Genomic DNA, 66,392 nt, shown 5'->3' on the forward strand with positions numbered 1-66,392 from the left:
GGCACTTGTCGTTGTCTCACTTGCTGCCGTATTATTGAAGGGTAATTTACTGGTTCCTCGTGCTGTTACAACCTTCATACCATTCGTTACAAGTGCTTTGGGTTGAGCTGTTGTTACTTCATCGACCAATGTAGAAATTTGAGGTGCTGAGGAAATGTCTATGTTGGCAAGTGTCCGAGGTACTGTTGTTTCTTGAACTGTTGTTCCTTCCAAATAAGGTGTTGAATCTGTAACATTAGGGTTCCTTTCGCTAGGTGTGCTGTTTGTTGTTTTGGAAGTACTATTTGGGTGGATGTCGTTTGAAGATGTGGACGCTGTGGCACCTGTCGTTGTCTTACTTGCTGCTTCAATATTGGTGGACAATTTATTTGTTCCTGGACTCGTGAAGCCTTGAGAAATATTGGTTACAAGTTCTCTGGTTTGAGATGTTGTTGCTTCTATTGTGAAATTGGAAAGTTTAGATCCTGTTGAAAGCATACTTTTTGCTTGAGTGGCTGCTAACGTTATCGCATGAAATGTTGTTTCTGCTGCACTGCGAGCAGAATCTAGAATTGTTGGTGTCGTAACTGTAGAAATGATCTTACTGGAATTGTGAGTTCTGTTTACGAAAACAGAGCTTGAGGATGTTGGCGTTATGGTTTCCACAGAACTTGCCGCGACATTCGCGTCAGTGAGATTTATTTGAGATGTTGTACTTGTTGTGCTACCCGCTTTCGATGTGACAATTGTCGTTGTTTTACTTGCTGCCGTATTATTGGAGGGTAATTTACTGGATCCTGGTGCAGTTGCAACTTTTGTACTATTTGTTACAAGTGCTTTGGGTTGAGCTGTTGTTACTTCACGGACCGAAGTAAAAATCTGAGGGGTTGAGGAAATGTCCATGTTGGCAAGTGTCCGAGGTACTGTTGTTTCTTGAACTGTTGTTCCTTCCAAATTAGGTGTTGAATCTGTAACATTTGGGTTCCTGTCGCTAGGAGTGCTGTTTGTTCTTTTGGAAGTACTATTTGCGTGGATGGCGTTTGAAGATGTTGACGCTGTGGCATGTGTCGTTGTCTTACGTGCTACCGTATTATTGGAGGGCAATTTGCTGGTTCCTGGTGCTGTTACAACTTTTGTACTATTCGTTACAAGTGCTTTGGGTTGAGCTGTTGTTACTTCACCGACCGAAGTAGAAACTTGAGGTGCTGAGGATATGTCCATGTTGGCAAGTGTCCGAGGTACTGTTGTTTCTTGAACTGTTGTTCCTTCCAAATTAGGAGCTGAATCTGTAACAATTGGGTTCCTGTCGCTAGGGGTGCTGTTTGTTGTTTTGGAAGTACTGTTTGCGTGGATGGCATTTGAAGATGTAGACGCTGTGGCACCTGTCGTTGTCTTACTTGCTGCCGTATTATTGGAAGGTAAATTAATGGATCCTGGTGCTGTTACAACTTTTGTACCATTCCTTACAAGTGCTTTGGGTTGAGCTGTTGTTACTTCACCGACCAATGTAGAAATTTGAGGTGCTGAGGAAATGTCCATAATGGCAAGTGTCCGAGGTACTGTTGTTTCTTGAACTGTTGTTCCTTCCAAATTAGGTGTTGAATCTGTAACATTTGGGTTCCTGTCGCTAGGTGTGCTGTTTGTTCTTTTGGAAGTACTATTTGCGTGAATGGCGTTTGAAGATGTTGACGCTGTGGCATGTGTCGTTGTCTTACTTGCTGCTTCAATATTGGTGGATAATTTATTTGTTCCTGGACTCGTGAAGCCTTGAGAAATATTGGTTACAAGTTCTCTGGTTTGAGATGTTGTTGCTTCTATTGTGAAATTGGAAAGTTTAGATCCTGTTGAGAGCATACTTTTTGCTAGAGTGGCTGCTACCGTTATCGCGTGAAATGTTGTTTCTGCTGCACTGCGAGCAGAATCTAGAATTGTTGGTGTCGTAACTGTAGAGATGATCTTACTGGAATTGTGAGTTCTGTTTACGAAAACAGAGCTTGAGGATGTTGGCGTTATGGTTTCCACAGAATTTGTCGCGACATTCGCGTTAGTGAGATTTATTTGAGATGTTGTACTTGTTGTGCTACCCGCTTTCGATGTGACAATTGTCGTTGTTTTACGTGCTGCCGTATTATTGGAGGGTAATTTACTGGATCCTGGTGCTGTTACAACTTTTGTACTATTCCTTACAAGTGCTTTGGGTTGAGCTGTTGTTACTTCACCGACCGAAATAGAAATTTTAGGTGCTGAAGAAATGTCCATGTTGGCAAGTGTCCGAGGTACTGTTGTTTCTTGAACTGTTGTTCCTTCCAAATTCGGTGTTGAATCTGTAACATTTGGGTTCCTGTCGCTAGGGGTGCTGTTTGTTGTTTTGGAAGTACTATTTGCGTGGATGGCATTTGAAGATGTTGACGCTGTGGCACTTGTCGTTGTCTCACTTGCTGCCGTATTATTGGAGGGTAATTTACTGGATCCTCGTGCTGTTACAACTTTTATGCCATTCGTTACAAGTGCTTTGGGTTGAGCTGTTGTTACTTCACCGACCGAAGTAGAAACTTGAGTTGCTGAGGATATGTCCATGTTGGCAAGTGTCCGAGGTACTGTTGTTTCTTGAACTGTTGTTCCTTCCAAATTAGGTGTTGAATCTGTAACATTTGGGTTCCTGTCGCTAGGTGTGCTGTTTGTTGTTTTGGAAGTACTATTTGCGTGGATGGCGTTTGAAGATGTTGTCGCTGTGGCACGTGTCGTTGTCTTACTTGCTGCCGTCATATTGGAGGGTAATTTGTTGGACCCTGGTGCAGTTGCAACTTTTGTACTATTCGTTACAAGTGCTTTGGGTTGAGCTGTTGTTACTTCACCGACCGAAGAAGAAACTTGAGGTGCTGAGGATATGTCCATGTTGGCAAGTGTCCGAGGTACTGTTGTTTCTTGAACTGTTGTTCCTTCCAAATTCGGTGTTAAATCTGTAACATTTGGGTTCCTGTCGCTAGGGGTGCTGTTTGTTGTTTTGGAAGTACTATTTGCGTGGATGGCATTTGAAGATGTTGTCGCTGTGGCAACTGTCGTTGTCTTACTTGCTGCCGTATTATTGGAGGGTAATTTACTGGATCCTGGTGCAGTTACAACCTTCATACCATTCGTTACAAGTGCTTTGGGTTGAGCTGTTGTTACTTCATCGACCGAAGTAGAAATTTGTGGTGCTGAGGAAATGTCCATGTTGGCAAGTGTCCGAGGTAATGTTGTTTCTTGAACTGTTGTTCCTTCCAAATTAGGTGTTGCATCTGTTACATTTGGGTTCCTGTCGCTAGGAATGCTGTCTGTTCTTTTGGAAGTACTATTTGTGTGGATGGCGTTTGAAGATGTTGACGCTGTGGCACTTGTCGTTGTCTTACTTGCTGCCGTATTATTGGAGGGCAATTTGCTGGATCCTGGTGCAGTTACAACTTTCATACCATTCGTTACAAGTGCTTTGGGTTGAGCTGTTGTTACTTCACCGACCAATGTAGAAATTTGTGGTGCTGAGGAAATGTCCATGTTGGCAAGTGTCCGAGGTAATGTTGTTTCTTGAACTGTTGTTCCTTCCAAATTAGGTGTTGCATCTGTTACATTTGGGTTCCTGTCGCTAGGAATGCTGTCTGTTCTTTTGGAAGTACTATTTGTGTGGATGGCGTTTGAAGATGTTGACGCTGTGGCACTTGTCGTTGTCTTACTTGCTGCCGTATTATTGAAGGGTAATTTACTGGTTCCTCGTGCTGTTACAACTTCTGTACTATTCGTTACAAGTGCTTTGGTTTGAGCTGTTGTTACTTCACTGACCAATGAAGAAATTTGAGGTGCTGAGGAAATGTCCATGTTGGCAAGTGTCCGAGGTAATGTTGTTTCTTGAACTGTTGTTCCTTCCAAATTAGGTGTTGCATCTGTAACATTTGGGTTCCTTTCGCTAGGTGTGCTGTTTGTTGTTTTGGAAGTACTATTTACGTGGATGTCGTTTGAAGATGTTGACGCTGTGGCACCTGTCGTTGTCTTACTTGCTGCTTCAATATTGGTGGACAATTTATTTGTTCCTGGACTCGTGAAGCCTTGAGAAATATTGGTTACAAGTTCTCTGGTTTGAGATGTTGTTGCTTCTATTGTGAAATTGGAAAGTTTAGATCCTGTTGAAAGCATACTTTTTGCTAGAGTGGCTGCTACCGTTATCGCATGAAATGTTGTTTCTGGTGCACTGCGAGCAGAATCTAGAATTGTTGGTGTCGTAACTGTAGAAATGATCTTACTGGAATTGTGAGTTCTGTTTACGAAAACAGAGCTTGAGGATGTTGGCGTTATGGTTTCCACAGAACTTGCCGCGACATTCGCGTTAGTGAGATTTATTTGAGATGTTGTACTTGTTGTGCTACCCACTTTCGATGTGACAATTGTCGTTGTTTTACTTGCTGCCGTAATATTGGAGGGTAATTTACTGGATCCTGGTGCTGTTACAACTTTTATACTATTCGTTACAAGTGCTTTGGGTTGAGCTGTTGTTACTTCACCGACCAATGTAGAAACTTGAGGTGCTGAGGAAATGTCCATGTTGGCAAGTGTCCGAGGTAATGTTGTTTCTTGAACTGTTGTTCCTTCCAAATTAGGTGTTGCATCTGTAACATTTGGGTTCCTGTCGCTAGGTGTGCTGTTTGTTGTTTTGGAAGTACTATTTGCGTGGATGGCGTTTGAAGATGTTGACGCTGTGGCACCTGTCGTTGTCTTACTTGCTGCTTCAATATTGGTGGACAATTTTTTTGTTCCTGGACTCGTGAAGCCTTGAGAAATATTGGTTACAAGTTCTCTGGTTTGAGATGTTGTTGCTTCTATTGTGAAATTGGAAAGTTTAGATCCTGTTGAAAGCATACTTTTTGCTAGAGAGGCTGCTACCGTTATCGCATGAAATGTTGTTTCTGCTGCACTGCGAGCAGAATCAAGAATTGTTGGTGTCGTAACTGAAGAAATGATCTTACTGGAATTGTGAGTTCTGTTTACGAAAACAGAGCTTGAGGATGTTGGCGTTATGGTTTCCACAGAACTTGCCGCGACATTCGCGTTAGTGAGATTTATTTGAGATGTTGTACTTGTTGTGCTACCCGCTTTCGATGTGACAATTGTCGTTGTTTTACTTGCTGCCGTATTATTGGAGGGTAATTTACTGGATCCTGGTGCTGTTACAACTTTTGTACTATTCCTTACATGTGCTTTGGGTTGAGCTGTTGTTACTTCACCGACCGAAATAGAAATTTTAGGTGCTGAAGAAATGTCCATGTTGGCAAGTGTCCGAGGTACTGTTGTTTCTTGAACTGTTGTTCCTTCCAAATTAGGTGTTGCATCTGTTACATTTGGGTTCCTGTCGCTAGGTGTGCTGTTTGTTGTTTTGGAAGTACTATTTGCGTGGATGGCGTTTGAAGATGTTGACGCTGTGGCATGTGTCGTTGTCTTACTTGCTGCCGTATTATTGGAGGGCAATTTGCTGGATCCTGGTGCTGTTACAACTTCTGTACTATTCGTTACAAGTGCTTTGGGTTGAGCTGTTGTTACTTCACCGACCAATGTAGAAATTTGAGGTGCTGAGGAAATGTCCATGTTGGCAAGTGTCCGAGGTAATGTTGTTTCTTGAACTGTTGTTCCTTCCAAATTAGGTGTTGAATCTGTAACATTAGGATTCCTGTCGCTAGGAATGCTGTCTGTTCTTTTGGAAGTACTATTTGTGTGGATGGCGTTTGAAGATGTTGACGCTGTGGCACTTGTCGTTGTCTCACTTGCTGCCGTATTATTGGAGGGTAATTTACTGGTTCCTCGTGCTGTTACAACCTTCATACCATTCGTTACAAGTGATTTGGGTTGAGCTGTTGTTACTTCATCGACCGAAGTAGAAATTTGAGGTGCTGAGGAAATGTCTATGTTGGCAATTGTCCGAGGTACTGTTGTTTCTTGAACTGTTGTTCCTTCCAAATTAGGTGTTGAATCTGTAACATTTGGGTTCCTTTCGCTAGGTGTGCTGTTTGTTGTTTTGGAAGTACTATTTACGTGGATGTCGTTTGAAGATGTTGACGCTGTGGCACCTGTCGTTGTCTTACTTGCTGCTTCAATATTGGTGGACAATTTATTTGTTCCTGGACTCGTGAAGCCTTGAGAAATATTGGTTACAAGTTCTCTGGTTTGAGATGTTGTTGCTTCTATTGTGAAATTGGAAAGTTTAGATCCTGTTGAAAGCATACTTTTTGCTAGAGTGGCTGCTACCGTTATCGCATGAAATGTTGTTTCTGGTGCACTGCGAGCAGAATCTAGAATTGTTGGTGTCGTAACTGTAGAAATGATCTTACTGGAATTGTGAGTTCTGTTTACGAAAACAGAGCTTGAGGATGTTGGCGTTATGGTTTCCACAGAACTTGCCGCGACATTCGCGTTAGTGAGATTTATTTGAGATGTTGTACTTGTTGTGCTACCCACTTTCGATGTGACAATTGTCGTTGTTTTACTTGCTTCCGTAATATTGGAGGGTAATTTACTGGATCCTGGTGCTGTTACAACTTTTATACTATTCGTTACAAGTGCTTTGGGTTGAGCTGTTGTTACTTCACCGACCGAAGTAGAAACTTGAGGTGCTGAGGAAATGTCTATGTTGGCAAGTGTCCGAGGTACTGTTGTTTCTTGAACTGTTGTTCCTTCCAAATTAGGTGTTGCATCTGTAACATTTGGGTTCCTGTCGCTAGGGGTGCTGTTTGTTCTTTTGGAAGTACTATTTGCGTGGATGGCGTTTGAAGATGTTGTCGCTGTGGCACGTGTCGTTGTCTTACTTGCTGCCGTCATATTGGAGGGTAATTTGTTGGATCCTCGTGCTGTTACAACTTTTGTACTATTCGTTACAAGTGCTTTGGGTTGAGCTGTTGTTACTTCACCTACCGAAGTAGAAACTTGAGGTGCTGAGGATATGTCCATGTTGGCAAGTGTCCGAGGTGCTGTTGTTTCTTGAACTGTTGTTCCTTCCAAATTAGGTGTTGAATCTGTAACATTTGGGTTTCTGTCGCTACGGGTGTTGTTTGTTCTTTTGGAAATATTATTGGCGTGGATGGCGTTTGAAGATGTTGACGCTGTGGCTTCCGCAGAAGTATCGGTTCTGGGTATACTTGTGTGATTATTTGCAAATCTTTCAGTTGCTGTGCTGACCTGTTTTGCTGTAGCCATTGTGGTTGTCCAATTTGTTGCATTGGCATTAATTGGCAATTTACTCGGTGCATGGTTTCTTACGTATGGAAATCCTTTGCTGGAATCTGCACTTCCTTCAAACGTTGTTTCTTGTAACCGTGACGTAGAACTTTTCAAACCTGTTGTCGTCCGCCCTTTGGGTTTATTTGCTTCCTTCGCTTTGGGTTCAGTTGTTGTTGCTTCAAATGTTAATTTGGAAACTGTAGATTCTGTTGAACGCATCGTTTTTGCAAGAGTCGTTGGAGCCGTCAATGTTTGTCCTGTTGTTCCTTCTTCATTGTGAGTAGTCTCTGGAAGTGTTAGAGTCGTATCGCTAGGAATGATCTTGCCTGTATTGCTATCACTAATTAAGTGAACAGAGGTTGAAGATTTTGAGGTTGTGGCTTTCGCTGCATTTGCTATTCCGGGGGTATTACTTGATGATGTTGGACGTATTTTTGCTATCAGCCTTTGTGACATCGTTTCTGTTTGTGCTATGTTTTGTTTTGTTGCGACGGACTGAGTTGCCGGATACAAATTTCTTTTGTTCCTTTGGTTTTCCGTTTTTTGCAATTTGGACAAGATTGGTAAAGTTTTGTTTTTAATTTCTGCTGTATTTTCTTTTTCCACGTTGGAAAATGTATATACAATTTTTCCATGACTATTTTCCAGCAAGTGTACAATTACCAACACATTGATGAGATTCATTCCAAACAACAGTATTGTTTAATCGTAATCGAATTATTTTTTTCGTGATACAGCAACTCACTTACATGTCTGGTTATTGTAGCGCTCCTTATAAGCACATTATCCCACACTTTCCTCGTGATGTGTTTGTGAGAAAGGGAAGTATGGTAGCGGATGTTTTCTTTCTCTGACCCAGTTGCGCTGGCGTACCTAAATAAATCTCAGAATTATGGTCATCAATCAAAATTTCAGTGCATCTGTTTGGAGATATTTTTGCAATCGTCAAACAAGTAAACCAATTTTGAAAGACTTTATAATGGCAACACAATTAACTGCGTTGTAAATTCACAGGAATTCAATTTTAAATAAATCAATTCTTTCTACTTTGTTGCACAAAACAAACCAAGGTGTTTTCCCCAATGAATGAAAACTTAAATGAAATAAAAAACAGCTAACAGGGGATTAGAATGACATAAGCATGGACAAAACCAAGGGAAATTATCGAGTCAGTCGCCCATATTGTGCATGCAGTTGTGTATACATAGGCTACACATAAAATTATAAACATTACCTTCTTGTTTCTGCTTGATGTCCACTACTCAAAAGTTCTTCTAATTATTAAACTGCACCTGACGTCATAGAATGAACTAATTTTAGCTGATACATCTTTGCTTATACATTTGCCGCGAAATTTTACCTTTCTTCCGAGCTATTTTATCGCTTCCTGTAATACAGCTTGCGTAAACACTATACTCCTTAATCGACATGAGTGATAATTTACTCTTGCCCAATTTCCGTTCGTAGTTTTTTACCCACGTCACTGGTCTAACTACCTTCGCTTTTTTCGCCACACTTTGTGCGGGTGGGGATATGACGTTTCGAACTATCCGATATTGATTGGCCTGTCTTCCGCTTTTCCCGAAACCTGTAGAACTTTTGGATTTTGCTGTTATGATGGCCATATGTAACTGGATGGCGGCATTTATCGGCTGTAATAAACGTTGATTGTAGTAGTGCGTGTTTATTAGGAACTTATGTTAGCAATTAAAAATACGAACTGTACGGTTAATATTGCACCAAACAAATCAAAATGGCACTAAAATCAACGTATTTATGCGACTTCTATCATGGAGACTTGTTATCACAGCGATAATATTGTCCCTGTTCTGAAAGTGCAAATTCCTCCTCTCGATATTGTACAAGGTTGAAGGTTCTTCTATGCTGGCAAAGGTCGTACAGTAGACGGATATTGTCAGGAATCCGTGTTACTCCGCTAAGATCGGCAAGTTCGTTGTTGTATTCCCACTGTTTGGGGCCCAGAAAATGCGCAGCTCTACAAACATTTTGGAACGTGACTATGGCTTTGTAAATATTTGATTACTTTGCTTGCCGATGTAGTTTGGTACGTAATGTCAGCCCAAGGTCTCCTTTTCCATTTTGTACTAACCTGTTTGATAAGCCTTCCTTCAAACGATTTTTATAATCTTCTTGTTCCTCCGCCAGCATCAGCTTCTTGCTGGGTAGTTTAATGCCACCTTTTAAAACTTGTATAGCAAAGTTGATCTGTCAAAGCCAAAAAAACAATTTTCACTGTGTGTGTTCATTAGACAAATTACTGAATCACATACCTGGCAATGAAATTGGGGAAAAGGGCATATTTGCAAGCAAAGGCCAACAAATGATAGGTTGGGGTAACTGATATGAATCAAATGCTTGTAAAGTGGAGTTACACGATTGTCTTCAATGGATACAAATGGGTTGGATTTAAAAAAGGGAAAAGAATATTCATATCCAGTGCAATAAACAAATGCATCGCAGTGGGATTTTGTTCCATCAACAAACGTCACTTCATTATCTCCAAACCTCAAGATGGTGGGTTTCTGCAGGACATCAGTTAATTAATTTTTTTAAGTGTTAATGTTAAGATGCATGCTTTAATGCAACAGAGACCAAACACAACAAAACAGTTAACATACCTGCTCCAAATTATCTGGAAGTTTTGACAAAATTTTGGGGGTCCTGTGACTTAACTTTACAGACTTTGCCAACTGACTTATTTCAATTGATATGTCGACCCCGGATGATCTTGCCCCCAAAACAACAACATCCAGTCCAGTGAAATCTGCGGGTTTGCGATACTCATGACTGTGTAATACCTTTCCTTTAAATGCTTCCTTACCAGGAAAATCTGGTATGTGTGGTAAAAAGTAATGTCTGAAAAGGTTTTAACAAAAATGTACTTTCAATGCAGGTATTATTACTACACATTCTACATGTAAAAGCAGTAGAACTATAATTATAAATGAGCTGTGGAAGGTTCTACTGGTTCAACCTATCAAATCACTTTAGTGCAGCTACGTAATTGATTCAACAATCTATATGTATATATGTGTACTTGTGTGTGGTTGTATTCTTTCAAGATTAATATTGTTTTGAAAAGATCCTTGGTTCATAGAAAAATAACAATATTCTGCTTACCCATTGCAAACCATAATCCCATCAAACACTTCACTTGATGTTGTTTTGTTCACCAAGTCCAAGGAGGTTACATTGTATTTGGGAAAACCTTGCTCTGATGTATTGCCCTCATCCAGGAGTTTTACATCTTCAACAACTGTGTTGAACTAAGTGTATATAAAGAAGTCACAGTTTGTGCCCATACCGCCTGATGTATTTTGAACAGTTTGGAGTGTCAGATTTAAATTCAGGGTTTGGTTTGAAAGTGTGCTAAATTAGGACAGTTTGATTAGGCCTAAACAATTTAAATTTAAAAATTACAAAACCCAATTGCAGCCATAACAAAGGTTTCGTTGTAACACAAACCTTTATGAGTTTTTGCAAGTCATAATTGGAAGTAAAATCTTCCAGATACTTTAGAACATCTGAATGACTCAAAAATGAAGGCAGGTCATCATTAAACTTATATCCAGGAAATGCCATCACTTGTTTAGGTAAGTTTGTCCTATGGCAAACTCTTGTTATATGATGCAGCTTTAACATAACACAAAACTTAACCACAAAGGCAACTGGCTAATACCCTCACTATTTTTTGTAAAACACATGTATATTTTAACAAATATGGTTTCTAACCTCAAATTTTTATACATTGAAGAATGGATGGAAATTCCACGAGAATCTTTGTCAATTTCATCAGTGTAAAACCATGTACCTCCAACATGATCAGTGGCTTCATAGACAACTGTTTCAAAGATACTCTCTCTTGACAGTAAACGGGCAGCACATAGACCTAAAAACAGGCATTGGGTGTGTACACTAGACTCAGGGTGAAGTGATAGCTTATTTAGCTCCTAGCATTGGTGGGTACGCAGTAAGCAAGCTAGCTGTATGCAATTTCAGTATTACACTACAAACCCGTCGCCAATAGCTATAGTCTACATTTAAAACTTCACTTAAGCTACCTGCAGCGCCAGCACCAATAACAGCAACCCGTTGCATTTTACATGTGAGTACGGTAACTTCCAACTTCAACTAACATTCCGTTACCTCATTTGAAAGTACCTCTGTGAGTAAATAACATCTGCAAATATGATGAATTTGCTTCAGAACCAGGTTATTATGGCTCTTTTGCACACTTATTTCACTAATAATATTGGTCAAACATTGGAATTTAAGCTACAATAAATTTAGCAACAAATAAAAGGTGTAGTTACGAAAAATCTCGGCACAAAGGTATTGAAATTTTTTTTGAAGGTATAAAAAGTATCATTTCGGCATTTTGCCATCAAATTCAACATCACACTTAGGTGGTGGAAACAATTGCCACCTTCGCAGCATGCGGCAATTTTCTCACTTGATCGCTGTGTTAGCATATCGCGGCTGTAAAGAAGCCGGCCCGCTGTCTGGCTGGAACCAAAGCAAATCCTTTTTTGCAGAAGAAGGCACGAACTTTCTAGTACTAGGTTTCCGCTAATAAAGTTCGGGTACACGTTACCTTAGTGAAACAGTCACGTAGTCGTCTTGTTGAAATGGCGTGATCTGTAAGTAATCGACTTATGTGAAAACTAAGATTTGTTTTCTGAAGGTTTTAAGAACAACATAACATGCATAGTCTACTGGTAAATTGTTTTGTTATCCTGGCGACCACAAGCTTCTGCAAGGCAGAGTGGTTTTCTTCTCTTGGTCAAATGGAAGATCTAGTTTATGATGAATTGGACCTTTTAAATTCGCTACAAGAATACATTAAAGCAGAAGAAAGCAAACTTGACAGAGTCCGAAAGTAAAACCAATTTTCAAGTGAAAAATCATTATGTTATTGCTATACAGGTTGTGTGTTTAACTATGAATGATATTTGTGACAGGTTGGCAGAAAATTTTCAAACAGCTTCGAAGCATGCCAGCAGCAACATTGATCGCTACCTTGGCCATCCTGTTAATCAATATAGACTAGTGCAAAGGCTTGTTTCAGAATGGACAGAAATGGAAGATTTGGTGATGGAAGATGTGACTGATGGTTCGTGCAAAATGCCATGTTAAAAATGTATAAATAACATTAATCCTCTTATATATTTTTTTTAGTGTTTTTGACAAATTTGTCATTGAAGCGCTCTCACTTTCCCAATGAGGATGATGTAAAAGGATCAGCCCAGGCAATTATGAGACTGCAAGACACATATAAATTAGATACTCATGATCTTGCTGAAGGCATAGTAAAAGGTGTCTTGCTTGATATATCCATGTGCTTCTTGTTTGCAAGATCACTAACTGTGTTACACCTACAGGCTCAAGAGCAAGTCAAACCCTTACTGCTGTTGACTGTTTTAACATCGGCCGGACTGCATACCTAGCTAAAGATTATTACCACTGTGTTTTGTGGATGAATGAAGTTTTATTGAAAGATGACCTTCAATATGTATCAAAGTTTGATGTGCTTGATCATCTTGCTTATTGTGTTGCCCAGGTATGCTTTGAGGGATACTTGTGCCAGATTGAAAAAAATATCGGATTTATCCTCTGCACAGTTTTGCGAAAATTTACCGATAATCCGCCCATTATTAATTAGCTAATGCATTAACAGACAAAAAAACGTTGTTATCGTCTGCACAATTAACGATTGCCGAAACAAAATCCGCCGGGCATAAAACAAACTTTTCAATCTGGTACTTGTGTATACATGTTGTAACAGTTTAAATTTATTGTTGCAGCAAGGAAATATACAAAGGGCATATGAAATTACTGCAGAAATGATGGAATTAGATCCATACCATGAGCGCATCCAAGGAAACCATGCATATTACAGGTTTGTATAGTTGCAGTAAGTTTGTTTGTGAAACCACCAAACTTTAACAACCTTGCAGAAGTCTACCAGACTAAGTGAAATCTTTGGAATAACTGCAAGATTGTAATAATCTTGTCAAAGGCTTTTAGTTTTTGGGCAGTATGAGTATTAACAAAATGCTGCAATGTCTTTATAAAATGTCTTTAAGCAAGCTGGCATATTAAAGTAACCTAGTCATTGCAATTCAGTCTGGTTAGCTGTTCAAGCTTATGTATGTTCACCAGCTCTGTATTGGCGAGCCACAGTTTGGCCAATGTCAGATATTAAAAAAAATCAAAATTTACTACAAAAAGTGCATGCAAACACATGAAATCAATTCAAACGTTTCTTTTGCAAAACACTGAACTTTAGGTCTTATTAGGACTCTGCAATGGCTTTAAGAACATGGGTGCTGAAACTTCTATAACTTACGTACCCTACATATAGCATTTGTAACTACATTCGGGGCTTTTCTATTCATAGGGTTTTAAGAACTTTAACACAGTTGTTATGTGTAGTATTTTTCATTGTGACATTTTTTGCAGAAACCAGTTAGGTGCTCGCAAAAAGGGAGACAATGGAGATGACCGACCTATCACATCCACATTACAAAAACCTAACTTTGGAAACCTACCAGAGCGTGAATTATATGAGAGACTTTGCAGAAAAGAAAAAAATGTTATGGTAATCACCTGCTTTTTTGTTTCTTTAGTTAACATGTTTGTACAATCCAGTTAGATAAATTACATTTTTTGAAAGCTGACATATGCTTACACGATACATGGTTGCACATGTTGAGAAGTTTATTTAAATTGCAGAGTGCCAAAATGGAGAGAATGTTGAAATGCATGTATTGGACAAATGGCAATCATCCCTTGCTTGTTTTGCAACCTGCAAAACTGGAGGAGTTATGGCCATCTCCTCATCTAGTTCGCTTTCATGATGTCCTTTCTGACAATGAATTAATGCATATTAAATCTGTTGCCAAACCAAGGGTATGTAATATTTATGTATGACCCAAGCCACAATATCTGTAACAAAAATTACTTTTTCTGGCACATTGATATGTTATTGTACAGCATTAGAATTTATCAAAGTTTATTTGCTGCAACATGACATTCACAACAATGTTGCTCTCCCATGGTTTATGCAGTTAATAAAAATAAGGGGCTTCACCTTCATGTGTTATGCTATTCTGTAGCAGCCTTAGTTAAGTTGACAACTTCTATATGTCGTATTTGTTGTTGTAGCTTTACAATTCGAAATTGTTTTAGCTAAACAGAGCAACTGTCCAGAATCCCCAGACTGGTGTACTAGAACATGCCCAGTACCGTGTCAGTAAAAGTGCATGGATCAAAGATTATGAAGATGCAACTGTGGAACGTGTTAGCCAAAGAATATCAGCAATTACAGGATTGTCCATGGTGACTGCTGAAGAGCTGCAGGTGCTTAACATTACTATAATAGAAAATAAATGGTTTTATAAAATGTTGTGGCGATACTAATGTATATACTGGTGTTGGAGATTTTAGAAACTTTTGTCAGACATATTTGTGACAAAACTTTACTTCAGATTATGATAGTTTCTTTATTTTTTAGATTGCCAACTATGGTGTTGGAGGGCAGTATGAACCACATTTTGATTACTCCAGGGTAAGCCTCAACAGAAAGATTGTTATCCACTGAGTTTAACCTTAATGATGGCTTAAGGCTTAAATGATTATTAACTGTGTTTTACAGAGGAGTGATGTAGGCAAATTTGAAACCAGCATCGGAAACCGGATTGCAACCTTCCTCTTTTATGTATGTTTGGTTGTTACTTGGTAGTGTGCATTTTGTTATTTATATCTTATACAACATCATGTAAAATATTTTGTGCCAATATTTTTTGGACCTGTTATTCACCTACTTGTATTGTAGCTTAGTGACATTGAACATGGAGGTAGCACTGTGTTTCTTCACCCGAAAATTGCAGTACGGCCGATCAAAGGCAGTGCTGTGTTCTGGTACAACCTCTTTCCATCTGGCGAAGGGGACGACCGCACTCGACATGCCGCGTGTCCTGTGCTTACCGGTGTCAAATGGGGTGAGTTATCTTGTTGTTTTTTTTGTGTTATGTTGTTATATTAGAAAGAGACTTGTAAACAAGGTCATGTTACGATCGCGCTAGCGTTTTTCGACAGGGAGACAGAAGTGGATGCGTTTCAAACGTAAGTGAAGTATTTTCTGTAGACTCAGCAGCAAGAAATTGTCTTTCGCAAGCTTAGACATTTGTGAGACAGGAGACTTTTGTTCACGCAAGTCAAAGCTTACAAAAGGGACAAGTGAAGCAAATGTAATCTCAAACTGCAAGATAGAAACAAAACAAAAATACTCAGCGGTTCATCGGAAGCCAGAGAATTGAAAATAATTTGTACTATTATGAGAAAAGTATGTTTTAGTAGAGTACTCATGTAGGTACCAAACAATTATGTCAACCAGAAGTAAAAAGAGAGCAACAAATAGGGTTTCAGCAAAAGCAAGGAAGGAAGTTTCGGAAAGCTCATAGCAGCAGGTAGATGACCGATACAGTATTCACTGCTTTGAGTGTGTAGTAATTTTTTGTTTTAAATAAAAGTTTTCCTTTTTGCGCATTATAATGAGCTTAAGTGTTTTCATAGTTGCCAACAAGTGGATTCACGAACGAGATCAAGAACTCCGCCGAAAGTGTGGCAAACGAGTGACGTCGGATAATCGCATTTTTTAGCTGAATGCTTTTCTACTTTTTTATACTCTCTTTCTGGCAGTATTTCAAGCAGCAAGACGTTATGAAATTTTAGCACACATATAACTGCGCAGTGCCCAAGTATTTCGCCTTCTATGCTTTTTTAACTGTACGTTTTTGCTTCGCCATTGCAGCATGAAATAAAATAGCCCAAGGGTGATCAACTTTGCGGTTATGTTCTTTGGTTGGAGTTTTTCTTTCACACTGAACAGAAATAAAACCATTTGAATCAGCTATTTTGAAATGTCATTTCACAAAACAACCGTTGCTTCTATATTATATTTTGTGTGCACCTGTTGGGTCATAGATGCAGCAAAAACTTCAGACAAATCCGATTCGACCACACTGCTGCTAGATAGGCACGCTTTGGTATGAGTTTCTCAACATTTTTTTGGACCACCGACTGTTTTTATCCCAATAGAATTAAACACGACTTCAGGAAAATGTGAAATCAAACTAACAACATTTTTGACACAAATGATTATTTTTGAACAAAACCCCAATCGAACAATATTTGGTGCCCACTCCCTCATCCAAAACTAACCTTTCTTAGCAAATTGATTAATAGACGTAAGTCATCTGGCCTTGTAAACATGATCTTCTCTGACGCTAAACGGGTTTTTAATAGGCCAAAGCAAATCATGCTGCCCAAGTGCCCTGTACATTAATTGTGCAAATAAGTCGTATACGCCGACAGCCTTGTATATTTCGTCGAGCTACTAACCAACAAATTAGTATTATCGTGATTAATTTATTATACCCACTATAGAAAATCTCATGAATGTCCACAGAAATCAAACTGTGAAAGTTGGTGTCGACCAGCAAATCTCTCTTAAGTCTTAAGTGTCAGCAACCATCATCGTCATTGTAACAAACAGTTACAGAGAAACACTGGACCAAATCGTTTCCCCTTTTTTGCACACTGGATTCGAACCCGGTTTACCATTAATCCCGATCAGAATTTCAACAGTATTATTTAAGATCGTTAACTGCCATTTTTTATTATTGAAGAATATGATAAAAGATAAAGTGAAAAAGGGCAGACAATAGTCGATTGTAATGTAGTCGCTATAGCGAGAAATCGGCACAGAAAGACGAACTACGAAGGAAAATATGAAGTAGCTAATGACCACAGCATGCACTTTCCTCAACATATCTACTTAATTTGTTCTTTCGACAACCAATCTAGTAAAGCATAAAGTAAAATGCTGTTGGTGGCTTGATAGATAATATATAAATTTTATATTGTGCAAAAAGGAGTGCGCACAAATCAATCGTGAGCAAGCATCTGGACCGTGATACCCTCCTCCGGCTACACTCCTAATAAACTACATGCACTAGTTGGCGCAAGAGATTGGACTGGAAAACATGATTGCAACTTCGACGCAGGCGCCGGGTTAAGGTACAGAGATAAATTATGGTTGGTATATTTAAGCAATATGGAAAAATATTTACTAAAACTTTACAATGCTTTTTGCAACTAATTGGGCTTTTGATCGAATTTGGGTGATATTTTCTGCAGTCAACTTTGGCAATAAGAGCGTCAGCATATAAATACTCGTTAACAAGATGGCAATAACAACATACAAATTGTACCAACAACGCTTCAGTTAAATGTAAATGTGTAATTGTGCAGATGTTGCCAATTTCAACGGAAAGGTAGGAACTTATTGCGCACTATTTAGCGTTTTTAATGATTGACTATCATTAAACACGGTGAAATAGCCTCTGAATCGTTGCAAGCTAATCCGCACTTACGAGTAAAGCAAACAGTTGGGTTTGTCGCGGCCTGTTAAATGCCGAAAACTTCCGTTTTGCTTCTGGGACAACACCCTGTCCAACATTCCAACCGGTTATATGAGAAGGGCCAGTGACTGTGTATATTTGTAGGACCTTGACACCATTGTCTGCCTTATGCACGAAATATTTCGATTGCCTTTTATACTTCTATTACACTGCTGCCTTTGTCTGAACCAGAACTGCGCCTGTGAGAATGTTGTATTTCGTCAGGTTGAGTATGTTGTGAAGTCCACAAGCGTTAGAATATTGTAATTACCTGCTAACTTCATTCATTTCGTGTTGTTCAAGGCTGTAGTGCGCAGCAGTACCACGGGGAGGTATTTCTGGGCTTTCATAGACATTCTGTGGTAAAACAACACCCATCAAATGTAAAATTGATGCTGAACATATACGCAACACATCGTGAACTAAATGTGTTTAAACCGAATCTAAGTGGCGTTGTCACAAGTACATCCCGAAATTGCCAATGTACATTTTCAGACAGCGCTGTATTTTGTGAGAGCTTGTACTAAACAGAACTCGCTGAAATACCATCAGCTTTAACCGAAAAAAATACTTCCATGCACTAAAGTTGATGGCGGTAAAGTTTTCCAGCCGAATTAATGTGGTGATTGCACAAACTCGCTGCTTGGAAAATTCTGTTTAACTACCTACGTTTCGACATAGGTTATTTCTTTATTGAATGCATGATGGTAAAAATATATCCAACAAAATCTTTTTTTTACTCACATTCCAGAACGTTGCAAGTGGCTTGTTTCGCTCCACCGGATAGGTATCGTCCTTAAAAGGTAAAAATGTACAATTTTACTTTTTTGAGTAATGTATGTCGTGTCTGCTTACTATCCACTTTCCATTGAGTGTTGCCGATTTTCGGTTCCTTTTTAAGAAATATATCGTTCCACAAACTATGATGATGAAACCAATGACAGATGCAAAAATGATAAACACGAACAGCCAGGCTAAAAAATCAACGACATGTAGTTGTTTTTTTAATGTACTTGGCTGAGTTATTCAATGCTACCCAATGGTAGTTAAGTCAAATAAATCGTCAAGAAACCTACGGTTGTAGCAGTTGACTCCGTCGAAGCCGACAATGCACGTGCATTGGCCCAAATTTCCGTTCGCTGTCGCGTCGCAGGAACCAAACGGTGCATTGCAGTCTCTGTTGCTCGCGCACGTAAACGCTGCAATTACTGCGTTATCAAGGCTTTTACGTGTCTATACACATATATCAATATATATACCTGCACAATACTGTGGCTCGTTAACAATTTCTGTGTATCCGATTGCGCAAGCGCACGCGGTTGTGCCATTCAGTGTTTGGCAGTTGGTGCTCGTTTTGTCACAATAACCTTCCAATTCCAGACAGACAACATCACCAACACCTTATGCATAATATTGAAAAGTAAGCACTACGTTTGATGGTTAAAATCGTGACTTACTGCCAGCATCCTGTACAGATTCGCTGACTAAAATTGCCACCCCTTGGATAATGCACGTCTCATTACTGTCACACTGAACGAAAATAAAACCATTTGAATCAGCTATTTAGAAATGTCATTTCACAAAAACAAATTCTAATCCAGACAGGTCTTCTGTAAATATATTTTGTGTTCACCTGTTGGGCCATAGATGCAGTAAAAACCTCAGACAAATCCGATTCGACCACGCTGCTGCTAGATAGGTATGTCAGAATATAATCCCATACTGTTGAATCCACTTCATTTGAAACAGTGACTTGTGCGTAACCGTTGATAACGCTGTATATCTCACCAAGCTAAAGAACAAATGGCTTTAAAGGTTTCCCATCTAAGCTTTAGCTTTTCATACGCTTACAATTTTTTTTATATCTTGAGAAGTATCGCGTTTTTTTCGCCTTATAGAAGTAACATGCAGACGTCCTCCAAATTGTTTTCCTGTAAGTACATTTCTTTGTTATTCTCCTATTCTGGTTTCGACACACATTGGTTCCTCAAGTTGTAATGTTAGCTTACCTCCGTCGCACGCTCCCTGTTGCTCGAACGAATTGGGGTTACACCTACATACATAACCACTACCCATTTGTTGGCACCAGCGATCGCTAGGACACACACTATCTCTACACTGGCCGACGCCTGTTTAAAATTGACGTAAGTTACTAATTATGAAATACTGAAGCATATTTAAAGCTAAACGACAAATTAATGCAAACATACCTGTAGTAGTTTCGTATCTCATTGATGTAGTTGTTTCCATTCTGGTCACTAATTGCGTACTGTCTGTTTCCTGGCTTGTGGACATTGCTTCGGTTGTTTGCAATTCCTGTGTCGTGGTCATTGCTTCTGTTGTTTGTAATTTGTGGGATGAGGTCATTGCTTCTGGAGTTTGTAATCCCTGTGTCGTAGTCATTGCTTCGGTTGTTTGCAATTCCTGTGTCGTTGTCATTACTTCTGTTGTTTGTAATTCCTGTGTCGTTGTCATTACTTCTGTTGTTTGTAATTCCTGGGATGTGGTCATTGCTTCTGGAGTTTGTAATCCCTGTGTCGTAGTCATTGCTTCGGTTGTTTGCAATTCCTGTGTCGTTGTCATTACTTCTGTTGTTTGTAATTCCTGGGATGTGGTCTTTGCTTCTGTTGTTTGTAATTCCTGTGTGGTGGTCATTACTTCTGTTGTTTGTAATTCCTGGGATGTTGTCATTGCTTCTGTTGTTTGTAATTCCTGGGATGTTGTCATTGCTTCTGTTGTTTGTAATTCCTGTGTCGTGGCCATTGCTTCGATTGTTTGCAATTCCTGTGTCATGGTAATTGCTTCTGTTGTTTGTAATTGCTGTGTCGTGATCATTACTTCTGTTGTTTGTAATTCCTGGGATGTGGTCATTGCTTCTGTTGTTTGTAATTCCTGTGTCGTGGTCATTGCTTCTGTTGATTGCAATTCTTGTGTCGTGGTCATTGCTTCTGTTGTTTGTAATTCCTGTGTCGTGGTCATTGCTTCTGTTGATTGGTTTTCTTGTGCCGTGGTCTTTGCTTCTGTTGTTTGTAATTCCTGTGTAGTGGTTAATGCTTCTGTTGTTTGCAATTCCTGGGATGTGGTCATTGCTTCTGTTGTTTGTAATTCCTGTGTCGTAGTCATTGCTTCGGTTGTTTGAAATTCCTGTGCCGTGGTCATTGTTTCTGCTGTTTGCAATTCCTGTGTCGTTGTCATTGCTTCTGTTGTTTGCAATTCCTGTGTCGTGGTCTTTGCTTGTGTTGTTTGTAATTGCTGTGTGGTGGTCATTGCTTCTGTTGTTTGTAATTCCTGTGTCGTGGTCTTTGCTTGTGTTGTTTGTAATTCCTGTGCCGTAGTCATTGCTTCTGTTGATTGTAATTCCTGTGTCGTGGCCATTGCTTCTGTTGTTTGTAATTCCTGTGTCGTGGCCATTGCTTCTGTTGTTTGTAATTCTTGTGTCGTGGCCATTGCTTCCGTTGTTTGTAATTCCTCGGATGTGGTCATTGCTTCTGTTGTTTGTAATTCCTGTATCGTGGTCATTGCTTCTGTTGATTGTAATTCCTGTATCGTGGCCATTGCTTCTGTTGATTGTAATTCCTGTGTCGTGGCCATTGCTTCTGTTGTTTGTAATTCCTGTGTCGTGGCCATTGCTTCTGTTGTCTGTAATTCCTGTGTCGTGGCCATTGCTTCTGTTGATTGTAATTCCTGTGTCGTGGCCATTGCTTCTGTTGATTGTAATTCCTGTATCGTGGCCATTGCTTCTGTTGTTTGTAATTCCTGGGATGTGGTCACTGCTTCTGTTGTTTGTAATTCTTGTGTCGTGGCCATTGCTTCTGTTGTTTGTAATTCCTGGGATGTGGTCACTGCTTCTGTTGTTTGCAATTCCTGGGATGTGGTCATTGCTTCTGTTGTTTGTAATTCCTGTGTCGTTGTCATTGCTTCTGTTGTTTGCAATTCCTGTGTCGTGGTCTTTGCTTGTGTTGTTTGTAATTGCTGTGTGGTGGTCATTGCTTCTGTTGTTTGTAATTCCTGTGTCGTGGTCTTTGCTTGTGTTGTTTGTAATTCCTGTGCCGTAGTCATTGCTTCTGTTGATTGTAATTCCTGTGTCGTGGCCATTGCTTCTGTTGTTTGTAATTCCTGTGTCGTGGCCATTGCTTCTGTTGTTTGTAATTCTTGTGTCGTGGCCATTGCTTCCGTTGTTTGTAATTCCTCGGATGTGGTCATTGCTTCTGTTGTTTGTAATTCCTGTATCGTGGTCATTGCTTCTGTTGATTGTAATTCCTGTATCGTGGCCATTGCTTCTGTTGATTGTAATTCCTGTGTCGTGGCCATTGCTTCTGTTGTTTGTAATTCCTGTGTCGTGGCCATTGCTTCTGTTGTCTGTAATTCCTGTGTCGTGGCCATTGCTTCTGTTGATTGTAATTCCTGTGTCGTGGCCATTGCTTCTGTTGATTGTAATTCCTGTATCGTGGCCATTGCTTCTGTTGTTTGTAATTCCTGGGATGTGGTCACTGCTTCTGTTGTTTGTAATTCTTGTGTCGTGGCCATTGCTTCTGTTGTTTGTAATTCCTGGGATGTGGTCACTGCTTCTGTTGTTTGTAATTCTTGTGTCGTGGCCATTGCTTCTGTTGTTTGTAATTCCTGGGATGTGGTCACTGCTTCTGTTGTTTGTAATTCCTGTGTCGTGGCCATTGCTTCTGTTGATTGTAATTCCTGTGTCGTGGCCATTGCTTCTGTTGTTTGTAATTCCTGTGTCGTGGCCATTGCTTCTGTTGATTGTAATTCCTGGGATGTGGTCATTGCTTCTGTTGTTTGTAATTCCTGTGTCGTGGCCATTGCTTCTGTTGTTTGTAATTCCTGGGATGTGGTCACTGCTTCTGTTGTTTGTAATTCTTGTGTCGTGGCCATTGCTTCTGTTGTTTGTAATTCCTGGGATGTGGTCACTGCTTCTGTTGTTTGTAATTCCTGTGTCGTGGCCATTGCTTCTGTTGTTTGTAATTCCTGTGTCGTGGTCATTGCTTCTGTTGTTTGTAATTCCTGTGTCGTGGCCATTGCTTCTGTTGATTGTAATTCCTGTGTCGTGGCCATTGCTTCTGTTGATTGTAATTCCTGTGTCGTGGCCATTGCTTCTGTTGTTTGTAATTCCTGTGTCGTGGCCATTGCTTCTGTTGTTTGTAATTCCTGTGTCGTGGCCATTGCTTCTGTTGATTGTAATTCCTGTGTCGTGGCCATTGCTTCTGTTGTTTGTAATTCCTGTGTCGTGGCCATTGCTTCTGTTGTCTGTAATTCCTGTGTCGTGGCCATTGCTTCTGTTGATTGTAATTCCTGTGTCGTGGCCATTGCTTCTGTTGATTCTAATTCCTGTGTCGTGGCCATTGCTTCTGTTGATTGTAATTCCTGTGTCGTGGCCATTGCTTCTGTTGATTGTAATTCCTGTATCGTGGCCATTGCTTCTGTTGTTTGTAATTCCTGGGATGTGGTCACTGCTTCTGTTGATTGTAATTCCTGTGTCGTGGCCATTGCTTCTGTTGTTTGTAATTCCTGTGTCGTGGCCATTGCTTCTGTTGTCTGTAATTCCTGTGTCGTGGCCATTGCTTCTGTTGATTGTAATTCCTGTGTCGTGGCCATTGCTTCTGTTGATTGTAATTCCTGTATCGTGGCCATTGCTTCTGTTGTTTGTAATTCCTGGGATGTGGTCACTGCTTCTGTTGTTTGTAATTCTTGTGTCGTGGCCATTGCTTCTGTTGTTTGTAATTCCTGGGATGTGGTCATGTTTTTGGTTGTTTCTGTGGGTTGTGTTGTTGGTTCCTCGCCAGAGCTTTCGAAGATATCTTCAAATGTAAACAGTTTGGGTTCGTTTCTTCCATGTGCTGATATCGATGCTCCCGTCCTTACAAGCAAGAGTGCGTTGACAGCGAAATACACGACAAGTACATTATACCATTTCATACTTGCTGTTTTCATGTTACAAACCTTACACCGTCTTTTACTGCTACTCTTTAATGTCCGCTTTAGTTGTCTGTAGTTGAAAGTACCTTTTTAAGTTAAAACACTGTATCTTGCTTTAGGTATTGTTTTGATTTGTCAATCCATAATCATACTTTACAGCAAACATTACGTACACCTTAATCAAACTCTTTGGTGTAATTTTTATATCTTAACTCATTCTGCACTACAACACTCTACTTCGCTTGAGCTATTACTTCACTTCACAAGTGGCTGTACAACGATGCATCTGGCTTTATTTATATGTGGCGATATAAAGTTCATTGTTTGTGCTTCACAGTGTGTCAACATTTGTCTTTTTTTGGATAAATTACGTAGCGCGTCACAAGCCCGGGCGCCGGTTCGGATGGGCGCCTAATGTTTGTTTCTCTGTTTGTGTGTATCTAATTAAGCAAACGGATTCGTAGCTCTGTGCACAGAAAGTACTTGAAAGGAAGTGAGAAACGTTTTTTTAGTGCGTCTCTTATTTACTATGACAACCGGCACAATTACTTTTGTTTATTGAATTTCATCTGCGCGCGAAATCGTTCACAGTGAGATGATTATGACAAAATAGTAAGTGACATGACAAGATGAGCAGTGTACTCCAATGCTGGTGGTGTTTGTGATAAATAACTTTCGAGGCTCATCGCGGCCCCAAAGTAAAAAAAAAACATATAGACGGCGAAGGGTAGTAAAAAAACGTAAAAAAAGAAAAAAAAAAAAACGCACAAGCGCTATTAGGCACACGTATACTGGCACTCAATAGTCGTATAAAAAAATAAAAGAAAATATGCTGACGAATACCAAAAGTTTTATGTGCCCACTGTCATGCGGCAGGCACGGGATGCTGTCGTTTAGAAATATTTGTTCAGATGAGCGAAAAATGGGTTACACCCCGCGCATGTCGGTGACAGGACGCGAATTTTCGGCTTTTCATGGCTTCACCACAACATTGTTTACTCGCCCATTGAATGTGGATTATAGCCACGGCATGTCTCCTGCAACGAGTACGTACATATCACTCTCAGAGGGGCAAAGGTCGTACGCCGAGAAAACATTTTCCGGCGAAACGCATCACGTAATCGTAGCGCCAACGAACAGTAAAGGCACTTCTTACATATACACCTGGTAGCGAAAACAAATCAACAAACAAGGGTAGCTCAACGACTGGTTAGTAACTTAGTGGGTCTCCTCGTTTTCGCGGGTCGTAGTGGGTTATACACAAAATCAGTCGGTCACAAAGTGTTTTCACCTTTGTGAAGGCGGAAATACACAGTGCTTTGCAATGAACTAATCGGGCCGATAAATAAGTATGCTGATGAAGATGTCGAACCCCGACGGACATCGTATTAAGAAATTATCGAGCAGCCAGCGAAGCATCATCTATTTCTGCTGCGTTTCCTTGCTTTCCTGCTGCGCCGCGTCTTTTTCTTTTTCGACTTCTTTTTCGGACACGAGTTGGGATAAACGTGCTTTCTTACCGGAGCTTCGTCAAATCGCACAGCCCCCAGCTTACTCAATGACATGTCCTTGATGCATCCAAAAAACTTTTGGTCTGTTTGCATCAGCTTCGGGTGTTTTTCGTCATCTGTATATCCAATCAAACACACATGGTAAACGATTGCACATTGGCCTATTGTAAGATTAAATACTCTGGTAAAAACTGGTAATAATATTTCGTGTTTCGTCGTTAAACTTTCAGAAAGACTCAAGTCAACAAAAATTATAATTTCTGAAGTGTTTACATTAAGTGGTGAAAAACAGCCTTACAACATGTATGCACCATCGGAGTTAATAAAAAAAATTACACAACCGTGTAACCTCCTAAAACACTTTAGCATTGGTGATGTTACCTGGTAGTCCACCGATGTACAGATTGTCAGATGTGTCAGTGATGAAAAAAGAACTGGTGAAGTTGGTAGTGTTGTGACCATTTTGCCCGTCCACAGTTAGTCTCAAAGTGTTTCGGTTTTTCTGGGCCCATATGGTGTGCCATTTGCCGTTGCAAAGCGAAAATGTTTTCCGATTTCCCTTTGTAGGGGATGCGTACATTGCTTCGAGTGGACCTTCGCCGTTGTTGGCACGAAAGTATATCTGAAAACCGTCAAGCATTTCGTATCGGCTAATAGGTTCAAATTCCATTTGAAAACGCATTTGTTTGCATATTCGTTTACGAGAGGTAAGTTAAACTTTTAGCAAAATTAAAGCTGATTGAACTGTTTTATGATTTCCGTACCGTTCCGTTGACCATTTCCAGCGCCAGTCCATCCCGTTTACCTTGTACACTGAGAAATACTGCGTTGGATGATTTAGTTCGAAAACTAAAAGAGATGTCCATCACTGACCCAACGCGATATGAGGTATCTGCCGCAAAAAAAAACAGTATGTTAAACATTTTCAGTCAAGACCAAACAAACAATATGCTTTGTCTGCGTCTACTGCTAAACCAAGGCACTGGCATATTTACCAACCTAATATTGCGAAACCTTTTCCGTGAAAGTATGTGCCATTTTCCACTGCAGTGCTGCACGGCTCCACGGCTACTCGTCTGGCTGTCGTAAAGTTAAGAGTGGTCTTCTTATTTAATTTCAAATCTCTGATGCATGCGTCCATGCTGTTGGTAAGCTGCACAATAGAAAGTTACCACTAGTTGCTTTTATAGGTTGATTTAAACAAAGGAACTTGGAAAATGCACCTTTCCCAGTCGTTTGTGCTTGTAACCTTCTGGAAGTCCGCCGACAAACAAGGTACTGTTTACGTTCAAAATGGACGCAGTATTTAGCGACTTAAATTTGGTCTTCTTTCCATCCACGGATAGAAGACCTTTACGACGCGTCCGCTTGATGCGAATCTGCAAAAAAATTATGTTTAAAGCATCAGCTGATGAATTACTATCAGATTAGAGTGCGTTTACGTACCCGATGCCATTTACCGTCATCTATTTTCTTCTTGCTTAAACCTTCGCCTACGCCCCCGCCGTTATCAAAACGAAATATGGGTGCACCGTCTTTAACCAACAGAGAGAAGTGATCAACGGATCCAGGGGAATTGGCATGCAGAAGCAATCCGTCCCTTGCAAAAGTTCGTACTCGCAAGTCGAACAAAAATCTGCAAAACATCAGTTTTCGTTGTGTTATTTCATAGCGCTCTTTCCAATTTCTGGCATCTTACTTTTTCTTTATGTTCTTGGTCAAGAAAAACTCGGCGCGACTGTGTGTGGTTAGTCCGAAGTGCACGGCTGTACCGTCACTGTATGTCGAGATATTGGATACAGCGCCACACAGCGGATCTTTCGGCTTTAGTCAAACAAACACAATTACAAAGAGCAAAAGAAATATAAATAAATTTTCCTACAAATTAATAATTTTTCTAATTTTTTCTTTCTTTCTAAAAACAAAACACAGATTCTTTACGAGCCTAAACTGTTCTGTACCGGTGGCATCCGACGAAACATTTCAGGAAATTCATCTGCTATAACAGTAGGAGTAGAAATAACCGTGACAGCATCTGTTGTCGCAATACCAGACGAGCTAGCAGATGGGATTGGGACCTCCGGGAGGTTGGAGCAGGTGCCGAAGAGAGCATTTTTCGCCTCGATAGCATCGAGAAAGTTAACATTGCTGTTTGTGCAAAGAAAAGTTCGTTGAAAAAACTTTGTACATTGCATAAAAGCAGATTTTCCACTTTAAGTGTAAGCATGACTTACGTATTTGCCATAATTGACCGTACACAGCCATTAATTGACCGCTTGGTCGGGATCATAGGACTTAGGTCCAAGTGTCTTGGAATGCCACCGATAAACAGATGCCTCACTGCGATATTGGCAACACTGCCATCGGGCAAAACACCGAACGTTTGGTCACTGTTGTCGTTTATTTGCAGTTGAATTCTGTTTAAAGTAAGTAAAGATTAGAAATCTTGACGAAAAATGTTTCGATAACATTGTGATAACATACTTTGTGCCGTTTCGTCGCAATGTAACCATCTGTGTTTGGCCGTTGTCATAAAAACTGTACATCGATGACAAATTGAATGTGCGCTGGCGCTTTGTCTGCATGCTCAAACAAACCCGCCCGTTCAACAAATACAACGAGTAAAATGCCTGAAACAATAAATTTAGTACGATGGCAATTTACAACGCCAGTTGTACTGAAATTAACTCTTACGTCGGTTGTTTGTCTGCGTCGACGCTTTGCACCAAGTTTGGCTGATGTTCCAACCATCAAAATTGCGTTTGGTTCAAGGGTATTAAAAGTCATCGTAATTGCGCCCTCCCGTGGCCAGGCAAGTGGCTTCATTTTTGCGTATCCACCTTTACCAATGCTAATGTCTCGAGTTACCTGGTAAACAAATAATACACAATGGCTTTAAATAGGGATCTCTCATATTAGCCGATATGTATATACTTACTTCACTTGGACATGTTGACTCCACTCGCGATTCGCGCACTGCGGCGCTGCCGCTCACAGAACGTTTCAGTGATATCAAATTTTCGTCCAAGAGAAACTCTCTGAGGCACCCGACAAACGACACTGTGGTGACGCCCTTTCTGTGAGTAAACGTCATATTAAATCGTGAAGATATTTCTCAAAAGAGTTCACGAAACTATATACGACTCATGCATGTATAAATGGTGTCTGTCCCCAAGGTCGTGAAAGGCTAACATTTGTCGTAGACAATAAACGTGAGGTTAGAATGTGTCGTGTTGGGTGATTTGGTCGGCACCGCGTGATTCTATTTGGTTGTGTTTTTGTCATTAGTAGCAACACAGCAGATATAACGTACAAACGATGTGTTAAAATTCACACTTTTCTGCATAACACACGATACAGGGTCACACGCAATAGTGATTCGGTGGCCATAATCCAAGCCCAACCGGACGTACTGTAAGTTGGAACTCAAAAGTATTATTAACAGCAGGCAGCACACTGTAATATCGGTACAGCAAGTTAGATACCATGCCTGTAAACTCCATTTCTACACGCCTATTTACCTGTAGCTGGTGTCAAAGTACCGCCTGGGGAAAGAAGCGTTTTAGCGAATGGGCATCAGTCAAGCCGACAGGATTGAGTTTCGACATTTTATGTGTAAATGAACATTAAAAAACAATTTACTTACTTCAGCGTTCTTTCTGGCGGCACACCTCCAACGCATATAAAATCGTCGCTGGTAAGATTTAAAAGTCCGTCAGTGTTAGTAACCGCCATGTTTACGTTTTCCAAATCTCCTGCCCGATTTGCAGTTAACAAGGCTAGAAAGATTAAGTTAACGCATTAGAATAGATCCGCACCATGGAACTTTCAAATAGCAAACCTTGTTCTCCAATACGCTGCACAGTTACTTTCACCCATTGATGGTCATTGTATCGTTTGCTTGTGCTAACACTGTGGACACCTGTACCAAGGTCAATCTTAAGGAAAATGTGCCCGTCATTTAATTCCAGCGACATAAAATCAGGCTGCGTGAAAAATGACGTTAAAGCGAATTATCAACCAATAAATTGTTTTAGAAGGCATACCAAGGTGCTAGAAGCGGCGTAGATGATAAGGCCTTCGGAACTGAATGTTCGAAACCTTACACTAATTCGCTGTTGGTGCTGTCCCAGCGTATTGGGCAGCGGCAATACAGAGTAGCTCATTCCGGTAAAGCTGTAGGTGTTCGTCTGTTGTCGCTCAGGCTTTATGATAGGACTGAGAAACAATATGGATATATCTTAGTCAAGTGAGAGTTTGATTTCTATGAATCGCCTGTGTAGTCTTTATGGCTGACTTAGTCAAGAATTCAGCTACAAAACTTATATTTATTGTTTTCAGCTTACCTTGGTACGCATCCTGTGCAATCAATCTTGTTGTGTATTTCTTGAAAGTTCCACAAACCAACGCTCTTGCCTTGTAGAAATGCCTCACCCATGCAACCAGTAAAAGTCCTAGCTTTGACACTACTGTGGATCTACATTCAAAAAGAAATTGGGCGATCAACACCAAAGCCTCAGTGTTTTGTGTTATCATTGACAGAGTACTGACATTTTTAGTAGTGTTTGGTATGCCACCCACAAAGAGAAGATCTTGGCTTCCAACATCCAAGCCAGAGAAAGTTCCCGGTGAAGATGCTGAAACGCTGGTCTTTGTGGTGTTTGTCACTCGGTATACACTTAACGTAGTTTCCTGGTTTCGCCTGCGGGACTATCACGTTATGAAGGTTGCGCAACAACAACTAAAAGAAAATTTTATCATTTGATTACGTTACCTAAAAACCTCAATGCGAAACCAGTCTTTGACATCTGGAAGTTGAGTGCTGCGAACAACAAGCGGGTGTTCCACGAATCCAGGACCTCCGCCCAGATCCCAAGCTACTGAAACTCTACCGTTGACCATTTGAACGACCATGAAGTCTTGCTATTAAAGAAAAAACACGATCACCACACTATATAGACCTAACTTCTTAATATCCCTTACCATTTCTCTCGACAAATACAAAAGGGTATTGTTTGGTTGAACTGTTTCCACGTTGAGTATGATTTCCGTGGTTGTGCTTGGCAAAACGTTTGGCTTGTATCGCATGGCGCATTCGCCTGTTGACTTCACAGATGCCTGTCGTATCTGCGTCGTAGTTTTAGCTATTAGATTTAGTACAAGGCAGGAATGTTTTTCGTAAGGTTTAGAAGATTGTATTTTTAAATATGGAATTTAATTTATCGCTTGATTCTTACTGATGCAGCTTTTGCTTTCGTGTCCTCGATCAGTTTTTGAATGTAGCTGATATTGGATCTTGTGTTGTCGCTTCGAAGTTTAAAGCGCCTTGCGAAAAAGGTAGCATCCTTTGAAGCTTGCATCGAACGGTCCACCACGCCAGAAACATTGGCCACTAAAAACATATAGTTGTTATCCAAGTTGTCCAGTTTACAAGACGTTTAACGTATGGAGGAAAAGCATGCAACCGTTAGACCAATACTCACACCAGTCTTCTGTAGTGGATTATAGTGAAGGTGGCGAGAAAAGCGATGAAGTGAAGAGCGACGAGTGATCAGGTGGAAGAGAAGTAAAAGTCGTGAGTATAGTGCAGGTGCAAAGGGAAAGAGTGACCAAGCAAAGTTTACAATTTTGTTTTATGTTTCTGCATGCGGCTTTAGCAACTTACGGTTGTTTGCGATTTCGTTCATCACCCTCGAACGCTGCGACACAAACATCTTGGTTTGCCGTAACCGCTGTAACCTAGTTTTTGCCTCCAAAAATCCCCTCATCATTCCATTCAACGTTTTCCCGACTCGGTTCACGATGTTGTCCACCCTCTTCGTATTTAACTTTGCATCTAAAGGTTGAACGTGTTTAGTCTTTACTGCACTTTCTTACTTAGGTTCGCAAAGAAAATTACTTCTTCTAATATCTTTGAGGCGGGTTTGATTTCGCTCGTGCTGTTCTGCAAGGTTCCTCAAGCTAAGGTTTTCATAGCGCAATATTTCCTTTTGGTTTTGAAGCAGGCGCCTGTCCCCTGAACAAAGTTGTATTGAAAGAAAGAGATTTTGGCAACGTAAGTTGCTTTCCAGTTTTTATGAACATTCAATGACGATATTCACAACGATTTTTTGAAAGCTTCATTGAACAGCCACCTTTGAGATTATTTTCCATTTCGGTTACTTCGTCGTTGATATCCCTGCTCCTTTGTAGAGAGGCATCTGATCGTCTGGCCATATCTGCAGTTTTGGAATTGAGCGCCTCCATTGCTTTTGCGAGTGCTTCTTCCGCTTGATTTTCGGTGTATTCAAAGTTATCGGCTATCTGTGTCCATCTCGTCGCTGCTTCCGTCTCGTTGAATGAAAAGGCGGTAATATTTTGTTGCACGCTAAACAGAGTTGACCATCAGTTGCAAAAACTGTAATGATTGCCATGCGCATTTGTGGCAACACATACCTTCTGATGTATTCGGCATCGGATTCCAAAAGTTTCACATGTTGGATGGCTGCCTGGTGACTCCCGGCGTTTGCTTGAACGGCGTTCATCATTTCATCTGAAACCAGTCTCAACGCTAGTGATTCGGCTTCTTGGTTTAGTTTCAACTCAAAGAGTTCCTAAAAGAATCCCAACCGTTTGGAAAATCTACGTTGAAAATACTAAAACATAAAGTTGCACACTTACAGTCATGGTATTTGTCCCGTTGAGAAGAAGGATTCCTGCATCTCTCACCAGCGCTTCAGACTGTGATAGGTTGACACCAACGATGGTTGCTATGTTACTAATATGCTCAATTTTGCTCTGGGATAAAAAGATTACATTTCAAAACACCGGCAGATTATTTTAGTAATATAGATACTTACTTTGACTTGCCGAAGAGTCTGCCTGTTTAAATCGTTCATGGTGTTCGTAACCGAGTTGCTGGATGTTATATTTGACATCATATATCCGAACTCGGTCAGACTTTCGTTCTTTGCAGTTAGGTTAGATTGCAATTCGTCGTATTGTTCAAATATTGTGTTGAATGTTGAACTGTACACAGCAGTGAAGTTTGTAGCAGATCCGTCTAGGAAATTGGCCGATATCCTGTTAAAGGGTTTTGGTTAACAAACCAGTTTTAAACGCCTGAAAACAATGGAAAAAAAATGAAGGACTTACTCAAGCTCCTCCACCGCTACTGCTCGCAATGGTTCAAAGTTGATTTGTCGCATTGTGTTTACCCATCCCGTGAGTTTGTCCTGCATACCCAACACTTCCTCGTTGGTCCCGTTTCGCAATTGATCGACGAATCGAGATAACGTCAGAGAAAAGCCTAAATAGTCAAGTCGAGTTATAGAAACTTAAATTAATCGAAACGTTAAAATCAGTTACCTTCAGCAACGTTTGACAAGTAACGAGACATCCGCCTTTGCTCCTTTAATCTTGTCTCGGTGTCTTTCACGTCATATGCAGTTATTTCCCCGCTGTTTTTGCACTCGTTGGCCTATTGGTAATGTTATTAGATCTTGGTGAGGTTGTTCTAATTTGCACATGCCATTTTACTTACCCGAGGTTTTAGCGACGATACATTTTGTCTTAGCTTTGAAATGTCGGTAGGCACTGAGACAATAAAAGCAAGCCGATCCAACATGTCGGTAGTTTCGTTGTCTAATCGTTTCTGAAAATCAAATAAATGGCTTTAATGTTCGGTTTTAGGATCTGTCGGATGGCCAAAGGCATGCATTTCTCGTCAAACAAAATTTTCGGGCACAGGCAGAATCGCCATGCAACCAATCGGTTTCTTAACAAAAAGCATACAGGGCAAAATCTTCAACAGAAACAAAACGAAATGTTAATTTGTAGTTAAGGGAACTCTTTCACTCCATCCCACTCCTGTTGGCTTAAACTTCACAACCACAGCCCAAAACGGCGAATTTGCGCATGGAAAGGTATTAGTGTGATTGGAACAACAACAAATGGGGAAGCAGGTTGGTTGAGGCTTTGCCGAGTACCTTGGCATATAATATCCGTTGTGTGCTGTGCGTTAACTTTCTGTGGAGGAGTAGCTGAACGTACGGCTGTGTTGCAAGAAAATAGTTTCGTGTAAGAAAAACTCAATATATTTGGTGTGGTGACACAAGGGTGCTGTGTGTGCTGAGTTGCAAAACGGTTGCAATGAGAATGAAATGGGACAAGTTTGGAAAGAATATGTAACGCCCAAATTGGGCCGTAAAATAACGTGGGAATATATGCAGACGTGCAAAAGTTAACCATTAATGAGATGATGATAGGTAAAACCTGAGAGAAATTGCCGCCCGGTTGCCTGTCGAGGAGATTAAGTATATTCTGAAAAATGTTGGCAGTTGCGTGAATCGCGAACCCAGTCACAATTCGTTCCCGGAAAACAACTCACCCATAACTGCGTTGTAAGATTACGTGCGGCAATAAGTCGGTTCCATGGGGGTGGAAACATGTTGTGTACTTCCACTCTCACTACCATATTTGTTAGACCTTCAACATCAGTAAGCAGCTTTCCTGAGCAACCATCGTTGCATTCTGAAACAAGTAATACATATAAACAAACCTTACTTCGCCATCCTTCCAGTATAAATTATTTGATCATTTATAACGGCGCTTTTTTTACCTTTACATCCGCCTTGTGTGATAACGTGATGAGGCATGCACTGATCGCATATACGTCCTGTTATGCCTTCGTCGCATCGACACTGCCCGGTTACTTTGTCACATACACCATCTAGTGACCCAGCTACATTGCACCCACACTCTGCGCAAATCCCTCCAGGACTGGTTGGGTCCCCGAAGTAACCGTCGGAGCAACTATATGGAAAAGGGGTTATGATTTCTTTATTTCTTACTAAACGAAACGTAATGGTGCGTTAAAACGCTTAACAATAACATGTACGATACGTTAATAAAATCGTCACATTATTTATATGAAATCTATATGGTGATCAACAATAAACAATAAACTATAATAAATTGTTACTGACGCTGCCAGGTATATTTTATTGCTAAATACTGTTGGTAGTTGCGTGTATTCAGCAACAAACTAAAAGTTTTTCTTTTGCAACACACTCTCTTCTGGGTAATGCGTTCGCCAACTTACCTATCACAATGCTTTCCTTCGTAGCCTAGTTTGCACGCATCGCATGTATAATCCACAATACCGTCGGAACCGTCTGAATGACAAGTTGGACTGAAATTCTGACCCGCGTCGTATTCCGGACAAGCGCATTTTCTGCATTCCCTACCGGCCAAGTAATACCCTGGTGCACACCTTTCGCAATTGTTTCCCACAAATTTGTCTCGACAATTCTACAACGTGCAAGTTGTAAGATATGTGTATAATAGCTTTTCGTCGTAAAAGGGACTATTTACCAAACAAACTCCAGTGCCAATGTCGCACGTGTTGCTTCTGTTGTTGCAATCACATGCCTCACACATTCCGTAGTTCGAGCCTTGCTGAATTCGCATGTATCCTGTAGCACAATCCTAAATACAAAAATCCGTCGCTGCTTGGCCTTGTACATCTCGTTGGATTTTCAAGCCCAAGTGCACGTACCTGACAAGATAGTCCTGTGTATCCTTGGTAGCAAAAACACTGCTCAATACTCTGAGCAGTAGGGTAGGGAGATCCAGCGTCGCCGCGCCCACTGTAGCCAGGTTCGGCATAATCCAATAAGACGTTGCTTAACCTACATATGCTTTCTAATTTTAACAGGCGAAGTTTGGAATTGGAATTAAAACGGAAATATTTTAACCTTGATTGGCCCATCGGATGGCCGTATGTGGCTTTGATCAAAAAGAATTCAACGTTGCTCAAGACAGTCGCGAACTCAGCCCGTGTAACATTTCTACTGCTGTCCAAATGCGTCCAGCCAGCCTATGTAAATCACGAAGTTTATAATTGCAACGCTACCGTTACATTTCTACTTGTGAAACTTGATCTACTCACTCACCTCATGCATCAAGACGACATAGTCACGACTCTGACCGGTTTGTGGGTTTTCCAACTGATGTTGAATAGTTATCATGTTACCAGTTCCCCCTCTTAACACCACGCTTGGATTTTCAACCTCTACGTCGCTTGATGATAACACCGCCACATAGTAGATAGTGTATCTCAATTTGCCACCATAAGACATCAGCTATCGACAAACGACCGTTAATATCGAGTTTTGAACCTGATGCTAAAGCAGTGTTGTCACACCTTGTCTCCATTAAACTGACTGGGAAGTCGCCAGTAGTAAGGTTGCCTGTGAAGGTCGCGAATAACGACTTTGTCTTCTTGTAGTTCGTCATTTCGATCAACGACAAGCCCCTGTATTCGGTTGCCCATTCTGGATGGATTAATAACCTCAGCGGGTGCAGAGTTAAGTGCAATCTGCGCAGAAATTGCGGAAGCAAGTTAAACCCATGTGACTTTTAACACAAGTATAACAGCATGCAATTCAGAATCGACGATCACTGTGTCAGCAACACACAGGAGCGTCGTTTTTTAGCGTTAAAAGTCGAGTTCACCGGCCAATACAGAACCCGTCTTACTAAATCTGCGCAGTGCAGTTTGGCGTGCAAAAGAAGCAAAGCAAGCTGTGTTTGAACTCTACTGTCTATTGCGTAAGGAGGCGCCTGTAAACTGACTTTGCATTGGCCACGCATTGGTGTAGGCCATTAGCTGTTAGCAAAAGAGTAGCAGTGGTTATGTAGCTTTGTAATATACTAAGTTCTGCGCAGACTCGTGGTTAGATCGCAATTTATTTGTGTGAGAACACACCGTATCCTCACCACAATCTCAAATGACTCCTGTAAGGCGATCTGTTGGTATATAAGTAAGTAAACAATAGTCAGCATACAAAGCTCACACTTTCGCAAAAACGGATTCAGTAACGTTGGGCGAAGTTTGCGAAACGTTACTACTATTCGTGTCGACTTCTTACCGGTGGTCCCCAGACATATCCCTGGGCAGTGACACAACTGTCCGCAGCTCCAAAGCAAAAGCATTCACTGCATCCTAATAAGTTGCTCTCCGATAAGCCGTAGTAACCGTCGGCACATTGGTCGCAATGTACGCCAACTACGTTTTTCTTTGATAAAAAGAAGTCTTAGAACACTACACTGGTAATGTTTTAATAATTGTTTCATTAAGTAACAATTACCTTGCAGTGACATTGCCCATCTTCTGCGCAAGCCAAATCCATCGCACCGGGAAGGTTACAAGAGCACGGTCTACAATCCGGATAACCGTAGAAACCACGTCTTAAAGCACAGGTAATTGTCGCGATCGTAAATTACTCCGTAATTCTTTATTGAATGGAACTTACCTGCAGCTGTCACATCTCAGTCCATCAAACTCTGGTCTACATGAACACTGGCCTGTGGTGTTGTGGCAGTTTGGCGCCACTGAGCCAACATTACTGCAGTTGCAGACCTGAAATAACAAACATCAAGGCATTAAGTTCAGAAATGTAAAACACCTAATGATATTTTGTATTGAAAATGCAGTAGTTTTTTTTGCGTACCTCACATCCGTTGACAAGGTCCATCCCGAAAGAATTTTCAATGCACTGGCCGCACCCTTCGCCCTTTGTGTTGGGCGGACAGATGCATTCCCCCGTGTCAGCGTTGCAATTTCCGTTCGTATGTTCACAGTTGCATTCTGCACACCGAAAAACAACGGAACAAACCGTTACCATTCTCTGCTCTGGGCGTCTTTTCGAAAGACGACATTACCTACATGCAAGATTACCTATGCAGCCAAGTTCGCTGAATCCAAAGTATCCTCGCACGCACGAATCGCACTGTCGTCCCTCCACACCATCCCGGCACGGGCAGGACCCGTCGGCGCCGCACTGGCCCGTTAGACTCCCGAGATTGTCACATTCGCACGCCACACACATTCGTGCCTCCGCGCTGAGGTAATGGTTGCTCTGCGGCGCAAAACCAACAACATTTACTGCGTTTCTGTCGTCGCGCTGATTTAGCTTCGCGCCAACCGCGGAGGTAAGGGCGTGGGATCAACTTACCTCACACGCGTCGCATTTCCTCCCGTAAACACCGGGTCTGCACGAACATTGGCCCGTGACGAAATGACACTGTCGATTCAGGGAACCAATGGGATCGCACGCGCAAGGTCCGCAGTTTTTTCGGTCGATCGCGTCGCCGTAGTAAGCTGCGATTAGTATTAAGCGTAAAGATAAACATAATTGCAGCCCCAAGTAAATCTATGACAAGTCTTACCTGGTTTGCAAATTTCACAGTGGTCGCCAGCAGTGTGTCCTCGACAGTAAGTGCATACGCCGGTAAGCGTATCACAAGACTGTGAATTGCCGTTGCAGGCACAGGGTTCGCAAGATCCGCCGGGTGTAGTTGGATCGCCAAAGTAACCTTGCTCACAACTGTAACGTTTTGTCATTTGAAATCATATGCTGTCATCACAGTTTACTTGAGTTCAAATCAAGTAAGATTTAATTGACAACACCTCAGGTCAAATTATGCATTTGTGGTGGCGCTGGTAAACCGCGAGGAAAAATGTCATATACTCATTAGAACTTCAATTTAGTGACAGAAAACGCTTATATTACATCTTGCCACGCGCTTTGACTTTAAAATGGCAATTAATGTAACGAATGCTGCGGTCTCACCTTTCACATCTTCTTCCCGCATAGCCTATTGGGCATTGGAGGCAAACCATTTCCGTCGTGGTGCGGTCCAAGTAGCATAAGGGACTAAAATTGTTGCTTGGAATGGGCAAAGGACACGAACACCTGATGAAATAAGAGACGGTCCAGATTTCTTTGATTTATTTTGGTTGCATTTTTCTCATCACTTACGATTGACAGTCTGTTGCTGTTCCCACCGTCGAATCACCAAAGAATCCGGGCTTGCAGCGCTCGCAATGCATTCCCATCGTATTGTGTTGACAATTCTATGTAAATCGCACAAAATAGCTTGAAGTGACTACAAAGCGTTCATAAATAATACCTCGCAAGCGCCGTTTAATTGATTACAGATACCAGAGTGTCCGTTGCATTCACATGGAAGACATAGGTTTCCACTCCTGCAAAAAAAACATAGGGTTAGTTAACCGGCCAACCTTCGGAGTGTTATGATAGCCTGGCTGGTCATTACCTCCAATACCCACTTGCGCAAGTCTCGCAGGAAAACCCCAGATATCCTGGCGGACAAAGGCACCTCTCCACAGAATGAGCCACAGCTCCCTCACCACTTTCGGTTGCTGTTTGCATGTATACATCCCGTATTCTACAGTATATATTTCCACGTCAAATACAAGATAGGGTCTAACAATAGCTTTGTGACATCTTTTTAGCTACTACTACCAGATTCACGTCATGGAAATTGGTTTTTATACCGGTAAATTACCTATATACAGCACCAGTATTCCTGCTGTAAACTGCTCTTATGTAGATGCGTGTTACATGCTTCAGCACCGTCATCATTTCTTCCTTAGACGCTGGCAATAAAGAATTTGAATCCACCCAACCTGAAGGCTCGCCATCTATGTTCGCTTCCAGTTTTAAGGTGACTTCTGTTTCCTCTTGGGGATAAATCAAACTTCCCATGTAGTTGTAAGTCAACGACTTTCCATTACCCTAAACATTTTTAACCTGTTATTCAGACGTACTTCCGCTGCCAAAAATAAAAATTGTTTCGTAATACGATACCTCAATTAAAACATCTGCATCTTGGATTGGCAATGGCTGAGAGCCGCGTAAAATGTCGTATGAGACTGTATATCTTATGGTTCCGCCGTATGATGACAGACGCTCGCCTAAATATAAACATGCAAATTACACGGAAATTTCCGTATTAAATTTATTAATTCTGATACACGTGACTCAACCTACAATAACACATAGTACATTTTATGAAACACCACGAGATCGTGACTATGTCGTCTTACTATGCTGACCTAAATATTGCACTGGCGCCGCCCAGTAGTACATAGCCGTTCCTAGGTTACGAGCTGTTTCGCCGTGTTCAACGTAAGGCTCGTTAAGGTTGTAATCGAATTGCGGCGTAACTCGTCGTCGGTTTCGTCTGTCACGAACTTCCCAGTTGTGATTGGTGTGAATTGTTGACCTAATATGAGCAATTATCGTGTATTTATATTCAAGCTTCATAAAACGTTGTTACGATTTCCGCTTACCATCTAAACGCGACAGATGCGCACTGCATCGCCACGCCACTGCAATAGCACCTCTCGCAACCGGCTGGATTCTGTCTCTGCATATTGAAGAATCCATCCTTGCATTGCGAGCAGCCAACTCCCTCGACGTTCTCCTAAATACAAATGGTGGATACCATATAAAACAATCGATTTGTTATTACACACGGATTTAAGGTTTGATTGCATATTACGCCATTGCTGACAACATGTAAATGTTTTACTAAACACGTAATGGCGCTGACTAACCTTGCAAACGCATTCGCCCACGCATGGATCGGCGTTAAGGCTTCCAGCAACCTTGCAAGGGCACGGATCACATCGAGGAAAGCCGCGAAACCCGAAAGCACACCTGTGGCATAATCCACAACTTAGCGAGTCTGGGCGACTTGATCAGTTACCCGATATACGGCAAATTCGTTCTCCGGTTACCTGTCGCATCTGCTTCCGGTAAAGCCCTCATTGCAGTAACACGATCCTGGATAGAGGTCGTTTTCGCTGTCGATAAACGTAATATCCTTGACGCACACGTACGGTCCAGACCGGGCTGGCACTCTTCGTCCACCGTACGGGTCGCAATCACATGGTATGCAGGGACTGGCGTCGTCTGCCTCTGCTTCGAAGGGTCGGTAATACCCGTCAACACACCTACAGACATACAAGTCATGATAGCGAATTGAGTATTTTTTCCATTGGTTGCGGAATGTTTAAAAGTACAATTTTTTTGGAAAGCACGGTGCCTTTCTATGACGTATCTTGAATTGAAATATCGTTTTTGTCACTTTTTGAAAAAAGCATTTTTCAGTATCGGTTTGTAACTTTTTACTGTTTAGCGCTCGGGGCGACTATTTGTTTCATCATTAAGCGATTTAAAAATGTTGGCGAGCACTCTCTCATTAAGAATCCAATATGGCGAACTTTAAACTCACGTTTGACAATTTATCCCTTCTGTGTTGTCTCTACAACTGACGCACACCCCTCCGCCCAGGTATTCACCCAGTAGATTGAGACTTTCCTTCCGCGCCGCTACTCCCTCGTCATAGAAGCAATCGTCGGAATGTCCGTGGCAATTACAAGCTGTTAAGCATCGTAGAGAATTAAACACGCACGTTTTTAAACTCCCAGTACTGGAAGTATTTTGCTCGCCATTGACATACCTTCGCATTGAAATCCGTAGTTGCCGGGGTTCCACTTGTATTGCTGGAAACCGGGAAGGCATTGCTCGCAATTCGGGCCTGCGGTGTTGTGTTCACAGGCACATCTGAACATCTATAGCCGAAATAAAAACAAATCGTTTCCGCGCCTCTGCCAATTTATAACTGTCAATCACGTTGAAGGTAAAAGAGTTTCGTTCTGAAAATTCGGATGAAATTCGCCTAAAACTTACCCCCGTGCTTGGATCTGTAGGGCAGGTGCTTGCGTGTCCGTAGCAAATGCACATTCCTCCGATGCTGATATCTTTGATTGAGTAGTAATACTGTGCAAAAAGAATACAAATGTACAATTGTTATCGCTTTAAAACTAAACTAGAGTTACGTTTTAAATGCATCATAATCACACAACATGTTCCCAAAAGCAAATTGTTGGACAGGTATAAATTACAATCGGTTATTTTATACACAGAGTCGCCGAATATAGTCTGGGCTTAATGCGTACAAGCGCTTGCGTAAACCCGGGATGTCGATTATACGCGTACAATGGCCGTTACAAGAGGCCGTTTCCTATCGACGTGCACGAATTTCCAGGCTGGCGCGGAGGAAGAACGAAATCGCGAGTCGGTTTTCCTGATGCGGATGTACACGCTGCAAACACAAGCGCCACGTGACCGCCAAGGTGAAAGGCTACAAACGTGACCCGGTGTGGAGCGCGCGCTGCCTACCCGTCCGCACATAAACACTTGGCGATGTTAAACGAGCGTAATGCGGAAAATCCGATTTCGCCAACCAAAATCCGATAAGACCACACTTTGCTGTCGCTGACATCATTTGTGCTTCTGTCTGTGCGCGCGGGTTAGTTTACAATAGTACACTCCACTTAAAACGTCTTTGTGTATTCAACGTCCTCTTTGACCCTGTTGCCAGTCGTTGGTTATGACTTAATTAAACAGCTTTCGTTTAAGGGCCGGATATTTCGACAGAACTGACGCGGCCGCTCGTCGCCTAAACAAAGTGTGGTCGCCGTATTAGGGCGTTACGATGTAAGTTGGGTGAGTCTGGTTTGTAGTGGCATTATCCGCTTATGACGCTCAACGCGAACGTGTTCACTGCAGAACAATCATCGCTCGGCCCTCGCCAAGGTCAATTTCAAGCGATTCAGGACACAGCAATTTGCGTTCGGCTTGGATCGCACGCCCTGTACTATTAGTGGAAACGCACTTGCAACGCAAGGAAGTGACCACCCTCCGCTACGAGTGCTTTGTTTTTCACCTTCAGGCTTACATAACTTAATCGGCCAAATATTTTTGGCGCCGTGTACAAAAGAATTTTGTAAAAGAACGCTAATTGGGACCAGTTCGCTAACTGGCCGTGGGAGCCAAATCGGCTGCACCCAATTCACGAGTGGTTCGGAGTTCGAAAGCGATCTCGCCGGTTCACTGAGGTCAAATATACGTTGCGCTACGCCTTGCTAATCATCACATGGAGAAGAGAAGCCACATCCACACATGCAAGACGGTTACCCACAACAAGTGTTTGCCGTGCGGTTCCTTGCGGGGCCGGGGCTTTTAATTGGGCGCCTTTATTGCCCATTAAAGGCTTGTTAAAACGGTTGCCCACAAAAGCCGGTGAATGGCGGCGCGGGCGCCCGTCGAGCCGTGGCAGCAAAGTGATCGTTAACCCACTGTTTAAACCATGCCGACGCTCGCCTCATTACGCCAACACCCGAATTAATTCTAGGTCGTCATAGTGACTTCTCATATCAGAAATGCCGCAAAGCATTTGATCGGCAATTGGCTTCATCCGTCTGTTTTACTGAGGAAGCCATTAGTACTTGCGATTTTAAACAATCTAGTTGATTAAACCTTTGCGCAATTTGGCCACTTTATGCAGAGAACAACGTAAAAGTCCCAAACCTTATCCGTGTCGTTTGAATATCTGACGCCACAGGGGCAGAGATCTTGGGCGATCACGAGCATTTGCCCGACCGAAATTCGACCCCGGCGACGAATCAACGCCCTGCCAAACAAACCTCTCCCGTTTCTGGCCAGCGGCGTGGAATTTTCCTGGTCTTGTTGCAAAATATTATCGAATAACCACAAAGTGTTGCCGTTTTCTTCCACGGGTGTTCCGGCAGTACTGTTTTCGGCCACCGCGTTATGTGAGTGATACTGAATAGCGAGAAATGCACAAATCCAATACTTAAGAAGTAAAGTTCTCATGACTGTTTAACTTCACAACTCCGCTTTATGTTTTGTTGATTCAGAATCTACATGTACTTTTCTCGTATTTCCACACAGCTGAATCAAAGCAGTGAACTTTCGCTTTGTGGATTCGATATCCTAACCTATTTTTTTAGCATGAGAAACAGTTATTTTTTAGGCTTTTGCATATCCTGATGCATACAACGCCAAAGTAGCACAACTCTATACTAACACTACGCTATATCTTCCACTTAGTACAATACGGCAATATCCAACGATTGCCCTCTATCCTTTGACATTTTGTCGTCTGTACTTCTGTCACGAATTGTGAATATCATAAGACTACAAAGTAGCGTGGGACCATTGGACCCGTTATGGGAAGGTCAACTGCTCTGTTCGCAGAACCGCCTTTACCCATTACACGGCCCTTCCCTTTCTTAGGTAGAACGTCTTGAGATGAAAAGACATCCAAATACCCCGCCAACAAAGGTAAAACAGTCTGCCACTTTTCTCGTTTGTCGAGTGCAGACGGCCAATTTTCCTACGCCTGACTCATGAAAAAATGTTTCAGGCCATGTTGAATTGCCGGCGAAATTCGAACCTCGTTCCAACAGCGAGTTAGTGCATTACTCTGCGGCGCTATGCAAACATTTCGCTGATCGCTTTGTTCGCGGCCAACAACAATAACAAAAAATCTGGAACATAAAATTGCGTCGACCTTTCTAACCGGCCCTTCGCAGTTTGCCATCACGCATGATGTCGGAATTACTGGGCGTCTTCAAATGTTTATCATCTCGCATTATTGAAAACTGCTGGAGTTCTGAGGGATTAGATACGACTTTAAATGGACATTTTGATATATGGGAGCTCGTACACACAAAGTACTTCCAGATTGTTTTTCAAGCGTGGTTTCAAGTTCTCCTGTTTCTTGTATTTACGTTAAAAAACAGACTTGACGATGCTTTTCAGCGAAATGTTACATGAAAGTCAACAGATTTTAACCTCGGAAATATATTTTTCCATAAATCCAATCTCAACAGCGTGTTTTTTCCCGATAATCTACCAACCTACACGTAGCAATATTTGACCGATAAAGTTACCCCTTGACTTGTTAAACCGACCGTAACCGCTACATAACAAGATCAAATGACACATTTGCACACTTTAACGCGTTTAGCCACTGAGGTAGCCGCAAACAAGGCGACGCGAGGCCATAAAACCCAATCCTAAACGTAAACAAAGCCGCGTGCTCCTCTCATACAAAAAGCGAGCCCCGAATCGCGGCCAGACAAATTGTATCAAGTCGCTTTCTACTTGCCGCCCGCTTATAGAAAAGAATCGCTGCATGAAAATTATAAAAATAGCAGCGTGAAATCATCCAGTACGGTCGCGTCTTTCCCATGGTCACCGCACCCTCATCACGCTATCGTAAGTTTGGTAATATATAATCATATTGATATCTTCCATTTTGTTTCCATTTTTAAAAGACGTTTTATGTTTACAAGTCAGTGGTAGGGAAACCTTTGTCTAAATAACATGAAAAGCCGAAGAGTAGCTGGCAATATTTCATCAACATTGCACGTTGCATTTAGAATTTATTTTAGGGCTATGCATTTTAACACTTGAGGTTTCTAAGCAAGCTAAGTATCCGAAAGTAGCCTATATGCAGATATTTGAAATTTAAATGTTAATAGAGAATGATAAAAGTTAACTTAAATGGAAGTTCACAATCGTCTTTGGCGCCATTTTATTGCTCTGGTTTTTGTCCTGGCAAGCACTGATGTTTAAACATCCTTTAATACTTCTCCCAAATAGACCGGTTTGTCTTGAACGAAATTTAGTAACACAATGCGGGGTATTTCAGGCTATTTCACAACAGAAAAAAAATATAATTACGAAAGCAGTGAATGCTCACCCTTCTGGTCACTGAAGGGTCCTGGTAGCTTGCCGGGTATCCGCTTAGCGCCATTAAATCTCCGTGCAGTGTTCGGATTTTTTGCAACCGCAAACGAATGTAGCGAGCAGAAGTGAACTGCATTAAGGCTTTTGAAGGATTTTCGGCGGTAGGTCGCCCGTTGATCAGTGAAACGTGTATCTGTGATATGGGCAAAGTTAGAGATAGCGTGGTGGGCGAAACATGCCAAGACACCGTACCTCGCCATTTTGCAGCGGTATTATATCCGAGAAATACGAGGTGCAAATAACCTCCTGGTCCGTAGCGTACCTCGGTGGACCGCGCCCCGCTGCACGAACCCCGTAGACGCGGGAGCATTCTCTGCAATAACACTTGGCTGTTACTGGAAGTAGGGGCAATGCAACGAGAATGAATTAATTTTTTGCCAATTCTGGGAAGTCGTGTCAAAAACCTGCGTGGTTAATTTACCCGTCCGAGGTGGCAAAGTACTGCCACGGAAACCATTCGTTTCCGTCCGTTGATTTTTCAAGGATCCAGTTGCCCGGACGTGGTGCGTTGGCTGCTTTTATGATCACATACGCGACTTGAAAAACCTGAACGACAGCAACAACTGGGGTCATATTACAGATGAAAAACAGACTGGCTATCAGTGTTTTCGGCCAATCACAAACTTCGAAAACACAGCCGACATGAAAACACGTGACAGACTATAGTGAGTGCACACCCTTGGCATCAAAGGGCGGGGATTCAATAGATTAGCGTCGATTTGGCGTAGATCATATCGCTCGGCACAGCGGATACTCTACTGCGTTAAGCTTTGAGATGATGAGATTGTACGTAATGGCGTGTAGGGTCAGGTGACACAAATGGATTCTGCGCGGGATATTTTTGTGTCCGAAAAAAACATTCTGTTATTGTTTGGATTTGATTTCGCTTATTGTTTTCCTTTGGCTACTTATTTTAAACTGTTGTGTTGTTTCTGTTTCGATTGCGCCATGTAGTTTACAGCAAAGTCAGACAGGAAACTCGGCGGCTGCGAACCGATAGGACCTAACAGCGCCGAGGAAAGGCCGTTAGAGTCGAGCGGGCTCGGAAACATTTTTGTGTCCCATTCACGCGAAAACCGAAACGGCCGTGCGATTACCACCAATGACGTAATGTGTGTGTGAGTGCAGGGCTTGTGTTAAATGCCGCCCCCCTAAACAGAGCGCGCGTGAACTGGTGTTGTGTAAACTCTCCCAGGAAAGTAAACGGTCCCCGCCCTGCCCTGGCACCGTCGCCAGCACCACGGGGATCAAAAGACGGGCGCGATCAAGTAGTGAAATCAGACCCCAATTTAAAGCGGCGACGATAAAGGTCGGGTGGCAAAAAGCGCAACGGACACTTTGGCGTGACACGTAATGCAATGGCCGGTTTCACTCGTTTGAAAGCATTACTTTCTATTTTACCTGGTAGATACATTACATCCTACGCCTTAACTCCTATTAGGTTGGTTGTACGTGCGTGTGTACTTTCTACCCACAAGCGTGCGAATGTTCCGACGACAACAAGCCGGAAAGTCAACCTCGTCAAACAAGGCATTTAAAGAAGTGCCAACCAGCCGGCGTTCGCGTCTATTTTGGGGCGAAAAAACGCGAATTGGCGCATTTGCGGGGCGCAAATCGCCGCAAAAACCTCGCCGATCGGACGGACACAACTCATAATTGCGTGCAGAAAACAAACCTCGCGTGCGGCACAATGTTCCAATACGCTGCCTAAAGATGATGAGGACGCGGGAGCTGATGACGTATGTAATCGTGCGTGAGAACACCTCCTCTGTCGCAGACTTTGTGCCTCGTAGTAATTGAAAATTGAGTTTGTTCAGACTTTGCGTGGCAAAACAGCTTTGCATTAAGGTGGAAAACCGAAACGCGATCTTGGGCCGCGCTTACGCCTTTCTAAATATGGATGCATAGCTCTAACGGACCGGATGTCGAAACTTTGACAACAGCCCTGAGTGAATTACCGTGCTTGCTATTACAGCGCATCTAAGAATTTTACCCGGTCCGCTCCTAATGGCCTCGAAAGTTTGTCATGATGCATCTATTTGCGCCGGGTTTGCAATCCAAAACCGGATTATTGTCGGCACATTTAACGGTCGGCGCAATTTAGGAAAATCTTCATCAAAACAATTTACAATTTCGAGTTAAGGGCCTTTGATCAAAATTGGCCCAGGCCACGGACACGCCCGGTGACAAACGCTCCTTTAAGGCATCTAATTCTTTGATCTGCGAAAATTGCGTTCACATTGGTATTTGCCTATTTTCACAATTCCGAAATCTTCCTTCTTGTTGCCGCCATGGCCAAGTCGATTTGCGGCTTTAGACGGTGACGACCATAAAGTTGCTTTAACTCCCACTGTATTCCCATCGTCTCGTTGGCATTTTAAATAAATTGCCAGCCATTAACACAAACACTCCGGCGCCTTACGTTTAATTATACACGACTTCGACAGGATTGTAATCTTACAAAGACTGATCAACATCCTTGGGTTTTTCCCTTTCGTTGACGTGATGGAAAAAAAGAAGTGCATTAGTTTTCAGGTGCGTAATTTGGCGAAAACAAAATCACCAAAGCCTGATGCCACCCCAGCTGTGCGCCTGTGCTAACCCGTTGGGTCGGAATACCTTCAAGCGTAATCATGGTGTTGGATCCGCTGGGAGCAGAATTCCCGTTTCGGTGGCGCCTTGGGAATTGTCTGACGTGTGAAGTTTGTATAAGCTCGTGGCGCGACAACGGTTGCGCTTCTGCTAACAATGACGTACAGTAACGTAGTAAGTTGGTTGCCTGACGCAGCCTGCTGCATTTGAGTGATTGTCCTCAAAACAAGGTTCCGCCCCGCAACCCAAAACGGCCTCGAGGATTTGACACCCAGGCCGTAACCCGACAGCAGATAATCACTTTCCTTGCGACCTAGCATTACGTCATTGCATGTGCGTTGTTTTGGGGTCGCTTTCAAAATAGTTTAGGGGTGGAAAAAGTTGTTTACCGTATAACCTTGGAATTGTCTCTTTGGGCACAGGTCGTGATTCAAGCCAGCGTGGATGTTTGGGTATTTGTGACACCCGATGAGACCATACAGGTTTATGATTAAAAACACGAAAATACGCCGGACGACGCCCTTTCGCTGATATTTGCCTGAAAAAGCTGATCGCTCAGGGATGGGGCGCTCAAGGCGTGAGTTCAAACGGTCGTTGAGCCCCAAACATAGACACTTTCGCCGCGATTGAATTACCCTCGCCGAAGTGCCCCACCTTCAAACGACCGCTCGCCCATTGTTGTACGCGACCCCGGTGGGTTTGAAAAGTCGGCATTTCCGACGTTCACTTGCGCGCCCGCGGAAGCCATTGTGTGTCTTCAGCCCGACCCCCTCTTTCGTTCACCGGCCGCCGCGGCAAGAAAATACGTTGCAATGTCAACAGACAGGCTTATCGTGTCGCCGCCGAAAGTAACGCGTTATTCCGTACGGCACGAAGGGCAAAAATGCGCTCATTTCCTCACGCGGGATTAGAGTGTGGGAACAAGCCTTGGACAAACCGTGGCAGACCCACAAAAGGAAGTTGGCGTCAACTTACTTGCTCCAAGTCCAATGTGATGGTGACGTAATGGTTTTGGTAGCCTTGGTCAATCGTCGGACTCTGCCACCATCTTCCTCCGAATCCATCTATGGCATACTCGATTGGATGCCTTTGGGAGGGGTTGCTTGCATCGCACATCTGTGAAACAGAACGATGAAATTTAAAAGTTTTCTACCAAGCGAAGTAATGAAAATATGGTGACAAATTTAAGAGATTTTGCATAGAATCAGTTTACGCCAAAACTTCGATTAGTAATAGGGTCTTGCATTTTACCATGCATTGTTGATTTCGCAGTGTGTATCTCTCAACGTGCTCCACAAGTTTGCAGTATTTCGCAGGTCCTTGTTGCCCACACGTCGCATTAGCAGTGATTTTTGCTTGACTTGCAAGATTCACCACTGAAGGGTAGAGCCCTGCGAATTAAAAAATATTTCATCAGAAGGATTTAAACGTGCATCCTGCACCTGTAGAAATGAAAAGAGCGGATGTAACAAGTTTTCGCCAGCTAGTGGCTTTTCAATTACCATCAAAGAGAAAGTAATTGCGTTTTTAGGCGTTTACGGTACCACAAAGGTTGCTTTTGTGACGTCGCGAAACTTTTGACCTTTTTGCAAAAAGGCCAAACATTCGTCGAACAGTGGCAGACCATATTGACAGATGTGAACAGTGGCATCGATTGTACAACGCAACCGTAACGTGTAGCTTGGGAAACCGCCGCTTTGCGGTGTTGTATCCGTCCCAGGCAAAATCGACACCTCAACTATAGCCAGAAAAATAATTTGCTTTCTCTTGGGCAGAAAACCATTAGGCACATTTTTCCACAATGCGCGGTCGGTGTGTGTTTGTGTTTTGTCACGGCTTGCGGCTTGCGCGCCCAACGAAAACTTCCTCCCGCGACCATGCGGACGGCTATATCGGAGTGTTATTTTGGTTTTTCGCGCTAATCGGGCCTAATTCCTCTCGTCATCGACAGGTTTGTTTAACGGCAAGAAAAGGTCAGATTCGTTTGCGGTTCGCTTAACACCTTTGTACAAAATCTATTTCGCGTTTATGCCTTTCCGCACCCAGTTTTGCGGACTTACGTTCTTCCGAATTTCCTACTTCTTGCGGTAGAGTAACAACAGGCTGTGCCAAGTCGTGTGGCATCGGCGTGTAACGTTGAGGCCTCTGCCTCCTATGCACCCGTCTCCAACCAGCCTGGTGTGTTGCTGTAGTGATGTGTAACATCGGTAGGCAAAATAAGATAATAAGGGCAACTGTACTGGCGAAGTTGACACCGGTGGTTCCCAGTAGCCCTTTTAATTTCACTCTGCGGTGTGGGCGGTCGCTCACTTCTGTTCTTGGTTTTTGAGGTGAGCGCTCCACGCTGTCATCTTGCATACAGCAGGACATGGCGGAGGCGTTCAAGTGTCGATATTTCACGCACTTCCGCGCCTGGTTGCCATAATTTGTCGGTGGGTGCTGAGATAAGCACTCCAGACCAGTCGTCTGAATTGTTCGGTTTTCAGTGTGCGAAGCATTGTGTTGCTCGGCGGAAGTAGATCTCATACAATGAGCATGTTTTACGACATTTAAACGCTGTTCCGCCTTATTTGTTCGTACAGTCAAAGCTGCATTTGATATTCGACGCCTCCTCCAGTGTCCAATAAGTCGTCGCACAACTTTTACAAGAGTTGATATTCGTTCGGTTGACCTGACGGTACTTCGTGTCACTTTCCCTCTTTGGATACGCAGGCCGAGGATGTCATCTCGACACATGGTGTTGTAAGCACCCACAATTTCATTTACTTAAGACTATACCAAAACCTATTCATTCACCTAGTCAAGTACATTTCATATCCAGAACTTTGAATCATCAATAAACGTTTTATGGCATGAAAAAGTACATTCCTTGCCCACACATACTCTACGATGTTGTCTCGGCAAAACTATTGTCTTTTTTTAGCTATCGTAAAAAAGCGCTTTATTAATTTGTCGCCTGATCACAGAATATTACGTGCAAGAAACTGAATGAATATTATAGATTTTAACATACGGATATGAATAGGGAAACGTGCTAAATTTGATTGGATTTCACCGCAGTGTGCTTCTGGAAATACTATCCGATTTGGTATCTGGTTCGTTACGTGAGAGCTTTGGCAGAGAGGACCAAGATCAACAGATGATCGCGAGTATGAATGCGCTTCCCCAGACAATATGTCGCCCACCCGGAAACGAGTAACAATGGACTCATTTGAAACGCAAAATGTTAATAGACAACGCGAACTTATAAACGAAACACCAGTTTGGTTTGTGTATATAGTTGCAAAGGGGCATCCCTACAACGCGTATCTTGAATAATAGATTTGCTTGGATCTTTTTAATGTTGCTGCTATATTTTTTTAGTTGTAATTGCAATGCCATGACATATAAAAGCGTAACGAGTGCTTTAAGCAATGGCAACAAGGGGATCGGTCGACTTCTGGTAACGAGATCATCTTTCGGTCTTATTAGGTTTTCACGGTGCCTGTCAGCCATGGATGACAAGCCAGCACGACAGAAATTATGATTCACAGCGGCGCGCCCGTATTTCGATTCAGGCGCGCTAGCGAGCAATAAGCGACATGCTGAGCGCCGAGTCTGTTTTCGTTGCGGTGCCGGGTGATAGAGGTCATGTTTCAGTGAAATTATCGCCCCACGCGTCCAACCTGCGTCGCGTCAAACGCATCTTCGCGGTTTAACGGTCCTTAAAGGCAACACTGCGGGTTTATGCAGCGAAACAAATGCGCGACACGGTGTAATATCAGCTCCCAGTTATGTTTTTTTATTGTGGACTCGACAATAATCGAAACCACTATTCCTGTGGAGACGTAGGCCTACCACAGAGTACGGCGATGTGTTTCCTTGATTTACACAATGTCATGCACTGTTCCCTTATTAAAGCTGCGTATATCATATCAATAATATACACATTACGGCCTAGCTATATTATGCTATCCCATACGATGTATGTGGTCATACGCGGCATCCCCGACAAAATTCAGAGCCAATTGGCCGGTAATCAAAGACAATTTTTCCGCTAGCAGTTAGCCCCGTCTTTGGCCTTACAAAATCTATGACTTTTATGCTGCATTAAATATCTTGTACAAACACCAAACAATGTTGATCTCAATAGCGGCTTCGTTTTTCTATCGCAAAGAATCTAAATCCATCCGACAACCTTTGCTGCCGTCAAAGCGAAACCTGACCCCTCCCTGCTACCTGGCTTGCAACGGAAGTTGAGAAACTAAAAATATCACCACCTCAACCTGCCGGGTAATTACATTCGTTTGTGACCAGCTTCGTGATTTCTCTAACCCTGCCTTTCCCAGTCTGTCGCTTCCTGCGCTTCCCTGGCCTTATGTGATCACTGACCGTGAAGCCCGAAAGTGGTGATGGCAGTCGTAGCTTAATCCATATTGGATCGTAATGGGATGATGTCGCCTTTACTAAAGCTGCCACTGTAACAAGGCCACGAGACCAGTAGCAATCAGCTGTCTACAATGCCCTCAAAGCGTCTCCGTTCTCGCGTAAGCGCGTGAAAGCTAATTAACGAGGAATGTGTCCGATATTGGTGCTTTGTTGAGTGTATATCTATGGGCACACCTATTGCTTCAAGCTAATACACCGATCTGTGTAGTGTGGCGGCTAAGTTAGGTGAAAATTCGGTAGGAGTGTACATTGTAATGTATCGGGAACGACCCCAGAACTACCAACTCTTTCGACTAACGCCATCTCGGTCAAAAGGACACTCATTTTGCTATTCAAGACACGTCAGCTGTGACCCTCGGCTGCATTAACAACCTATTTACCGGCGACTACAATAGGCAACAGACCATTGACTGTGGCACATACCTCCCCAAGTGCAGCAAGCGCGGCGGAATACGATTCCTGGAGAAGCCAACGTGGAAAGTCATTGCCTTGTTGCGGTAATGCGACACGATAAGTAACCTGACGAAGCCACGTGATTATGTGTACGATCAAAATAGCACTTCCACTCTGCACAGTTCCTGTGCGCAACACAGAGCTTATACGCTGCTTAAGACAAAGCTTGAGCAATACGCGACCATGAATGCGTTTCCTCGCAACTAAAGAGAAACTGCAATTCCGGAGTGTCGCTGGCCCGCACTTCTCCTGCTCCTGTCGCCTTCATAAGCCTGGGTACGTAAACTTAGAGTGGCGGCGATTTGTTCTGGACTGCTCACTCCAGATTGGCAGATTGTCTATTATCGCTGTCCGGCTCTCTACTGAGCGAGTTGGCCTCGTATGTACTCGTCGCAGTTCAAACATGTGAAGTGAGCCTCAAGTGTCACTCGATATTAACAGTGTTACAGTTTTCTGCCAAGTAGGGACAAGATCTGTGCGACGAAAGAACGCAAGCTCTTCAATGTTGCTGCGACATAATCCCCGATCGATTGAAGTCGCGCCCCCTAAAAAACGAATTGTCCTCGCGGCAAACATGATTTGCCAGGTTTGGAGAAAAACGGGACTTGTTGACTTTGCCCCTGGGGGGCGGGGTTTTACTGATGTATGTGTATATATACAACGCACCCGCAATGGGATAATGTGTGAATATCGTTTGTCACGCAAGCGCCGGTGGTGGCGCGTCTTGCGGTGACGTCGTCATTCTTATAACTTGGACATTTTACCAATGTTTGCGCGGATTTGCAGGACAGTGAACCATGAATGGATCGATCTGGTGGGCAGATCACTAAATCCGGCTTACCTCCTAAAACATTGTGGCATTACATCCACGTATCCGCGCGCGTGTGCATCCAAACTACTTGACAAGCACCTGTTTCGCCATGCGGTGTGTTTACGCCCGCAAACACTGCGGTTCACCCAGATTTAGGCGCCGCCGGCCGCTCTCTCTTGTACTTGCGTCTCGCATGTGTAACTTGCGCTTTGTGTAATCACTTACCATGAAACGGACGCTCTCGCTTTCTACTTAACCGACACAGCTGTGGAAAGATTTCGCCCACACAAAAAAGGTGCTAATATCACGACGGGCGTGGAACGGAGTTGCATTGTATTGCCAAGCACGCTCGCAACCTTCAAACAAGCCAGCGTTCATTAACTGAAATTCCGCCTTTCAAGACCCCGTCCCATCATGCTTCTCCTGAATAACATACCTCACGTTACTTTGCCAATGTCAAACGCTCAACTCAAAAGGTCGTCACGCCAGGGTGCGCTGCCTCGCCATTTATCCTTACATTATTTATAAGCGTCTGATCGGTTAATGGTTGCGCCGATGCAGCCCATACCCCCCAAGAACACTGCTCTATCGTCGTGCCACTTTCAACAGAACTTCTTTGCTTCCACGCGCTCGCACTTCGTTCTTACTCGATGTCCGAATGCATCACCCGGAGGTAAACTGTTCGATTTCCTCCGTTTAACTGGTCACTATACGTGCATTAAAATTTGCGATACAATGGATCTAACTGATGCCGATCCCGCGCACCCGCAACAACACGCTTTCGACGCTTTGTGTTGGAGTCCGTTCGCGTAATTGGAGGTTTCCCGAAAGGCGATGCACTGTTATGACATACACTGAATGGGAGAACATCCTCGGCGGCCGTGAGTGGCCTGTCTGACCAACGCCGGGTTGATTGCCTCCTATTATACGAGATTAATGCTCGTAATCTTCTGTTAAACTGCCACCTGCCGTGTTATTATTTCGCCGCCCAGCGCCACGGGACTCTGGGCACTCGAGATATAAATGTTGCTAATTTGTTTCGAGTAATATTCGTTGCGTTGTGAAGACAGCCGAAAGTAATGGTTTAAATATTTTTCCAAAAGCGAGAACTCGTTTCCCGGCGTTCTCGTCGATCAGGGCCAGTTGTGAAAGAGAAAGTGAATTTAAGAAGGTCGGTGAGCGGGTGACTTAACAAAATGCATTTACATATAATGTATTGTCCCTACTTGATAAGAAATTCGGAATAAAATTGTACAACGGTTTTATTGTCGCTGATTGTTTTGCCTGTACGCACGAGTTCACGGGACAACGCGGTCAAACCCGCTTTCACAGACGGAAGGAAACGTGCCCAGACCACTCACACCCTTTTCCTTTGGGCCTTTCTTTACCAGAGACTGGCGGCAGGAGAATGGAAGAGCCGCCGGCGTGTATCGGGGTCCCCGCAATATGTGAAAGTCTTCCGCGGGGACGGGGGCGACGTCTGCGAGGATTTCCGCGCAAAGTCAACAGCCTTTAATTTGTCGCCTTTTCGGGATTTTGGCCACCTGCCTGGTCGTTTACGTTTGTTAACACGTATTGTATTGTAGCTACACGGCGAAGATCCGATGCATTTAAACCCACGCGAATCCGCTGTTCGACCGCTTGGTGTGTTTTCGCGGCATTGGGCAGCCGGGTTTCGTCCACTTCCTCCTGTCTGTCATCTTCCTGACAACGGTCCTGAGATTAAAAGGAACCTGCGCCTGTCATGCCATTCAAGGGGACGTAGCGTGAGCGGCAGCGTGCGACTGGAAGGGTACCTCTCGATGGGAGCGCTAATTGGCCGTGTCGAAAGCAAGCGGCAACGCTTAAATCAATTCCCAAATGTAACGAGCTCTGGTACAGTGAAAATTATCTACTCTGTTATTTCCATGCAATTTGATCCGTTTACTTATTGCTTTTGCGCTGTTTAAAACAAAACATTTTTATTTTATCCTAGCTAGTCATACCAGTATAACAGGAGTGACGTACAGTAAATCAATTTAAAAAAAAAGTGTTTAGTGTTGCTTGGAATTGTATTTGATGATTTTTTTTCACTTCTACTAGCAAGCAATGTTGGGCATAAAACATTATTTTCGGGTTTATTTGTAATCATGGCAGAAGGTATGTTTTTGCCCGTGATTTTACAACCAACAACATGTTTAGATGTTCTAGTGGAACCACATTCAAATCATCAGTTGTTGTCAATAGTAGCTACAAGCCTGTGTATTAATTGCCGAGATTGTACATGAATTCGTGAAAATGATCCTGCAGACAACACCAATTGTCACTAAAACATCGTATTGCTACAACATTTATTTTAAAACTACAGCGTCTTTCAAAATTCATTCAGAAGAAAACTAAGCATGTCAAGTATTCCCGTTACCATGGCGACGCAGGTCGAGGGGTAGATGCTTCACAGACAGTTCTCATGGGTCATACTCTGCTTTCAACCCATTGCATCTTAAGGAACCGCGGCACTCGCGCGAGACGCGCCCAATACTAATGGATCGGACTGGAATGACGCTCCACGTCACCGCGAGACACTAATCGACCATTTCAGTTTACAGAACCTCAGGTGTTAACAGTCCATGGGAACCTAGCGCGAAATTCCCGTACGCGTACCTTACGTCACCTTTGTTTGTCAAATGAGAACGCTACATCGTGGCTAAAGAAACTTGTTTGTTCTGGATTTTTCGTTACATTCAATCAATTTAAATGATCTGTTTTAATAGCGCGCACAGAAAGCAATTGTTTTGGCATAGTTTTTGTATGTTGTTTTCATGGTTAATTCAGAACTCCATTTAATACACGTCAGAAGGTTGACAGCGATTTTTGTGGTGTTGGGAGTGCGCTGCAAAGTCGTCTGCGTCTCGTTAATGGACATGCCATTAGCGCCGCCACGGATTCCTATTTAACGATGATCTCACTTGCCAAATAGGATGCCGTACATCAGCGAGTGTCAGCGCAGTTTCCGCTCAAAAGCGAAGGTCGAGCTACACATCAAAACTTAACAGCGACTGTAGAACCACCCCTATTAACAAACTATTCCCGGTGGGCCTGCAGTTCCGAACCGCTGTGGTGTGGCCTCCCGGCATCTGGCCCCAACTGACCCGGTATGGTAGTCTGACGCCATCCACTGGTTGGAGTGCAAGCCTGTGACCTGATGTGTGGTTTTAAAAATCTGGAGAGAGCAACGACTGCTTGCATGCGACCGACACAGCACTTTACAATTTTGTAACCGCAACGGACGTCGTCGAAAAAAACACCGCGCGATTTCAGTGACGCCGGTTTCCTTTGGCCAAGTGCTGGCATTACAGCGCAGGAAATGGCGAACTGGTATTAGGCCATTCCTGCACTTCAGGCCGCCTCGTAAACCTTTGGGAAGAAGCGCGTATGACGCACTGTTGCTTGCCTTTCTCGTCGCCAGGTCAAAAATACCGACGCGAAACTGCGCTGATTAGATCGTTTAGCGCAGACGATAATGAGGCTGTTAGCAAGCGCCACGGCCACTTGAACGCCGGTCGCATTTGTCACTGCGGTCAACGCCATGGGAATCGCCACGACAGCCTCATTCGCGCGTCTGTTCATTAGTTGCATCCGCGGGCGTGCACGCGTGCAAGGCTTGACGTCAAGGACAAGCGGAAACTACAAATGATTTTCGCGGCTGTGTTGCAACTTCACGGCGTAGACCCCATTTGGGCCCGGCCGCTCTTCATTGTCAATGGAGTGTTGAGAGACGTGAGGGGCCGCCAACGTCCAGGTTTGCCGCAACATGTAAACGCGACTGAGCGCATCAACCCCCGTTCCACGCCCCAGTGATAATCCCTAAACCCCCAAATACACTTGCCGGCACTTCCTGTCTGTGACAACCGTCACCTTTCATGTTAGCTGATTGGTGTTTGCTGGCGAAGGACTGAACGGCTATAAACCCAAGCACTAATCATTAACCCTTAACTTCAAACATCAACGTCATAAGGTCGTTTACACCTTTATTGCCTTAGTTTAGTTGAAACGAGCAACATTTTGTGTGCGCTGGTAGTAAATATCAAAGCAACATATAGAATGTACTCGATGCATTTAAGTTTAGTATGTGTTTGTTCGCATTTTTTCCGCTGGAATACCTGTCTCTATAGCTAACATTTTTTAGCACGGTATACCCTCCAATTACGCGACATATATCCATAGTTTGACTTATCGCATTACGTAATGGCAAATTATTACAAAAGCACGCGATGCCCAGTGTTTGTTGAAACGGGGGCCTGTTGCCAGGATTAGAACATGAATAGGAGTTTAATATGGAACTCGCAATATATCTCACGCGTATCGCAACAAAGGAACTGTTTCACAATTGGAAACGATCGCAACTGCGCTAAATCCCTCAAGCAATGGGTCTTGAAGTTAATATGCCTGGAATGCTGTGAAAACGATCGCTTTTCGGCCTTTTCAAACTTTCAATCGCTCGTCAAAGTATCGCTATAGTCCAAAAATATCACATCGACAAGACAGTTTGTAATACGTTGCTATACCCTTTGGTTGACGATTCTAGTGCCATTGCTTCTTGACAATCACAACAAACAGCTGTTTGATCCCGTTCGCGACAGTTTATCGGCGTTAAGATGCCTCTGTATAAGCAAACTGCCAGCCGTTGCCTTTGACCCGATTGTATGAAACACTATCCGCCTTATTGGCAAAATCAACTTTCCCCGGAATAATCGTGTCGACTTTTCAAAGCCCTAATCGGAGTTATGTTTATGTTTGTTTAAGGTTCACTCTAACAAGGCAATATTCCTCGAGGCCGAAAAAGAAAATTGTTTCGTAGCAAATTTTGCTTGTTCATTCTGAGCGGCAGATTTGATCACACGCAAGTTTAAATAAATTCTCGTCACATGATCCCCAATCATTCGCCATGGAACGTTTCGAAAAAGCAAAACTTTGGTAAAATGTAGATTTGCGATTTCTGCAATGTTCGCATTAAGCAATTACTCGAATTGCACAAAATATAATCTGGAGAATCTCTGGTGTTTCCTATAGAACTGGGATATGCGGGTATTTGCATTGACCTGTCTCCCAGACGCGGACTTAAACATGTGGCCCACGCTTTCTTTTCAGAAAGCTAAGAATACGTTGCAACATTGACTGTGTTTGCGGAACCACGCCATTTCGGTTTGTTGACATAACCCGTCCCGAGTATGCTTGCTCTTATTGGCGCTGCTTGTTTAATCCGTGCTATTGCTCTTTGCGAGGAAACCAGGGGTGGGAAAGCTCAGGTAATGCAAGACGCGGCAACCATGTTGTCTCCAGCCTAGACAACCTGTTGCTTGGCAATGTTTTTGAGTCGGGTCGGATTTGTGTATCGTCACTTGACGCCGAGTTGTTTGCTTGTGTGATGTTGTTTTAGCAGCTATAAGTTGTTGTTTTGGCCACTTGGGAATGCTGTACACGTTGTTATGGCGCTGATTCGACATCAAATGTCACCCCGACAACATTGTGCGCGGCATTTCTCATTCCTCGGTAATACAAAATTATCGCAGGCCCGGCGAAATTAAACCATTACGCCCACTTTCTGGGTCAACGTGAAATAGACGGACCTCCGGCAGTTGGAGATCAAACGCCCCCTACAAAGCCTCTCACCTTACCGATTATTGTTTCCCCACAGCGATTATCCGTAACTTGAGAAGGACAATTTGGTAGCTTCAAACGCCAGTTATGTCGACGATTTTCCCAAGGCCTGTCCTCGCGCAACCGGCACCGTCTAGTGGCAATAAGGTACGGCGACTTTTATCAGTGACGCCGCAATTGGTCTTGTCTTCTCGAATGACGAGATCATTTAGTCACTGATGTCTGGATATGGAGGCCATTGGGCGTCGCAAATAAATGCTGTTATCATCGTTCTTGACATCAAAGTTCGAAAGTACGTATACGGTGACGCAATGGTTCAGGGCAAACATGCGCATTCCGAGCCCAAATGCGCCAACAAAACGATTTGTTATTGTAAGGCGTCGGAATCCAAATCGGCCTGCAGATGCCGGAGTCTGAGCCGCTATTATTTTTGCGACTTCGCGCCCCTCCAGCCCCCGCCATACACCATCAGTTACCATGACCACATCAAAGTCGACTTTTGCGCTGATTTTCTGTTCACAGGCCGTCCCGTTATAAATAACAAGATTAGTTGAACAGATGTTTTCATTTCGAATCCCGGCGCCCCTTTATACGCGCAGGAAGCGACAACAGCGCATAATACATCAAATAAGAATGTCTTGGCGATGTATTACCGCGCCTTAGTCCTCTTCAAACCGTCAATGCATTCCACAAGCACCCATCTGGTTCCGTTAACTCAACACATGCATTTACAAGTTTATGTCCGATTTCAAATTGCCACATATTATATTTCTATGATAATTACTTTCTTATTTGTTGTTATTGTTTCATGTAATACAACTTCGGCAGTTGGTAAGAAGAAACCATTACCTCCCATCTGTTATCGCTTATTATTAGGGTTGTTTATGGACCAATTCGAGCTTGTTTCGCAACACTCGAAACGAAACTCGAGGCGAGACACTCAAACTGTTAAGCACTCGTGTTGTGAATCGCATCAGATTAAAGCGTTCCCCCGCTGTCCGGACTGTTTAGGTGGGCGGGAATTTCTGAGCGCCCCTAAACGTTTTAGAAGCGCTTTCAGCTTGTTGTCCGCTGTGGCTCCACCAATTGAAGGGGGTCGTGTAAAAACATCAAGGGATCGTACGAACAAAGCGGAATGAAACGGGAGCGTGCGAGAAAGTTTCTGGGTAAACGATCGGGCCTTTGTGTACAAACGATCAACGGGATCGGACAAAATTATTTGGACACAACAAGGATCGATGTGGCAATCACAAACTAAAGGCGTTAACCAATAGCACTGACGTAATACAGTCGCAAAAACGGCTGCGGTAAGCGGGCAAACGGTGGTCGGTTAGTTTCCTATGTGAAACCCTAACCCCGACCATCGCACATAAATATAGTAAAGGCACGTCCCCGCAGAGCGGAGATTACAGAAGTGTTTCTTTCAAGATCGTATTATAGGCAGCGGGTGAGGATATCGCATTACGACGTCACTAAGTGGCAGGCATGTTGGAATGCCGGTTGAAGAATTGACGTTGGCAAAAGCGAAGCTGCGAGCAATCGACTCGGTTCTTGCATTTCCCAACTGGTGTCGTAATCTTGAATCGCATTGTGCGTTTTGAAACACAAGCGTTGTGGAATCGTTGACATACAGTAGCCTCCATTGGGCCACTTTCACATGAATTGGCATGCTCTTATACTTGGAATATTGCCAATGATGTACCAACATACGGTCGTGTGCATACAATAAGAAATACCTTTCAGGAAAATGAAGCACGACGCACCACATTGAGCGCACCCAAGAAAATAAAACTGACAAACAAAAGTGCGCACACGCGACATCACAAAGGCAGTGCTGGTATCCATAAATAATGGACATCCATAAACATAACCCTAACTAATTGTAAAATTGTAGAGAAACTCACCAAAGCCGCTGCGAAAATGAGGCGTAAGTAGTCCCTCATCCAAAGTTTGCTGCGCCCCGGCGAGCCCAACCAGATGCAGCATCAGGCAGCAGACGTACACTTGACACAGCAAAAACCTAAATCCATTTGTTGTCGCATCAAAGCCGGATCTTTTAGACAGAGCTGCTGCTCGCGTTCTTATCGATGTTAAACGACTCGTTTCCATTGGAAATTTGACGGTCCGTCGACGTAGGGAATGCTGAATGCTAGAGCTGCAGCATCTGTATCGCGTCGGAATGCCCGCGGATGCGGGAGTTGCTTGCTCCGCGCACACGTTCATCATCACTTTCCACGGGAGGAGGTGAATTCCTTTGCTTAACTCATGCACTTGCTTTGAACCAATACCAATGCAATGCAAGTAAGGTTATTTATGCCCTAAAAACGATACACAATCTGTCATTATTTGCGCCTAATGTTGTCTATACTACTTGCAGAAGTACGCGAACCTAATGTGACCTGATGTATCTTTTGCATATCACATAGTCGAGAACATGCAAATCTAAAGTTAAGAGCTGCCATAAAAATGCTCTTGGTCTGTGGCTAGCCTAAACCAGCAGCGCCCTTAACTAGAAACGCTGGAATTCCAAACACACCTGATTGGCTCTGTATAGCGCTCATGTAATGGTTTCGTTTTATTGTTTGCAAGACCTGCCAACAAACTAACAACGGCACTTCTGTCGGTATCTAGGAACGCAAAGAGCCTGTCCGGTGGTCGTCTAAATGTCATGACATCGAGTGCAAACAGTCTATGCCGATCTTTGAGGTGCGGTTTCAACTCTTTGCGACCGCGTGGGCCAGATTGCTGACAAAATGACAAAAGCGGTGTTTGTCGAATATAGTGTACACAACGATTAACAACGAACCGCTTAGCTTATTTATTAACCTCGCTGTACAAGGTGCAATTGCCCTGACCTCCTCCGCGCTCTTCTACGCTGCCGAGGGCGTGAATGTTTCTCGCTTTGTGGTATTCGGATCCGACGTCCAAGTCCAAGCATGATATGCGAGCAGATGGGCTGCTACTCACCGTCTGCATTGTACTCTGGGTACGACTATCGTTCTCTCTGGGGTATGGAATTGAATTAACGCCATCGCAGGCTAACGGCGGGGCAAACACAAATCCTATTAACTGCATTTACGATTGGCATCAAGATGACACGTCTGCTGACTTCACTCTACCAAGCTGGAATGAGACTGGTTGACACATTGTTTTAAACATAGGCTTCCAATTTTGCCGTGTTCGACGATACCATGACAAAAAGGTATAGGAAAGGAATCATTTCGCAACGATTGAATGCCTTTGCGTGCTTTGGATCAACTTGCTGACAGGCTAAGTATTTCAGATGCATTTGCGTCGCGATAAGGCGACGCGACTTATTGATGTCTTTCTGCGCAGACACAAGCATGCTCGACTGTACCTCCAATAAACAGGCAAATTGACACTTAACATTTCTGATAAGGGTTTTTTGACGAATGCGATTGAAACGTCAGCGGCGGAAAATGTGCCAGCAGTGACAACTTGTAAATTAAAGAACTCCCTGTTTTATTGGAATGCCATCAACTTCACATTTTACCCACAATCCGTATTGTTAGCATATATGTCATATGTTCAAAAAGCTTGGTCGCGGTGATCAACCATCGACCGCAGCTGCGTCGTAGTACGTAAGTTCCCACCGCACAGAATAAATACATGACTGCAGCATTATAACTCGGCCATTATGAGGCAGCATTCGGAACCCTTCGATCCACCCACATCAAAGCAGAGTCATTTACAGGAAAATTGCATGTGATAGTATTGCTCAGTATTGTTTGATAAAATCGATTTGTAGCGGGCAATTTATAGGTCAAGTTGTCGGCGCAATTACGTCAATGTACGTCACATCTTACGTGCTACTTTGGAGAAATGCGGTGGCAAGTCCAGCAATTCTAATGCAACTTTAACAGTATAATATGCAGGTTACTTCACACATGCAATGTATCGGTGCATAAATGCCCAACAATGTACTTCACATTATTACAGTATTATGCACTATACATTGAAAATTCCGTCATGCTATAGGCGGACAACAAACGCCGATAGAATCACTCAAATGTCAATTTGGTTTCCCTTCAATCAACGAGTGAAGGAACAGGTGCACTAAAATCACGTTCAGTATCAATTTGTCAATCGAGTTTAAATTGCTGCAAACTGCCTCCAAACATTTCCTGTCTCACGCAATTGCAGCCCCTGTTCGCTCTTCCCATGCCTGACCACTTCAGCACGAATTGTCACAAAGCGACTTCCACAAGCGCGAACGAGTGCCCCATGTAGGAACCAGCGCAAAGCCCGGCATATATCAAAGTGTACACGGCGGTCCAATACAATTCCTCGCATATTGGCTCGGGCGCTTTGTGCGCCCCACGCCCTATTGTCGCGGCGACGTAAAACATCGGCATTTGTAAGATTATCGCATTTGGGACTCCGCTTGGAATCACTCATGCGCCTTTCCCGGTGCCTCCTCCGGTCCACCTCACTCTTCCATTATTCGCCCCTCGCCCATTTTCTCGGATCAAATATTTACTCTTTGATCGCCATTCGTTTGAAAGCGCATCGAACAGTCGCCAACCTGACGTAGTTATGATCGCGCACGTCTCTCGGCCCCGGAGAACGTTTGGAGAGGACCCGATGCGTCATATAGCGCCGCGTGTGGCCTGCATCGTGGTGTCGATAGCTTTCGACAGGCGGGTAATCAGCGTATATGACGCAACACTGTGACGTCGGCTAATTGGATTTGTTAACAAAATAAACGTTTTCATAAGAAGGAAACTTGGTGAATTGTTCCCAAGCGCTATGACGTTGAGCTCACTGTTCGACCGTTACAATTTTCCGGACGTATAACGTAAGCATACAGTCGCGCAAACACAGTTGTTCGTTTTGGCGCACTTTTGAATTTATTGTCGGTAAATTGCCAAGGTCACATGATTTATACCATAGGCAATAAACTAACTCGGCTCAATGTTTGTGGAATATAAAATACCGTGTTGTTCGTATAGACGGGCCGGAAACCTACTCGCTGGCCATTGTAAACATAAGCGCGAAAACGACAAACCGCACTGTGTGCAGCGCCAATTTTTGTGGGTTAGGGATGAACGACATAAATCGTGGCCAGGTATTATCAGGTAATCCTTTAATGTTTGCCGCCATTGATTTTTTTTAATTTCCTGACTGAAGTAAATATGGACGGGCTTCGTGACATGAGCGTCCTAGTTAGAAAACTTGTTTCACTCTGAGCGGAAGCCACCTATACAAAGGGTTCAAAAATATTATTTGTCTTTAAACCGGACGTGCGATCGCATTGGTGCACTACATTCATGCAAGATACACTAACTTGCACAAATACAAGATATAAAAGCAGCACCCGCGACTAACTTAATTGCCCAGTAGGGATACAGTGTGTTTGTTATATTTCTCCAGCTTCAAAAAGATATGTGACCAGGAAATAAAATTGTCACGCCCAACTTCTCTCCAAACCCTGACGTTGCTGCTCTTTAATAAAGGGCCTAGGAACACCTTTCCAGGATCGTCTCTTTGCATCGTAACTCCCTGAGCTGAAGACTGTCGAAAAACGGCGTTCTGCACGACCTCAAATTACCACCGAGACACTTTTTTAGTGACCCACTTTTAAAGTTACATTTTATCATCATAAGAATGTTCGAGAAGCATTTGTCACTACGTGTCGCTCCAGAGACCTCCGGTTTAGAACAGATTTACTGCGTACACGGCACACATTCGTATAACAATTCAAGGGAAGCCTAACGCTAAACATTCTCGAATGCAGCTAACAAGTCAAGTTTAAAGAAAGGAGAGGTAGATAATGAAACCCCTTCGGCTCCCACCGAGAATATTTATTGCGGCGCCATTTTTAATATTGGAAATCTGCTAGAATTTGTAGATGGTTTTAAGCTGTTGAATAGTGTCAAAGTGAGTTTTCAACAAACGCGTTATGTAAGTGTTCCTGCTGTACGTTTATGTGATTGTTTCGTTTCGTTGTCGGTGTTAATAAATATATTTTTCGCTTTGTTTTTCCGGGGGGATGTGTATACGTGCACATGTCTTTAATCTCTGTTCACATGTTACATATTTTTATCGTCATGTCATTTACGCCTCTAGTGTTTGCGTGTATTGGAATCAATCTACCCACGTTTCAAGTAATTCGAATTTATTTGTGAGTTTCTCATCTCTTCGTATGCTAAAATTCGCATTTCATCCCGTGGAAGTCATGCGTGACGAAGACAATCAGGAAGACCCGTTGCTCTACCATAGGAGTATACAATGTTTTTAACGTCACAAAATGTCGTTTGCAAAGGTGTCTTCATATTGACCGAGAATGGACCCTCTGTTTAGCTTGGTTTCCTGCAGAAAAAATTGCGTTAAATTTTTAAGTCCCTGTGCCGTTTCAAAAAGCGCCCGCAGCTAGAAAGTTTGTTTTCGGATTGGTCCGGTTTAAAATGTTTCTAAAATACACTAGGTTCAATAAAAAATAATGTCATGTAGCACATAAATACTACGTTGCGTTTCCATGTCGCAATTTAGCTAAGTCCAACATGTTTGGTCCATGTTTTACGTTTTGGTCCAATAACGGGTCGTGTTTTCATGTCGCATACGAATTCAAGCGTAACAGTTTTTCACCCTTCATAAATTTTGAAATGCACCCTTTTATTGATTAGTATTAAATTAAGCCAGAAAGTAAACAAGAGTGCTGAGGATGCATTGATAAACAAAATGAAATAGTTTTCTGCATGTTCATGCTGTAGTTCAAATTGTTGGACACAAAAGCTTTTTTTACAATTTAGATAACTGTATCAGGTTAGATACCAGGTGACTGCAGATAACTAGTACATTTAGAGGTGAACCACACCCAATGATGTTTCATGGCCCTTTCCCAGATCCACGGTTAGCACAATGACCGAGTGTTGGGGAAATCAGATCCATTTGGCCATAGTGCGCTTCACAGTGGTTCGTCTCTGTTGTTTGGTACTCAGTATAGGGTACCCAACGGATAGACGTTGACCGAAAGGTACCACAAAGTGGAAATTAGTGTGCCCGCTAGTGGAAAAGCTAACACAGTGCCACTGTCAACAGCTGCACTAATGAGACCTTATAGGTCGAAACAGTGCGTGTAAACACCCTGTCTGCAGCTCTCCAATATTATGTTTTTTTTTGCACATATATTACATTTGATTGGTTTATGCAAGATAGTGAATAAAAAAATATATGGACACTAAAGTTTTTTCCACAATCTAGATAACTGTATCAGATTAAATATCAGGTGACTGCAAAAAACTAAATAGATTTAGAGATGAAGCACATCCAATGATGTTTTATGGCCCTTTCCCAGATCCACGGCTAGCGCAATGACCAAGTGTTCGGGAGATACATTTGGTTGGTTTATGCAAGATAGTGAACTAAAACAGGCTTCTGACAGTACATTTGAATTGTTGCATTTTACATTAACCCCTATAAAAAGGAACAAACATCTTTACAAAAGCACCCGGATACCAAGTTGTGGCCTGACAAACAAGGACTGTGACACTTCAGCTTTGGAATGTTTTGTTTGATGCTGCTAACAAAAACTAAGTCTGCTTGCGTGTTCTTGCAGTAGACTTAAAAGACTTTGTGAGCTTGGTTTATTTAATAGAAAGACACGTTGCAATATCAGTTGCTTATTTCCGTCAAAAAAGTGTAACAAAACCATTGATTCGGCCTTTTTTCATTTTTCAATTATTGATCGCTTGAACTTACTCTGACTTATATGCGGATCAGAGTTTACAACCTGTCTGTGCATGGTGCATTAGTATTTTCCTTCTTGCCGTTGCGCAGACGAACGTTACCGCTACGCGCGCAATTTAGCAAAATTATTTTTGTTGTGAAA

General features: G+C 42.8%; 3 protein-coding genes across 3 annotated transcripts; 1 reads left to right on the plus strand and 2 right to left on the minus strand.

The window, feature by feature from the left end:
- Positions 1 to 8,896: 8,896 nt before the first annotated feature.
- LOC145902484 (uncharacterized) lies at positions 8,897 to 11,698 on the minus strand. Its single transcript, XM_082990475.1, has 8 exons — positions 11,295 to 11,698; positions 10,966 to 11,122; positions 10,699 to 10,837; positions 10,354 to 10,499; positions 9,852 to 10,089; positions 9,504 to 9,755; positions 9,323 to 9,438; positions 8,897 to 9,208 (listed from the first exon to the last, which is right to left on the minus strand). The coding sequence occupies exons 1-8, from the start codon at positions 11,329 to 11,331 to the stop codon at positions 9,001 to 9,003; spliced, it is 1,293 nt and encodes a 430-aa protein (XP_082846601.1). The 5' UTR covers positions 11,332 to 11,698; the 3' UTR covers positions 8,897 to 9,000.
- Positions 11,699 to 11,920: 222 nt separating this feature from the next.
- LOC145904014 (prolyl 4-hydroxylase subunit alpha-1-like) lies at positions 11,921 to 16,078 on the plus strand. Its single transcript, XM_082992225.1, has 12 exons — positions 11,921 to 12,112; positions 12,195 to 12,346; positions 12,412 to 12,549; positions 12,615 to 12,793; positions 13,038 to 13,132; positions 13,696 to 13,834; positions 13,969 to 14,145; positions 14,425 to 14,595; positions 14,750 to 14,803; positions 14,891 to 14,953; positions 15,071 to 15,236; positions 15,811 to 16,078. The coding sequence occupies exons 1-12, from the start codon at positions 11,937 to 11,939 to the stop codon at positions 15,894 to 15,896; spliced, it is 1,596 nt and encodes a 531-aa protein (XP_082848351.1). The 5' UTR covers positions 11,921 to 11,936; the 3' UTR covers positions 15,897 to 16,078.
- Positions 16,079 to 24,229: 8,151 nt separating this feature from the next.
- LOC145903781 (laminin subunit alpha-2-like) lies at positions 24,230 to 60,729 on the minus strand. Its single transcript, XM_082991923.1, has 67 exons — positions 60,445 to 60,729; positions 48,463 to 48,602; positions 48,187 to 48,327; positions 45,041 to 45,165; positions 44,812 to 44,932; positions 44,573 to 44,752; positions 40,687 to 40,776; positions 40,457 to 40,568; positions 40,229 to 40,376; positions 39,732 to 39,947; positions 39,549 to 39,651; positions 39,282 to 39,415; positions 39,045 to 39,214; positions 38,797 to 38,903; positions 38,495 to 38,724; positions 38,243 to 38,374; positions 38,096 to 38,171; positions 37,945 to 38,039; positions 37,756 to 37,878; positions 37,352 to 37,509; positions 37,138 to 37,283; positions 36,861 to 37,041; positions 36,634 to 36,770; positions 36,436 to 36,542; positions 36,271 to 36,370; positions 36,052 to 36,198; positions 35,900 to 35,929; positions 35,325 to 35,498; positions 35,074 to 35,262; positions 34,876 to 34,997; positions 34,677 to 34,809; positions 34,493 to 34,606; positions 34,221 to 34,429; positions 33,738 to 33,931; positions 33,507 to 33,649; positions 33,392 to 33,439; positions 33,106 to 33,171; positions 32,661 to 32,771; positions 32,486 to 32,597; positions 32,273 to 32,426; positions 31,978 to 32,200; positions 31,799 to 31,915; positions 31,574 to 31,731; positions 31,273 to 31,505; positions 31,038 to 31,154; positions 30,804 to 30,974; positions 30,376 to 30,530; positions 30,122 to 30,265; positions 29,913 to 30,061; positions 29,690 to 29,840; positions 29,485 to 29,615; positions 29,185 to 29,356; positions 28,980 to 29,124; positions 28,785 to 28,917; positions 28,660 to 28,683; positions 28,077 to 28,215; positions 27,833 to 28,006; positions 27,623 to 27,768; positions 27,373 to 27,555; positions 27,100 to 27,286; positions 26,838 to 26,962; positions 26,585 to 26,774; positions 26,362 to 26,517; positions 26,138 to 26,291; positions 25,903 to 26,030; positions 25,520 to 25,760; positions 24,230 to 25,254 (listed from the first exon to the last, which is right to left on the minus strand). The coding sequence occupies exons 1-67, from the start codon at positions 60,647 to 60,649 to the stop codon at positions 25,046 to 25,048; spliced, it is 9,678 nt and encodes a 3,225-aa protein (XP_082848049.1). The 5' UTR covers positions 60,650 to 60,729; the 3' UTR covers positions 24,230 to 25,045.
- Between the last annotated feature and the right edge of the window lie 5,663 nt (positions 60,730 to 66,392).

Source organism: Ascidia mentula, chromosome 5, assembly GCF_947561715.1.
Source record: "Ascidia mentula chromosome 5, kaAscMent1.1, whole genome shotgun sequence".
NCBI classification, from domain to species: domain Eukaryota; kingdom Metazoa; phylum Chordata; class Ascidiacea; order Phlebobranchia; family Ascidiidae; genus Ascidia; species Ascidia mentula.

Bases quoted from the DNA above. Each gene is read 5' to 3' on its own strand.
- LOC145902484 (XM_082990475.1), bottom strand. From the start codon at position 11,331: ATGCAACGGGTTGCTGTTATTGGTGCTGGCGCTGCAG. The intron at 10,838-10,965 runs GTTAGAAACCAT...AGTTTGCCATAG, and splicing joins TCAATGTATAAAAATTTGAG to GACAAACTTACCTAAACAAG. The intron at 9,756-9,851 runs GTATGTTAACTG...GATGTCCTGCAG, and splicing joins TTCCAGATAATTTGGAGCAG to AAACCCACCATCTTGAGGTT.
- LOC145904014 (XM_082992225.1), top strand. From the start codon at position 11,937: ATGCATAGTCTACTGGTAAATTGTTTTGTTATCCTGGCGACCACAAGC. The intron at 13,835-13,968 runs GTAATCACCTGC...TTTAAATTGCAG, and splicing joins GAAAAGAAAAAAATGTTATG to AGTGCCAAAATGGAGAGAAT. The intron at 14,146-14,424 runs GTATGTAATATT...AAATTGTTTTAG, and splicing joins AATCTGTTGCCAAACCAAGG to CTAAACAGAGCAACTGTCCA.
- LOC145903781 (XM_082991923.1), bottom strand. From the start codon at position 60,649: ATGGAAACGAGTCGTTTAACATCGATAAGAACGCGAGCAGCAGCTCTG. The intron at 38,040-38,095 runs GTATTATTTATG...CGATTTACATAG, and splicing joins AATTAAACGGCGCTTGCGAG to AATTGTCAACACAATACGAT. The intron at 30,531-30,803 runs GTAAGTTGCTAA...ATATGTTTTTAG, and splicing joins GAACGAAATCGCAAACAACC to TGGCCAATGTTTCTGGCGTG.